Genomic DNA, 72,089 nt, shown 5'->3' with positions numbered 1-72,089 from the left:
GTTCGGGGACAACACCGGTGAGTCCTATCGCGGCCTCATGGCTAAGAAGGTAGTGTATACCAGTTCGGGGACGACACCGGTGAGTCCCATCTCGACCTCAAGGCTAAGAAGGTACTGTATACCAGTTCGGGGACAACACCGGTGAGTCCTATCGCGGCCTCATGGCTAAGAAGTTAGTGTATACCAGTTTGGGGACGACACCGATCAGTCCCATCTCGGCCTCATGGCTAAGAAGGTAGTGTATACCAGTTCGGAACGACACCGATCAGTCCCATCTCGGCCTCATGGCTAAGAAGGTAGTGTATACCAGTTCGGGGACGACACCGGTGAGTCCCATCTCGACCTCATGGCTAAGAAGGTAGTGTATACCAGTTTGGGGACGACACCGGTGAGTCCCATCTCGGCCTCATGGCTAAGTTGGTAGTGTATACCAGTTCGGGGACGACACCGGTGAGTCCCATCTCGGCCTCATGGCTAAGAAGGTAGTGTATACCAGTTCGGGACGACACCGATCAGTCCCATCTCGACCTCATGGCTAAGAAGGTAGTGTATACCAGTTCGGGGACGACACCGGTGAGTCCCATCTCGACCTCATGGCTAAGAAGGTAGTGTATACCAGTTCGGGGACGACACCGGTGAGTCCCATCTCGGCCTCATGGCTAAGTAGGTAGTGTATACCAGTTCGGGGACGACACCGGTGAGTCCCATCTCGACCTCATGGCTAAGAAGGTAGTGTATACCAGTTCGGGGACGACACCGGTGAGTCCCATCTCGACCTCAAGGCTAAGAAGGTACTGTATACCAGTTCGGGGACAACACCGGTGAGTCCTATCGCGGCCTCATGGCTAAGAAGTTAGTGTATACCAGTTTGGGGACGACACCGATCAGTCCCATCTCGGCCTCATGGCTAAGAAGGTAGTGTATACCAGTTCGGGGACGACACCGGTGAGTCCCATCTCGACCTCATGGCTAAGAAGCTAGTGTATACCAGTTTGGGGACGACACCGGTGAGTCCCATCTCGGCCTCATGGCTTAGAAGGTAGTGTATACCAGTTCGGGGACGACACCGGTGAGTCCAATCTCGGCCTCATGGCTAAGAAGGTAGTGTATACCAGTTCGGGACGACACCCATTAGTCCCATCTCGGCCTCATGTGCTAAGAAGGTAGTGTATACCAGTTCGCGGACGACACCGGTGAGTCCCATCTCGACCTCATGGCTAAGAAGGAAGTGTATACCAGTTCGGGGACGACACCGGTGAGTCCCATCTCGGCCTCATGGCTAAGTAGGTAGTGTATACCAGTTCGGGGACGACACCGGTGAGTCCCATCTCGACCTCATGGCTAAGAAGGTAGTGTATACCAGTTCGGGGACGACACCGGTGAGTCCCATCTCGACCTCAAGGCTAAGAAGGTACTGTATACCAGTTCGGGGACAACACCGGTGAGTCCTATCGCGGCCTCATGGCTAAGAAGTTAGTGTATACCAGTTTGGGGACGACACCGATCAGTCCCATCTCGGCCTCATGGCTAAGAAGGTAGTGTATACCAGTTCGGGGACGACACCGGTGAGTCCCATCTCGACCTCATGGCTAAGAAGGTAGTGTATACCAGTTTGGGGACGACACCGGTGAGTCCCATCTCGGCCTCATGGCTAAGTAGGTAGTGTATAGCAGTTCGGGGACAACACCGGTGAGTCCCATCTCGGCCTCATGGCTAAGAAGGTAGTGTATACCAGTTCGCGGACGACACCGGTGAGTCCAATCTCGGCCTCATGGCTAAGAAGGTAGTGTATACCAGTTCGGGACGACACCGATCAGTCCCATCTCGGCCTCATGGTTAAGTAGGTAGTGTATACCAGTTCGGGGACGACACCGGTGAGTCCCATCTCGGCCTCATGGCTAAGAAGGTAGTGTATACCAGTTCGCGGACGACACCGGTGAGTCCAATCTCGGCCTCATGGCTAAGAAGGTAGTGTATACCAGTTCGCGGACGACACCGGTGAGTCCAATCTCGGCCTCATGGCTAAGAAGGTAGTGTATACCAGTTCGCGGACGACACCGGTGAGTCCCATCTCGACCTCATGGCTAAGAAGGTAGTGTATACCAGTTCGGGGACGACACCGGTGAGTCCCATCTCGGCCTCATGGCTAAGTAGGTAGTGTATACCAGTTCGGGGACGACACCTTTGAGTCCCATCTCGACCTCATGGCTAAGAAGGTAGTGTATACCAGTTCGGGGACGACACCGGTGAGTCCCATCTCGACCTCAAGGCTAAGAAGGTACTGTATACCAGTTCGGGGACAACACCGGTGAGTCCTATCGCGGCCTCATGGCTAAGAAGTTAGTGTATACCAGTTTGGGGACGACACCGATCAGTCCCATCTCGGCCTCATGGCTAAGAAGGTAGTGTATACCAGTTCGGGGACGACACCGGTGAGTCCCATCTCGACCTCATGGCTAAGAAGGTAGTGTATACCAGTTTGGGGACGACACCGGTGAGTCCCATCTCGGCCTCATGGCTAAGTAGGTAGTGTATAGCAGTTCGGGGACGACACCGGTGAGTCCCATCTCGGCCTCATGGCTAAGAAGGTAGTGTATACCAGTTCGCGGACGACACCGGTGAGTCCAATCTCGGCCTCATGGCTAAGAAGGTAGTGTATACCAGTTCGGGACGACACCGATCAGTCCCATCTCGGCCTCATGGTTAAGTAGGTAGTGTATACCAGTTCGGGGACGACACCGGTGAGTCCCATCTCGGCCTCATGGCTAAGAAGGTAGTGTATACCAGTTCGCGGACGACACCGGTGAGTGCAATCTCGGCCTCATGGCTAAGAAGGTAGTGTATACCAGTTCGCGGACGACACCGGTGAGTCCAATCTCGGCCTCATGGCTAAGAAGGTAGTGTATACCAGTTCGGGGACGACACCGGTGAGTCCCATCTCGACCTCAAGGCTAAGAAGGTACTGTATACCAGTTCGGGGACAACACCGGTGAGTCCTATCGCGGCCTCATGGCTAAGAAGGTAGTGTATACCAGTTCGGGGACGACACCGGTGAGTCCCATCTCGACCTCAAGGCTAAGAAGGTACTGTATACCAGTTCGGGGACAACACCGGTGAGTCCTATCGCGGCCTCATGGCTAAGAAGTTAGTGTATACCAGTTTGGGGACGACACCGATCAGTCCCATCTCGGCCTCATGGCTAAGAAGGTAGTGTATACCAGTTCGGGACGACACCGATCAGTCCCATCTCGGCCTCATGGCTAAGAAGGTAGTGTATACCAGTTCGGGGACGACACCGGTGAGTCCCATCTCGACCTCATGGCTAAGAAGGTAGTGTATACCAGTTTGGGGACGACACCGGTGAGTCCCATCTCGGCCTCATGGCTAAGTAGGTAGTGTATACCAGTTCGGGGACGACACCGGTGAGTCCCATCTCGGCCTCATGGCTAAGAAGGTAGTGTATACCAGTTCGGGACGACACCGATCAGTCCCATCTCGACCTCATGGCTAAGAAGGTAGTGTATACCAGTTCGGGGACGACACCGGTGAGTCCCATCTCGACCTCATGGCTAAGAAGGTAGTGTATACCAGTTCGGGGACGACACCGGTGAGTCCCATCTCGGCCTCATGGCTAAGTAGGTAGTGTATACCAGTTCGGGGACGACACCGGTGAGTCCCATCTCGACCTCATGGCTAAGAAGGTAGTGTATGCCAGTTCGGGGACGACACCGGTGAGTCCCATCTCGACCTCAAGGCTAAGAAGGTACTGTATACCAGTTCGGGGACAACACCGGTGAGTCCTATCGCGGCCTCATGGCTAAGAAGTTAGTGTATACCAGTTTGGGGACGACACCGATCAGTCCCATCTCAGCCTCATGGCTAAGAAGGTAGTGTATACCAGTTCGGGGACGACACCGGTGAGTCCCATCTCGACCTCATGGCTAAGAAGCTAGTGTATACCAGTTTGGGGACGACACCGGTGAGTCCCATCTCGGCCTCATGGCTAAGTAGGTAGTGTATAGCAGTTCGGGGACGACACCGGTGAGTCCCATCTCGGCCTCATGGCTAAGTAGGTAGTGTATAGCAGTTCGGGGACGACACCGGTGAGTCCCATCTCGGCCTCATGGCTAAGAAGGTAGTGTATACCAGTTCGGGGACGACACCGGTGAGTCCCATCTCGACCTCAAGGCTAAGAAGGTACTGTATACCAGTTCGGGGACAACACCGGTGAGTCCTATCGCGGCCTCATGGCTAAGAAGTTAGTGTATACCAGTTCGCGGACGACACCGATCAGTCCCATCTCGGCCTCATGGCTTAGAAGGTAGTGTATACCAGTTCGGGGACGACACCGGTGAGTCCAATCTCGGCCTCATGGCTAAGAAGGTAGTGTATACCAGTTCGGGACGACACCCATTAGTCCCATCTCGGCCTCATGTGCTAAGAAGGTAGTGTATACCAGTTCGCGGACGACACCGGTGAGTCCCATCTCGACCTCATGGCTAAGAAGGAAGTGTATACCAGTTCGGGGACGACACCGGTGAGTCCCATCTCGGCCTCATGGCTAAGTAGGTAGTGTATACCAGTTCGGGGACGACACCGGTGAGTCCCATCTCGACCTCATGGCTAAGAAGGTAGTGTATACCAGTTCGGGGACGACACCGGTGAGTCCCATCTCGACCTCAAGGCTAAGAAGGTACTGTATACCAGTTCGGGGACAACACCGGTGAGTCCTATCGCGGCCTCATGGCTAAGAAGTTAGTGTATACCAGTTTGGGGACGACACCGATCAGTCCCATCTCGGCCTCATGGCTAAGAAGGTAGTGTATACCAGTTCGGGGACGACACCGGTGAGTCCCATCTCGGCCTCATGGCTAAGAAGGTAGTGTATACCAGTTCGCGGACGACACCGGTGAGTCCAATCTCGGCCTCATGGCTAAGAAGGTAGTGTATACCAGTTCGGGACGACACCGATCAGTCCCATCTCGGCCTCATGGTTAAGTAGGTAGTGTATACCAGTTCGGGGACGACACCGGTGAGTCCCATCTCGGCCTCATGGCTAAGAAGGTAGTGTATACCAGTTCGCGGACGACACCGGTGAGTCCAATCTCGGCCTCATGGCTAAGAAGGTAGTGTATACCAGTTCGCGGACGACACCGGTGAGTCCAATCTCGGCCTCATGGCTAAGAAGGTAGTGTATACCAGTTCGCGGACGACACCGGTGAGTCCCATCTCGACCTCATGCCTAAGAAGGTAGTGTATACCAGTTCGGGGACGACACCGGTGAGTCCAATCTCGGCCTCATGGCTAAGAAGGTAGTGTATACCAGTTCGGGACGACACCGATCAGTCCCATCTCGGCCTCATGGTTAAGTAGGTAGTGTATACCAGTTCGGGGACGACACCGGTGAGTCCCATCTCGGCCTCATGGCTAAGAAGGTAGTGTATACCAGTTCGCAGACGACACCGGTGAGTGCAATCTCGGCCTCATGGCTAAGAAGGTAGTGTATACCAGTTCGCGGACGACACCGGTGAGTCCAATCTCGGCCTCATGGCTAAGAAGGTAGTGTATACCAGTTCGGGGACGACACCGGTGAGTCCCATCTCGACCTCAAGGCTAAGAAGGTACTGTATACCAGTTCGGGGACAACACCGGTGAGTCCTATCGCGGCCTCATGGCTAAGAAGGTAGTGTATACCAGTTCGGGGACGACACCGGTGAGTCCCATCTCGACCTCAAGGCTAAGAAGGTACTGTATACCAGTTCGGGGACAACACCGGTGAGTCCTATCGCGGCCTCATGGCTAAGAAGTTAGTGTATACCAGTTTGGGGACGACACCGATCAGTCCCATCTCGGCCTCATGGCTAAGAAGGTAGTATATACCAGTACGGGACGACATCGATCAGTCCCATCTCGGCCTCATGGCTAAGAAGGTAGTGTATACCAGTTTGGGGACGACACCGATCAGTCCCATCTCGGCCTCATGGCTAAGAAGGTAGTGTATACCAGTTCGGGGACGACACCGGTGAGTCCCATCTGGACCTCATGGCTAAGAAGGTAGTGTATACCAGTTCGCGGACGACACCGATCAGTCCCATCTCGGCCTCATGGCTAAGAAGGTAGTGTATACCAGTTCGGGACGACACCGATCAGTCCCATCTCGGTCTCATGGCTAAGAAGGTAGTGTATACCAGTTCGGGGACGACACCGGTGAGTCCCATCTCGACCTCATGGCTAAGAAGGTAGTGTATACCAGTTTGGGGACGACACCGGTGAGTCCCATCTCGGCCTCATGGCTAAGTAGGTAGTGTATACCAGTTCGGGGACGACACCGGTGAGTCCCATCTCGACCTCATGGCTAAGAAGGTAGTGTATACCAGTTCGGGGACGACACCGGTGAGTCCCATCTCGGCCTCATGGCTAAGTAGGTAGTGTATACCAGTTCGGGGACGACACCGGTGAGTCCCATCTCGACCTCATGGCTAAGAAGGTAGTGTATACCAGTTCGGGGACGACACCGGTGAGTCCCATCTCGACCTCAAGGCTAAGAAGGTACTGTATACCAGTTCGGGTACAACACCGGTGAGTCCTATCGCGGCCTCATGGCTAAGAAGTTAGTGTATACCAGTTTGGGGACGACACCGATCAGTCCCATCTCGGCCTCATGGCTAAGAAGGTAGTGTATACCAGTTCGGGGACGACACCGGTGAGTCCCATCTCGACCTCATGGCTAAGAAGCTAGTGTATACCAGTTTGGGGACGACACCGGTGAGTCCCATCTCGGCCTCATGGCTAAGAAGGTAGTGTATACCAGTTCGCGGACGACACCGGTGAGTCCAATCTCGGCCTCATGGCTAAGAAGGTAGTGTATACCAGTTTGGGGACGACACCGGTGAGTCCCATCTCGACCTCAAGGCTAAGAAGGTACTGTATACCAGTTCGGGGACAACACCGGTGAGTCCTATCGCGGCCTCATGGCTAAGAAGTTAGTGTATACCAGTTTGGGGACGACTCCGATCAGTCCCATCTCGGCCTCATGGCTAAGAAGGTAGTATATACCAGTACGGGACGACATCGATCAGTCCCATCTCGGCCTCATGGCTAAGAAGGTAGTGTATACCAGTTTGGGGACGACACCGATCAGTCCCATCTCGGCCTCATGGCTAAGAAGGTAGTGTATACCAGTTCGGGGACGACACCGGTGAGTCCCATCTCGACCTCATGGCTAAGAAGGTAGTGTATACCAGTTCGCGGACGACACCGATCAGTCCCATCTCGGCCTCATGGCTAAGAAGGTAGTGTATACCAGTTCGGTTCGACACCGATCAGTCCCATCTCGGCCTCATGGCTAAGAAGGTAGTGTATACCAGTTCGGGAACGACACCGGTGAGTCCCATCTCGACCTCATGGCTAAGAAGGTAGTGTATACCAGTTTGGGGACGACACCGGTGAGTCCCATCTCGGCCTCATGGCTAAGTAGGTAGTGTATACCAGTTCGGGGACGACACCGGTGAGTCCCATCTCGGCCTCATGGCTAAGAAGGTAGTGTATACCAGTTCGGGACGACACCGATCAGTCCCATCTCGACCTCATGGCTAAGAAGGTAGTGTATACCAGTTCGGGGACGACACCGGTGAGTCCCATCTCGACCTCATGGCTAAGAAGGTAGTGTATACCAGTTCGGGGACGACACCGGTGAGTCCCATCTCGGCCTCATGGCTAAGTAGGTAGTGTATACCAGTTCGGGGACGACACCGGTGAGTCCTATCGCGGCCTCATGGCTAAGAAGTTAGTGTATACCAGTTCGCGGACGACACCGATCAGTCCCATCTCGGCCTCATGGTTTAGAAGGTAGTGTATACCAGTTCGGGGACGACACCGGTGAGTCCAATCTCGGCCTCATGGCTAAGAAGGTAGTGTATACCAGTTCGGGACGACACCCATTAGTCCCATCTCGGCCTCATGTGCTAAGAAGGTAGTGTATACCAGTTCGCGGACGACACCGGTGAGTCCCATCTCGACCTCATGGCTAAGAAGGAAGTGTATACCAGTTCGGGGACGACACCGGTGAGTCCCATCTCGGCCTCATGGCTAAGTAGGTAGTGTATACCAGTTCGGGGACGACACCGGTGAGTCCCATCTCGACCTCATGGCTAAGAAGGTAGTGTATACCAGTTCGGGGACGACACCGGTGAGTCCCATCTCGACCTCAAGGCTAAGAAGGTACTGTATACCAGTTCGGGGACAACACCGGTGAGTCCTATCGCGGCCTCATGGCTAAGAAGTTAGTGTATACCAGTTTGGGGACGACACCGATCAGTCCCATCTCGGCCTCATGGCTAAGAAGGTAGTGTATACCAGTTCGGGGACGACACCGGTGAGTCCCATCTCGACCTCATGGCTAAGAAGGTAGTGTATACCAGTTTGGGGACGACACCGGTGAGTCCCATCTCGGCCTCATGGCTAAGTAGGTAGTGTATAGCAGTTCGGGGACGACACCGGTGAGTCCCATCTCGGCCTCATGGCTAAGAAGGTAGTGTATACCAGTTCGCGGACGACACCGGTGAGTCCAATCTCGGCCTCATGGCTAAGAAGGTAGTGTATACCAGTTCGGGACGACACCGATCAGTCCCATCTCGGCCTCATGGTTAAGTAGGTAGTGTATACCAGTTCGGGGACGACACCGGTGAGTCCCATTTCGGCCTCATGGATAAGAAGGTAGTGTATACCAGTTCGCGGACGACACCGGTGAGTCCAATCTCGGCCTCATGGCTAAGAAGGTAGTGTATACCAGTTCGCGGACGACACCGGTGAGTCCAATCTCGGCCTCATGGCTAAGAAGGTAGTGTATACCAGTTCGCGGACGACACCGGTGAGTCCCATCTCGACCTCATGGCTAAGAAGGTAGTGTATACCAGTTCGGGGACGACACCGGTGAGTCCCATCTCGGCCTCATGGCTAAGTAGGTAGTGTATACCAGTTCGGGGACGACACCTTTGAGTCCCATCTCGACCTCATGGCTAAGAAGGTAGTGTATACCAGTTCGGGGACGACACCGGTGAGTCCCATCTCGACCTCAAGGCTAAGAAGGTACTGTATACCAGTTCGGGGACAACACCGGTGAGTCCTATCGCGGCCTCATGGCTAAGAAGTTAGTGTATACCAGTTTGGGGACGACACCGATCAGTCCCATCTGGACCTCATGGCTAAGAAGGTAGTGTATACCAGTTCGCGGACGACACCGATCAGTCCCATCTCGGCCTCATGGCTAAGAAGGTAGTGTATACCAGTTCGGGACGACACCGATCAGTCCCATCTCGGTCTCATGGCTAAGAAGGTAGTGTATACCAGTTCGGGGACGACACCGGTGAGTCCCATCTCGACCTCATGGCTAAGAAGGTAGTGTATACCAGTTTGGGGACGACACCGGTGAGTCCCATCTCGGCCTCATGGCTAAGTAGGTAGTGTATACCAGTTCGGGGACGACACCGGTGAGTCCCATCTCGACCTCATGGCTAAGAAGGTAGTGTATACCAGTTCGGGGACGACACCGGTGAGTCCCATCTCGGCCTCATGGCTAAGTAGGTAGTGTATACCAGTTCGGGGACGACACCGGTGAGTCCCATCTCGACCTCATGGCTAAGAAGGTAGTGTATACCAGTTCGGGGACGACACCGGTGAGTCCCATCTCGACCTCAAGGCTAAGAAGGTACTGTATACCAGTTCGGGTACAACACCGGTGAGTCCTATCGCGGCCTCATGGCTAAGAAGTTAGTGTATACCAGTTTGGGGACGACACCGATCAGTCCCATCTCGGCCTCATGGCTAAGAAGGTAGTGTATACCAGTTCGGGGACGACACCGGTGAGTCCCATCTCGACCTCATGGCTAAGAAGCTAGTGTATACCAGTTTGGGGACGACACCGGTGAGTCCCATCTCGGCCTCATGGCTAAGAAGATAGTGTATACCAGTTCGCGGACGACACCGGTGAGTCCAATCTCGGCCTCATGGCTAAGAAGGTAGTGTATACCAGTTTGGGGACGACACCGGTGAGTCCCATCTCGACCTCAAGGCTAAGAAGGTACTGTATACCAGTTCGGGGACAACACCGGTGAGTCCTATCGCGGCCTCATGGCTAAGAAGTTAGTGTATACCAGTTTGGGGACGACTCCGATCAGTCCCATCTCGGCCTCATGGCTAAGAAGGTAGTATATACCAGTACGGGACGACATCGATCAGTCCCATCTCGGCCTCATGGCTAAGAAGGTAGTGTATACCAGTTTGGGGACGACACCGATCAGTCCCATCTCGGCCTCATGGCTAAGAAGGTAGTGTATACCAGTTCGGGGACGACACCGGTGAGTCCCATCTCGACCTCATGGCTAAGAAGGTAGTGTATACCAGTTCGCGGACGACACCGATCAGTCCCATCTCGGCCTCATGGCTAAGAAGGTAGTGTATACAAGTTCGGGACGACACCGATCAGTCCCATCTCGGCCTCATGGCTAAGAAGGTAGTGTATACCAGTTCGGGGACGACACCGGTGAGTCCCATCTCGACCTCATGGCTAAGAAGGTAGTGTATACCAGTTTGGGGACGACACCGGTGAGTCCCATCTCGGCCTCATGGCTAAGTAGGTAGTGTATACCAGTTCGGGGACGACACCGGTGAGTCCCATCTCGGCCTCATGGCTAAGAAGGTAGTGTATACCAGTTCGGGACGACACCGATCAGTCCCATCTCGACCTCATGGCTAAGAAGGTAGTGTATACCAGTTCGGGGACGACACCGGTGAGTCCCATCTCGACCTCATGGCTAAGAAGGTAGTGTATACCAGTTCGGGGACGACACCGGTGAGTCCCATCTCGGCCTCATGGCTAAGTAGGTAGTGTATACCAGTTCGGGGACGACACCGGTGAGTCCCATCTCGACCTCATGGCTAAGAAGGTAGTGTATACCAGTTCGGGGACGACACCGGTGAGTCCCATCTCGACCTCAAGGCTAAGAAGGTACTGTATACCAGTTCGGGGACAACACCGGTGAGTCCTATCGCGGCCTCATGGCTAAGAAGTTAGTGTATACCAGTTTGGGGACGACACCGATCAGTCCCATCTCGGCCTCATGGCTAAGAAGGTAGTGTATACCAGTTCGGGGACGACACCGGTGAGTCCCATCTCGACCTCATGGCTAAGAAGCTAGTGTATACCAGTTTGGGGACGACACCGGTGAGTCCCATCTCGGCCTCATGGCTAAGTAGGTAGTGTATAGCAGTTCGGGGACGACACCGGTGAGTCCCATCTCGGCCTCATGGCTAAGAAGGTAGTGTATACCAGTTCGCGGACGACACCGGTGAGTCCAATCTCGGCCTCATGGCTAAGAAGGTAGTGTATACCAGTTCGGGACGACACCGATCAGTCCCATCTCGGCCTCATGGTTAAGTAGGTAGTGTATACCAGTTCGGGGACGACACCGGTGAGTCCCATCTCGGCCTCATGGCTAAGAAGGTAGTGTATACCAGTTCGCGGACGACACCGGTGAGCCCAATCTCGGCCTCATGGCTAAGAAGGTAGTGTATACCAGTTCGCGGACGACACCGGTGAGTCCCATCTCGGCCTCATGGCTGAGAAGGTAGTGTATACCAGTTCGCGGACGACACCGATCAGTCCCATCTCGACCTCATGGCTAAGAAGGTAGTGTATACCAGTTCGCGGATGACACCGATCAGTCCCATCTCGGCCTCATGGCTAAGAAGGTAGTGTATACCAGTTCGGGGACGACACCGGTGAGTCCAATCTCGGCCTCATGGCTAAGAAGGTAGTGTATACCAGTACGGGACGACATCGATCAGTCCCATCTCGGCCTCATGGCTAAGAAGGTAGTGTATACCAGTTCGCGGACGACACCGATCCGTCCCATCTCGGCCTCATGGCTAAGAAGGTAGTGTATACCAGTTCGGGGACGACACCGGTGAGTCCCATCTCGACCTCATGGCTTAGAAGGTAGTGTATACCAGTTCGGGGACGACACCGGTGAGTCCCATCTCGGGCTCATGGCTAAGAAGGTAGTGTACACCAGTTCGGGGACGATACCGGTGAGTCCCATCTCGGGCTCATGGCTAAGAAGGTAGTGTATACCAGTTCGGGGACGACACCGGTGGGTCCCATCTCGACCTCATGGCTAAGAAGGTAGTGTATACCAGTTCGCGGACGACACCGATCAGTCCCATCTCGGCCTCATCGCTAAAAAGGTAGTGTATACCAGTTCGGGGACGACAATGGTGAGTCCCATCTCGAAGTCATGGCTAAGAAGGTACTGTATACCAGTTCCGGGACGATACCGGTGAGTCCCATCTCGGCCTCATGGCTGAGAAGGTAGTGTATACCAGTTCGCGGACGACACCGATCAGTCCCATCTCGACCTCATGGCTAAGAAGGTAGTGCATACCAGTTCGGGGACGACACCGGTGAGTCCAATCTCGGCCTCATGGCTAAGAAGGTAGTGTATACCAGTTCGGGACGACACCCATCAGTCCCATCTCGGCCTCATGGCTAAGAAGGTAGTGTATACCAGTTCGGGACGACACCGATCAGTCCCATCTCGGCCTCATGGCTAAAAAGGTAGTGTATACCAGTTCGGGGACGACACCGGTGAGTCCCATCTCGACCTCATGGCTAAGAAGGTAGTGTATACCAGTTTGGGGACGACACCGGTGAGTCCCATTTCGGCCTCATGGCTAAGTAGGTAGTGTATCCCAGTTCGGGGACGACACCGGTGAGTCCCATCTCGACCTCATGGCTAAGAAGGTAGTGTATACCAGTTTGGGGACGACACCGGTGAGTCCCATCTCGACCTCATGGCTAAGAAGGTAGTGTATACCAGTTCGGGGACGACACCGGTGAGTCCCATCTCGACCTCAAGGCTAAGAAGGTACTGTATACCAGTTCGGGGACAACACCGGTGAGTCCTATCGCGGCCTCATGGCTAAGAAGTTAGTGTATACCAGTTCGGGACGACACCGATCAGTCCCATCTCGGCCTCATGGTTAAGTAGGTAGTGTATACCAGTTCGGGGACGACACCGGTGAGTCCCATCTCGGCCTCATGGCTAAGAAGGTAGTGTATACCAGTTCGCGGACGACACCGGTGAGTCCAATCTCGGCCTCATGGCTAAGAAGGTAGTGTATACCAGTTCGGGACGACACCGATCAGTCCCATCTTGGCCTCATGGTTAAGTAGGTAGTGTATACCAGTTCGCGGACGACACCGGTGAGTCCCATCTGGACCTCATGGCTAAGAAGGTAGTGTATACCAGTTCGCGGACGACACCGATCAGTCCCATCTCGGCCTCATGGCTAAGAAGGTAGTGTATACCAGTTCGGGACGACACCGATCAGTCCCATCTCGGTCTCATGGCTAAGAAGGTAGTGTATACCAGTTCGGGGACGACACCGGTGAGTCCCATCTCGACCTCATGGCTAAGAAGGTAGTGTATACCAGTTTGGGGACGACACCGGTGAGTCCCATCTCGGCCTCATGGCTAAGTAGGTAGTGTATACCAGTTCGGGGACGACACCGGTGAGTCCCATCTCGACCTCATGGCTAAGAAGGTAGTGTATACCAGTTTGGGGACGACACCGATCAGTCCCATCTCGGCCTCATGGCTAAGAAGGTAGTGTATACCAGTTCGGGGACGACACCGGTGAGTCCCATCTCGACCTCATGGCTAAGAAGCTAGTGTATACCAGTTTGGGGACGACACCGGTGAGTCCCATCTCGGCCTCATGGCTAAGAAGGTAGTGTATACCAGTTCGCGGACGACACCGGTGAGTCCAATCTCGGCCTCATGGCTAAGAAGGTAGTGTATACCAGTTCGGGGACGACACCGGTGAGTCCCATCTCGACCTCATGGCTAAGAAGGTAGTGTATACCAGTTCGGGGACGACACCGGTGAGTCCCATCTCGGGCTCATGGCTAAGAAGGTAGTGTACACCAGTTCGGGGACGATACCGGTGAGTCCCATCTCGGGCTCATGGCTAAGAAGGTAGTGTATACCAGTTCGGGGACGACACCGGTGGGTCCCATCTCGACCTCATGGCTAAGAAGGTAGTGTATACCAGTTCGGGGACGACACCGGTGAGTCCCATCTCGACCTCAAGGCTAAGAAGGTACTGTATACCAGTTCGGGGACAACACAGGTGAGTCCTATCGCGGCCTCATGGCTAAGAAGTTAGTGTATACCAGTTTGGGGACGACACCGATCAGTCCCATCTCGGCCTCATGGCTAAGAAGGTAGTGTATACCAGTTCGGGGACGACACCGGTGAGTCCCATCTCGACCTCATGGCTAAGAAGCTAGTGTATACCAGTTTGGGGACGACACCGGTGAGTCCCATCTCGGCCTCATGGCTAAGTAGGTAGTGTATAGCAGTTCGGGGACGACACCGGTGAGTCCCATCTCGGCCTCATGGCTAAGAAGGTAGTGTATACCAGTTCGCGGACGACACCGGTGAGTCCAATCTCGGCCTCATGGCTAAGAAGGTAGTGTATACCAGTTCGGGACGACACCGATCAGTCCCATCTCGGCCTCATGGTTAAGTAGGTAGTGTATACCAGTTCGGGGACGACACCGGTGAGTCCCATCTCGGCCTCATGGCTAAGAAGGTAGTGTATACCAGTTCGCGGACGACACCGGTGAGCCCAATCTCGGCCTCATGGCTAAGAAGGTAGTGTATACCAGTTCGCGGACGACACCGGTGAGTCCCATCTCGGCCTCATGGCTGAGAAGGTAGTGTATACCAGTTCGCGGACGACACCGATCAGTCCCATCTCGACCTCATGGCTAAGAAGGTAGTGTATACCAGTTCGCGGACGACACCGATCAGTCCCATCTCGGCCTCATGGCTAAGAAGGTAGTGTATACCAGTTCGGGGACGACACCGGTGAGTCCAATCTCGGCCTCATGGCTAAGAAGGTAGTGTATACCAGTACGGGACGACATCGATCAGTCCCATCTCGGCCTCATGGCTAAGAAGGTAGTGTATACCAGTTCGCGGACGACACCGATCCGTCCCATCTCGGCCTCATGGCTAAGAAGGTAGTGTATACCAGTTCGGGGACGACACCGGTGAGTCCCATCTCGACCTCATGGCTAAGAAGGTAGTGTATACCAGTTCGGGGACGACACCGGTGAGTCCCATCTCGGGCTCATGGCTAAGAAGGTAGTGTACACCAGTTCGGGGACGATACCGGTGAGTCCCATCTCGGGCTCATGGCTAAGAAGGTAGTGTATACCAGTTCGGGGACGACACCGGTGGGTCCCATCTCGACCTCATGGCTAAGAAGGTAGTGTATACCAGTTCGCGGACGACACCGATCAGTCCCATCTCGGCCTCATCGCTAAAAAGGTAGTGTATACCAGTTCGGGGACGACAACGGTGAGTCCCATCTCGAACTCATGGCTAAGAAGGTACTGTATACCAGTTCCGGGACGACACCGGTGAGTCCCATCTCGGCCTCATGGCTGAGAAGGTAGTGTATACCAGTTCGCGGACGACACCGATCAGTCCCATCTCGACCTCATGGCTAAGAAGGTAGTGCATACCAGTTCGGGGACGACACCGGTGAGTCCAATCTCGGCCTCATGGCTAAGAAGGTAGTGTATACCAGTTCGGGACGACACCCATCAGTCCCATCTCGGCCTCATGGCTAAGAAGGTAGTGTATACCAGTTCGGGACGACACCGATCAGTCCCATCTCGGCCTCATGGCTAAAAAGGTAGTGTATACCAGTTCGGGGACGACACCGGTGAGTCCCATCTCGACCTCATGGCTAAGAAGGTAGTGTATACCAGTATGGGGACGACACCGGTGAGTCCCATCTCGGCCTCATGGCTAAGTAGGTAGTGTATACCAGTTCGGGGACGACACCGGTGAGTCCCATCTCGACCTCATGGCTAAGAAGGTAGTGTATACCAGTTTGGGGACGACACCGGTGAGTCCAATCTCGGCCTCATGGCTAAGAAGGTAGTGTATACCAGTTCGGGACGACACCGATCAGTCCCATCTCGGCCTCATGGTTAAGTAGGTAGTGTATACCAGTTCGGGGACGACACCGGTGAGTCCCATCTCGGCCTCATGGCTAAGAAGGTAGTGTATACCAGTTCGCGGACGACACCGGTGAGTCCAATCTCGGCCTCATGGCTAAGAAGGTAGTGTATACCAGTTCGGGACGACACCGATCAGTCCCATCTTGGCCTCATGGTTAAGTAGGTAGTGTATACCAGTTCGCGGACGACACCGATCAGTCCCATCTCGGCCTCATGGCTAAGAAGGTAGTGTATACCAGTTCGGGACGACACCGATCAGTCCCATCTCGGTCTCATGGCTAAGAAGGTAGTGTATACCAGTTCGGGGACGACACCGGTGAGTCCCATCTCGACCTCATGGCTAAGAAGGTAGTGTATACCAGTTTGGGGACGACACCGGTGAGTCCCATCTCGGCATCATGGCTAAGTAGGTAGTGTATACCAGTTCGGGGACGACACCGGTGAGTCCCATCTCGACCTCATGGCTAAGAAGGTAGTGTATACCAGTTCGGGGACGACACCGGTGAGTCCCATCTCGGCCTCATGGCTAAGTAGGTAGTGTATACCAGTTCGGGGACGACACCGTTGAGTCCCATCTCGACCTCATGGCTAAGAAGGTAGTGTATACCAGTTCGGGGACGACACCGGTGAGTCCCATCTCGACCTCAAGGCTAAGAAGGTACTGTATACCAGTTCGGGTACAACACCGGTGAGTCCTATCGCGGCCTCATGGCTAAGAAGTTAGTGTATACCAGTTTGGGGACGACACCGATCAGTCCCATCTCGGCCTCATGGCTAAGAAGGTAGTGTATACCAGTTCGGGGACGACACCGGTGAGTCCCATCTCGACCTCATGGCTAAGAAGCTAGTGTATACCAGTTTGGGGACGACACCGGTGAGTCCCATCTCGGCCTCATGGCTAAGTAGGTAGTGTATAGCAGTTCGGGGACGACACCGGTGAGTCCCATCTCGGCCTCATGGCTAAGAAGGTAGTGTATACCAGTTCGCGGACGACACCGGTGAGTCCAATCTCGGCCTCATGGCTAAGAAGGTAGTGTATACCAGTTTGGGGACGACACCGGTGAGTCCCATCTCGACCTCAAGGCTAAGAAGGTAGTGTATACCAGTTCGGGGACGACACCGGTGAGTCCCATCTCGACCTCAAGGCTAAGAAGGTACTGTATACCAGTTCGGGGACAACACCGGTGAGTCCTATCGCGGCCTCATGGCTAAGAAGTTAGTGTATACCAGTTCGGGACGACACCGATCAGTCCCATCTCGGCCTCATGGTTAAGTAGGTAGTGTATACCAGTTCGGGGACGACACCGGTGAGTCCCATCTCGGCCTCATGGCTAAGAAGGTAGTGTATACCAGTTCGCGGACGACACCGGTGAGTCCAATCTCGGCCTCATGGCTAAGAAGGTAGTGTATACCAGATCGGGACGACACCGATCAGTCCCATCTTGGCCTCATGGTTAAGTAGGTAGTGTATACCAGTTCGCGGACGACACCGGTGAGTCCCATCTGGACCTCATGGCTAAGAAGGTAGTGTATACCAGTTCGCGGACGACACCGATCAGTCCCATCTCGGCCTCATGGCTAAGAAGGTAGTGTATACCAGTTCGGGACGACACCGATCAGTCCCATCTCGGTCTCATGGCTAAGAAGGTAGTGTATACCAGTTCGGGGACGACACCGGTGAGTCCCATCTCGACCTCATGGCTAAGAAGGTAGTGTATACCAGTTTGGGGACGACACCGGTGAGAACCCATCTCGGCCTCATGGCTAAGTAGGTAGTGTATACCAGTTCGGGGACGACACCGGTGAGTCCCATCTCGACCTCATGGCTAAGAAGGTAGTGTATACCAGTTTGGGGACGACACCGATCAGTCCCATCTCGGCCTCATGGCTAAGAAGGTAGTGTATACCAGTTCGGGGACGACACCGGTGAGTCCCATCTCGACCTCATGGCTAAGAAGCTAGTGTATACCAGTTTGGGGACGACACCGGTGAGTCCCATCTCGGCCTCATGGCTAAGAAGGTAGTGTATACCAGTTCGCGGACGACACCGGTGAGTCCAATCTCGGCCTCATGGCTAAGAAGGTAGTGTATACCAGTTCGGGGACGACACCGGTGAGTCCCATCTCGACCTCATGGCTAAGAAGGTAGTGTATACCAGTTCGGGGACGACACCGGTGAGTCCCATCTCGGGCTCATGGCTAAGAAGGTAGTGTACACCAGTTCGGGGACGATACCGGTGAGTCCCATCTCGGGCTCATGGCTAAGAAGGTAGTGTATACCAGTTCGGGGACGACACCGGTGGGTCCCATCTCGACCTCATGGCTAAGAAGGTAGTGTATACCAGTTCGGGGACGACACCGGTGAGTCCCATCTCGACCTCAAGGCTAAGAAGGTACTGTATACCAGTTCGGGGACAACACCGGTGAGTCCTATCGCGGCCTCATGGCTAAGAAGTTAGTGTATACCAGTTTGGGGACGACACCGATCAGTCCCATCTCGGCCTCATGGCTAAGAAGGTAGTGTATACCAGTTCGGGGACGACACCGGTGAGTCCCATCTCGACCTCATGGCTAAGAAGCTAGTGTATACCAGTTTGGGGACGACACCGGTGAGTCCCATCTCGGCCTCATGGCTAAGTAGGTAGTCTATAGCAGTTCGGGGACGACACCGGTGAGTCCCATCTCGGCCTCATGGCTAAGAAGGTAGTGTATACCAGTTCGCGGACGACACCGGTGAGTCCAATCTCGGCCTCATGGCTAAGAAGGTAGTGTATACCAGTTCGGGACGACACCGATCAGTCCCATCTCGGCCTCATGGTTAAGTAGGTAGTGTATACCAGTTCGGGGACGACACCGGTGAGTCCCATCTCGGCCTCATGGCTAAGAAGGTAGTGTATACCAGTTCGCGGACGACACCGGTGAGCCCAATCTCGGCCTCATGGCTAAGAAGGTAGTGTATACCAGTTCGCGGACGACACCGGTGAGTCCCATCTCGGCCTCATGGCTGAGAAGGTAGTGTACACCAGTTCGCGGACGACACCGATCAGTCCCATCTCGACCTCATGGCTAAGAAGGTAGTGTATACCAGTTCCCGGACGACACCGATCAGTCCCATCTCGGCCTCATGGCTAAGAAGGTAGTGTATACCAGTTCGGGGACGACACCGGTGAGTCCAATCTCGGCCTCATGGCTAAGAAGGTAGTGTATACCAGTACGGGACGACATCGATCAGTCCCATCTCGGCCTCATGGCTAAGAAGGTAGTGTATACCAGTTCGCGGACGACACCGATCCGTCCCATCTCGGCCTCATGGCTAAGAAGGTAGTGTATACCAGTTCGGGGACGACACCGGTGAGTCCCATCTCGACCTCATGGCTAAGAAGGTAGTGTATACCAGTTCGGGGACGACACCGGTGAGTCCCATCTCGGGCTCATGGCTAAGAAGGTAGTGTACACCAGTTCGGGGACGATACCGGTGAGTCCCATCTCGGGCTCATGGCTAAGAAGGTAGTGTATACCAGTTCGGGGACGACACCGGTGGGTCCCATCTCGACCTCATGGCTAAGAAGGTAGTGTATACCAGTTCGCGGACGACACCGATCAGTCCCATCTCGGCCTCATCGCTAAAAAGGTAGTGTATACCAGTTCGGGGACGACAACGGTGAGTCCCATCTCGAACTCATGGCTAAGAAGGTACTGTATACCAGTTCCGGGACGACACCGGTGAGTCCCATCTCGGCCTCATGGCTGAGAAGGTAGTGTATACCAGTTCGCGGACGACACCGATCAGTCCCATCTCGACCTCATGGCTAAGAAGGTAGTGCATACCAGTTCGGGGACGACACCGGTGAGTCCAATCTCGGCCTCATGGCTAAGAAGGTAGTGTATACCAGTTCGGGACGACACCCATCAGTCCCATCTCGGCCTCATGGCTAAGAAGGTAGTGTATACCAGTTCGGGACGACACCGATCAGTCCCATCTCGGCCTCATGGCTAAAAAGGTAGTGTATACCAGTTCGGGGACGACACCGGTGAGTCCCATCTCGACCTCATGGCTAAGAAGGTAGTGTATACCAGTTTGGGGACGACACCGGTGAGTCCCATCTCGGCCTCATGGCTAAGTAGGTAGTGTATACCAGTTCGGGGACGACACCGGTGAGTCCCATCTCGACCTCATGGCTAAGAAGGTAGTGTATACCAGTTTGGGGACGACACCGGTGAGTCCAATCTCGGCCTCATGGCTAAGAAGGTAGTGTATACCAGTTCGGGACGACACCGATCAGTCCCATCTCGGCCTCATGGTTAAGTAGGTAGTGTATACCAGTTCGGGGACGACACCGGTGAGTCCCATCTCGGCCTCATGGCTAAGAAGGTAGTGTATACCAGTTCGCGGACGACACCGATCAGTCCCATCTCGGCCTCATGGCTAAGAAGGTAGTGTATACCAGTTCGGGACGACACCGATCAGTCCCATCTCGGTCTCATGGCTAAGAAGGTAGTGTATACCAGTTCGGGGACGACACCGGTGAGTCCCATCTCGACCTCATGGCTAAGAAGGTAGTGTATACCAGTTTGGGGACGACACCGATGAGTCCCATCTCGGCCTCATGGCTAAGTAGGTAGTGTATACCAGTTCGGGGACGACACCGGTGAGTCCCATCTCGACCTCATGGCTAAGAAGGTAGTGTATACCAGTTCGGGGACGACACCGGTGAGTCCCATCTCGGCCTCATGGCTAAGTAGGTAGTGTATACCAGTTCGGGGACGACACCGTTGAGTCCCATCTCGACCTCATGGCTAAGAAGGTAGTGTATACCAGTTCGGGGACGACACCGATCAGTCCCATCTCGGCCTCATGGCTAAGAAGGTAGTGTATACCAGTTCGGGGACGACACCGGTGAGTCCCATCTCGGCCTCATGGCTAAGTAGGTACTGTATACCAGTTCGGGTACAACACCGGTGAGTCCTATCGCGGCCTCATGGCTAAGAAGTTAGTGTATACCAGTTTGGGGACGACACCGATCAGTCCCATCTCGGCCTCATGGCTAAGAAGGTAGTGTATACCAGTTCGGGGACGACACCGGTGAGTCCCATCTCGACCTCATGGCTAAGAAGCTAGTGTATACCAGTTTGGGGACGACACCGGTGAGTCCCATCTCGGCCTCATGGCTAAGTAGGTAGTGTATAGCAGTTCGGGGACGACACCGGTGAGTCCCATCTCGGCCTCATGGCTAAGAAGGTAGTGTATACCAGTTCGCGGACGACACCGGTGAGTCCAATCTCGGCCTCATGGCTAAGAAGGTAGTGTATACCAGTTTGGGGACGACACCGGTGAGTCCCATCTCGACCTCAAGGCTAAGAAGGTACTGTATACCAGTTCGGGGACAACACCGGTGAGTCCTATCGCGGCCTCATGGCTAAGAAGTTAGTGTATACCAGTTTGGGGACGACACCGATCAGTCCCATCTCGGCCTCATGGCTAAGAAGGTAGTATATACCAGTACGGGACGACATCGATCAGTCCCATCTCGGCCTCATGGCTAAGAAGGTAGTGTATACCAGTTTGGGGACGACACCGATCAGTCCCATCTCGGCCTCATGGCTAAGAAGGTAGTGTATACCAGTTCGGGGACGACACCGGTGAGTCCCATCTCGACCTCATGGCTAAGAAGGTAGTGTATACCAGTTCGCGGACGACACCGATCAGTCCCATCTCGGCCTCATGGCTAAGAAGGTAGTGTATACCAGTTCGGGACGACACCGATCAGTCCCATCTCGGCCTCATGGCTAAGAAGGTAGTGTATACCAGTTCGGGGACGACACCGGTGAGTCCCATCTCGACCTCATGGCTAAGAAGGTAGTGTATACCAGTTTGGGGACGACACCGGTGAGTCCCATCTCGGCCTCATGGCTAAGTAGGTAGTGTATACCAGTTCGGGGACGACACCGGTGAGTCCCATCTCGGCCTCATGGCTAAGAAGGTAGTGTATACCAGTTCGGGACGACACCGATCAGTCCCATCTCGACCTCATGGCTAAGAAGGTAGTGTATACCAGTTCGGGGACGACACCGGTGAGTCCCATCTCGACCTCATGGCTAAGAAGGTAGTGTATAGCAGTTCGGGGACGACACCGGTGAGTGCCATCTCGGCCTCATGGCTAAGAAGGTAGTGTATACCAGTTCGCGGACGACACCGGTGAGTCCAATCTCGGCCTCATGGCTAAGAAGGTAGTGTATACCAGTTCGGGACGACACCGATCAGTCCCATCTCGGCCTCATGGTTAAGTAGGTAGTGTATACCAGTTCGGGGACGACACCGGTGAGTCCCATCTCGGCCTCATGGCTAAGAAGGTAGTGTATACCAGTTCGCGGACGACACCGGTGAGCCCAATCTCGGCCTCATGGCTAAGAAGGTAGTGTATACCAGTTCGCGGACGACACCGGTGAGTCCCATCTCGGCCTCATGGCTGAGAAGGTAGTGTATACCAGTTCGCGGACGACACCGATCAGTCCCATCTCGACCTCATGGCTAAGAAGGTAGTGTATACCAGTTCGCGGACGACACCGATCAGTCCCATCTCGGCCTCATGGCTAAGAAGGTAGTGTATACCAGTTCGGGGACGACACCGGTGAGTCCAATCTCGGCCTCATGGCTAAGAAGGTAGTGTATACCAGTACGGGACGACATCGATCAGTCCCATCTCGGCCTCATGGCTAAGAAGGTAGTGTATACCAGTTCGCGGACGACACCGATCCGTCCCATCTCGGCCTCATGGCTAAGAAGGTAGTGTATACCAGTTCGGGGACGACACCGGTGAGTCCCATCTCGACCTCATGGCTAAGAAGGTAGTGTATACCAGTTCGGGGACGACACCGGTGAGTCCCATCTCGGGCTCATCGCTAAAAAGGTAGTGTATACCAGTTCGGGGACGACAACGGTGAGTCCCATCTCGAACTCATGGCTAAGAAGGTACTGTATACCAGTTCCGGGACGACACCGGTGAGTCCCATCTCGGCCTCATGGCTGAGAAGGTAGTGTATACCAGTTCGCGGACGACACCGATCAGTCCCATCTCGACCTCATGGCTAAGAAGGTAGTGCATACCAGTTCGGGGACGACACCGGTGAGTCCAATCTCGGCCTCATGGCTAAGAAGGTAGTGTATACCAGTTCGGGACGACACCCATCAGTCCCATCTCGGCCTCATGGCTAAGAAGGTAGTGTATACCAGTTCGGGACGACACCGATCAGTCCCATCTCGGCCTCATGGCTAAAAAGGTAGTGTATACCAGTTCGGGGACGACACCGGTGAGTCCCATCTCGACCTCATGGCTAAGAAGGTAGTGTATACCAGTTTGGGGACGACACCGGTGAGTCCCATCTCGGCCTCATGGCTAAGTAGGTAGTGTATACCAGTTCGGGGACGACACCGGTGAGTCCCATCTCGACCTCATGGCTAAGAAGGTAGTGTATACCAGTTTGGGGACGACACCGATCAGTCCCATCTCGGCCTCATGGCTAAGTAGGTAGTGTATACCAGTTCGGGGACGACACCGGTGAGTCCCATCTCGACCTCATGGCTAAGAAGGTAGTGTATACCAGTTCGGGGACGACACCGGTGAGTCCCATCTCGACCTCAAGGCTAAGAAGGTACTGTATACCAGTTCGGGGACAACACCGGTGAGTCCTATCGCGGCCTCATGGCTAAGAAGTTAGTGTATACCAGTTCGGGACGACACCGATCAGTCCCATCTCGGCCTCATGGTTAAGTAGGTAGTGCATACCAGTTCGGGGACGACACCGGTGAGTCCCATCTCGGCCTCATGGCTAAGAAGGTAGTGTATACCAGTTCGCGGACGACACCGGTGAGTCCAATCTCGGCCTCATGGCTAAGAAGGTAGTGTATACCAGTTCGGGACGACACCGATCAGTCCCATCTTGGCCTCATGGTTAAGTAGGTAGTGTATACCAGTTCGCGGACGACACCGATCAGTCCCATCTCGGCCTCATGGCTAAGAAGGTACTGTATACCAGTTCCGGGACGACACCGTTGAGTACCATCTCGGCCTCATGGCTGAGAAGGTAGTGTATACCAGTTCAGGACGACACCCATCAGTCCCATCTCGGCCTCATGGCTAAGAAGGTAGTGTATACCAGTTCGGGGACGACACCGGTGAGTCCCATCTCGACCTCATGGCTAAGAAGGTAGTGTATACCAGTTTGGGGACGACTCCGGTGAGTCCCATCTCGGCCTCATGGCTAAGTAGGTAGTGTATACAAGTTCGGTGACGACACCGGTGAGTCCCATCTCGGCCTCATGGCTAAGTAGGTACTGTATACCAGTTCCGGGACGACACCGGTGAGTCCAATCTCGGCCTCATGGCTAAGAAGGTAGTGTACACCAGTTCGCGGACGACACCGATCAGTCCCATCTCGACCTCATGGCTAAGAAGGTAGTGTATACCAGTTCGGGGACGACACCCGTGAGTCCAATCTCGGCCTCATGGCTAAGAAGGTAGTGTATACCAGTTCGGGACGACACCCATCAGTCCCATCTCGGCCTCATGTGCTAAGAAGGTAGTGTATACCAGTTCGGGGACGACACCGGTGAGTCCCATCTCGACCTCATGGCTAAGAAGGTAGTGTATACCAGTTTGGGGACGACTCCGGTGAGTCCCATCTCGGCCTCATGGCTAAGTAGGTAGTGTATACAAGTTCGGTGACGACACCGGTGAGTCCCATCTCGGCCTCATGGCTAAGTAGGTACTGTATACCAGTTCGGGGACGACACCCGTGAGTCCAATCTCGGCCTCATGGCTAAGAAGGTAGTGTATACCAGTTCGGGACGACACCCATCAGTCCCATCTCGGCCTCATGGCTAAGAAGGTAGTGTATACCAGTTCGGGGACGACACCGGTGAGTCCCATCTCGACCTCATGGCTAAGAAGGTAGTGTATACCAGTTTGGGGACGACTCCGGTGAGTCCCATCTCGGCCTCATGGCTAAGTAGGTAGTGTATACAAGTTCGGTGACGACACCGGTGAGTCCCATCTCGGCCTCATGGCTAAGTAGGTACTGTATACCAGTTCGGGGACGACACCGGTGAGTCCCATCTCGGCCTCATGGCTAAGTAGGTAGTGTATACCAGTTCGGGACGACACCGATCAGTCCCATCTCGGCCTCATGGTTAAGTAGGTAGTGTATACCAGTTCGGGGACGACACCGGTGAGTCCCATCTCGGCCTCATGGCTAAGAAGGTAGTGTATACCAGTTCGCGGACGACACCGGTGAGTCCAATCTCGGCCTCATGGCTAAGAAGGTAGTGTATACCAGTTCGGGACGACACCGATCAGTCCCATCTCGGCCTCATGGTTAAGTAGGTAGTGTATACCAGTTCGCGGACAACACCGATCAGTCCCATCTCGGCCTCATGGCTAAGAAGGTACTGTATACCAGTTCCGGGACGACACCGTTGAGTACCATCTCGGCCTCATGGCTGAGAAGGTAGTGTATACCAGTTCAGGACGACACCCATCAGTCCCATCTCGGCCTCATGGCTAAGAAGGTAGTGTATACCAGTTCGGGGACGACACCGGTGAGTCCCATCTCGACCTCATGGCTAAGAAGGTAGTGTATACCAGTTTGGGGACGACTCCAGTGAGTCCCATCTCGGCCTCATGGCTAAGTAGGTAGTGTATACAAGTTCGGTGACGACACCGGTGAGTCCCATCTCGGCCTCATGGCTAAGTAGGTACTGTATACCAGTTCGGGACGACACCCATCAGTCCCATCTCGGCCTCATGTGCTAAGAAGGTAGTGTATACCAGTTCGCGGACGACACCGGTGAGTCCCATCTCGACCTCATGGCTAAGAAGGAAGTGTATACCAGTTCGGGGACGACACCGGTGAGTCCCATCTCGGCCTCATGGCTAAGTAGGTAGTGTATACCAGTTCGGGGACGACACCGGTGAGTCCCATCTCGACCTCATGGCTAAGAAGGTAGTGTATACCAGTTCGGGGACGACACCGGTGAGTCCCATCTCGACCTCATGGCTAAGAAGGTAGTGTATACCAGTTTGGGGACGACACCGGTGAGTCCCATTTCGGCCTCATGGCTAAGTAGGTAGTGTATCCCAGTTCGGGGACGACACCGGTGAGTCCCATCTCGACCTCATGGCTAAGAAGGTAGTGTATACCAGTTTGGGGACGACACCGGTGAGTCCCATCTCGACCTCATGGCTAAGAAGGTAGTGTATACCAGTTCGGGGACGACACCGGTGAGTCCCATCTCGACCTCAAGGCTAAGAAGGTACTGTATACCAGTTCGGGGACAACACCGGTGAGTCCTATCGCGGCCTCATGGCTAAGAAGTTAGTGTATACCAGTTCGGGACGACACCGATCAGTCCCATCTCGGCCTCATGGTTAAGTAGGTAGTGCATACCAGTTCGGGGACGACACCGGTGAGTCCCATCTCGGCCTCATGGCTAAGAAGGTAGTGTATACCAGTTCGCGGACGACACCGGTGAGTCCAATCTCGGCCTCATGGCTAAGAAGGTAGTGTATACCAGTTCGGGACGACACCGATCAGTCCCATCTTGGCCTCATGGTTAAGTAGGTAGTGTATACCAGTTCGCGGACGACACCGATCAGTCCCATCTCGGCCTCATGGCTAAGAAGGTACTGTATACCAGTTCCGGGACGACACCGTTGAGTACCATCTCGGCCTCATGGCTGAGAAGGTAGTGTATACCAGTTCAGGACGACACCCATCAGTCCCATCTCGGCCTCATGGCTAAGAAGGTAGTGTATACCAGTTCGGGGACGACACCGGTGAGTCCCATCTCGACCTCATGGCTAAGAAGGTAGTGTATACCAGTTTGGGGACGACTCCGGTGAGTCCCATCTCGGCCTCATGGCTAAGTAGGTAGTGTATACAAGTTCGGTGACGACACCGGTGAGTCCCATCTCGGCCTCATGGCTAAGTAGGTACTGTATACCAGTTCCGGGACGACACCGGTGAGTCCAATCTCGGCCTCATGGCTAAGAAGGTAGTGTACACCAGTTCGCGGACGACACCGATCAGTCCCATCTCGACCTCATGGCTAAGAAGGTAGTGTATACCAGTTCGGGGACGACACCCGTGAGTCCAATCTCGGCCTCATGGCTAAGAAGGTAGTGTATACCAGTTCGGGACGACACCCATCAGTCCCATCTCGGCCTCATGTGCTAAGAAGGTAGTGTATACCAGTTCGGGGACGACACCGGTGAGTCCCATCTCGACCTCATGGCTAAGAAGGTAGTGTATACCAGTTTGGGGACGACTCCGGTGAGTCCCATCTCGGCCTCATGGCTAAGTAGGTAGTGTATACAAGTTCGGTGACGACACCGGTGAGTCCCATCTCGGCCTCATGGCTAAGTAGGTACTGTATACCAGTTCGGGGACGACACCCGTGAGTCCAATCTCGGCCTCATGGCTAAGAAGGTAGTGTATACCAGTTCGGGACGACACCCATCAGTCCCATCTCGGCCTCATGGCTAAGAAGGTAGTGTATACCAGTTCGGGGACGACACCGGTGAGTCCCATCTCGACCTCATGGCTAAGAAGGTAGTGTATACCAGTTTGGGGACGACTCCGGTGAGTCCCATCTCGGCCTCATGGCTAAGTAGGTAGTGTATACAAGTTCGGTGACGACACCGGTGAGTCCCATCTCGGCCTCATGGCTAAGTAGGTACTGTATACCAGTTCGGGGACGACACCGGTGAGTCCCATCTCGGCCTCATGGCTAAGTAGGTAGTGTATACCAGTTCGGGACGACACCGATCAGTCCCATCTCGGCCTCATGGTTAAGTAGGTAGTGTATACCAGTTCGGGGACGACACCGGTGAGTCCCATCTCGGCCTCATGGCTAAGAAGGTAGTGTATACCAGTTCGCGGACGACACCGGTGAGTCCAATCTCGGCCTCATGGCTAAGAAGGTAGTGTATACCAGTTCGGGACGACACCGATCAGTCCCATCTCGGCCTCATGGTTAAGTAGGTAGTGTATACCAGTTCGCGGACAACACCGATCAGTCCCATCTCGGCCTCATGGCTAAGAAGGTACTGTATACCAGTTCCGGGACGACACCGTTGAGTACCATCTCGGCCTCATGGCTGAGAAGGTAGTGTATACCAGTTCAGGACGACACCCATCAGTCCCATCTCGGCCTCATGGCTAAGAAGGTAGTGTATACCAGTTCGGGGACGACACCGGTGAGTCCCATCTCGACCTCATGGCTAAGAAGGTAGTGTATACCAGTTTGGGGACGACTCCAGTGAGTCCCATCTCGGCCTCATGGCTAAGTAGGTAGTGTATACAAGTTCGGTGACGACACCGGTGAGTCCCATCTCGGCCTCATGGCTAAGTAGGTACTGTATACCAGTTCGGGACGACACCCATCAGTCCCATCTCGGCCTCATGTGCTAAGAAGGTAGTGTATACCAGTTCGCGGACGACACCGGTGAGTCCCATCTCGACCTCATGGCTAAGAAGGAAGTGTATACCAGTTCGGGGACGACACCGGTGAGTCCCATCTCGGCCTCATGGCTAAGTAGGTAGTGTATACCAGTTCGGGGACGACACCGGTGAGTCCCATCTCGACCTCATGGCTAAGAAGGTAGTGTATACCAGTTCGGGGACGACACCGGTGAGTCCCATCTCGACCTCAAGGCTAAGCAGGTACTGTATACCAGTTCGGGGGCAACACCGGTGAGTCCTATCGCGGCCTCATGGCTAAGAAGTTAGTGTATACCAGTTTGGGGACGACACCGATCAGTCCCATCTCGGCCTCATGGCTAAGAAGGTAGTGTATACCAGTTCGGGGACGACACCGGTGAGTCCCATCTCGACCTCATGGCTAAGAAGGTAGTGTATACCAGTTTGGGGACGACACCAGTGAGTCCCATCTCGGCCTCATGGCTAAGTAGGTAGTGTATAGCAGTTCGGGGACGACACCGGTGAGTCCCATCTCGGCCTCATGGCTAAGAAGGTAGTGTATACCAGTTCGCGGACGACACCGGTGAGTCCAATCTCGGCCTCATGGCTAAGAAGGTAGTGTATACCAGTTCGGGACGACACCGATCAGTCCCATCTCGGCCTCATGGTTAAGTAGGTAGTGTATACCAGTTCGGGGACGACACCGGTGAGTCCCATCTCGGCCTCATGGCTAAGAAGGTAGTGTATACCAGTTCGCGGACGACACCGGTGAGTCCCATCTCGGCCTCATGGCTAAGAAGGTAGTGTATACCAGTTCGCGGACGACACCGGTGAGTCCAATCTTGGCCTCATGGCTAAGAAGGTAGTGTATACCAGTTCGTGGACGACACCGGTGAGTCCAATCTCGGCCTCATGGCTAAAAAGGTAGTGTATACCAGTTCGGGACGACACCCATCAGTCCCATCTCGGCCTCATGTGCTAAGAAGGTAGTGTATACCAGTTCGCGGACGACACCGGAGAGTCCCATCTCGGCCTCATGGCTAAGAAGGTAGTGTATACCAGTTCGGGGACGACACCGGGGAGTCCCATCTCGACCTCATGGCTAAGAAGGTAGTGTATACCAGTTCGGGGACGACACCGGTGAGTCCCATCTCGACCTCAAGGCTAAGAAGGTACTGTATACCAGTTCTGGTACAACACCGGTGAGTCCTATCGCGGCCTCATGGCTAAGAAGTTAGTGTATACCAGTTTGGGGACGACACCGATCAGTCCCATCTCGGCCTCATGGCTAAGAAGGTAGTGTATACCAGTTCGGGGACGACACCGGTGAGTCCCATCTCGACCTCATGGCTAAGAAGCTAGTGTATACCAGTTTGGGGACGACACCGGTGAGTCCAATCTCGGCCTCATGGCTAAGAAGGTAGTGTATACCAGTTCGGGACGACACCGATCAGTCCCATCTCGGCCTCATGGTTAAGTAGGTAGTGTATACCAGTTCGGGGACGACACCGGTGAGTCCCATCTCGGCCTCATGGCTAAGAAGGTAGTGTATACCAGTTCGCGGACGACACCGGTGAGTCCAATCTCGGCCTCATGGCTAAGAAGGTAGTGTATACCAGTTCGGGGACGACACCGGTGAGTCCCATCTCGACCTCAAGGCTAAGAAGGTACTGTATACCAGTTCGGGTACAACACCGGTGAGTCCTATCGCGGCCTCATGGCTAAGAAGTTAGTGTATACCCGTTTGGGGACGACACCGATCAGTCCCATCTCGGCCTCATGGCTAAGAAGGTAGTGTATACCAGTTCGGGGACGACACCGGTGAGTCCCATCTCGACCTCATGGCTAAGAAGGAAGTGTATACCAGTTCGGGGACGACACCGGTGAGTCCCATCTCGGCCTCATGGCTAAGTAGGTAGTGTATACCAGTTCGGGACGACACCGATCAGTCCCATCTCGGCCTCATGGTTAAGTAGGTAGTGTATACCAGTTCGGGGACGACACCGGTGAGTCCCATCTCGGCCTCATGGCTAAGAAGGTAGTGTATACCAGTTCGCGGACGACACCGGTGAGTCCAATCTCGGCCTCATGGCTAAGAAGGTAGTGTATACCAGTTCGGGACGACACCGATCAGTCCCATCTCGGCCTCATGGTTAAGTAGGTAGTGTATACCAGTTCGCGGACAACACCGATCAGTCCCATCTCGGCCTCATGGCTAAGAAGGTACTGTATACCAGTTCCGGGACGACACCGTTGAGTACCATCTCGGCCTCATGGCTGAGAAGGTAGTGTATACCAGTTCAGGACGACACCCATCAGTCCCATCTCGGCCTCATGGCTAAGAAGGTAGTGTATACCAGTTCGGGGACGACACCGGTGAGTCCCATCTCGACCTCATGGCTAAGAAGGTAGTGTATACCAGTTTGGGGACGACTCCAGTGAGTCCCATCTCGGCCTCATGGCTAAGTAGGTAGTGTATACAAGTTCGGTGACGACACCGGTGAGTCCCATCTCGGCCTCATGGCTAAGTAGGTACTGTATACCAGTTCGCGGACGACACCGATCAGTCCCATCTCGACCTCATGGCTAAGAAGGTAGTGTATACCAGTTCGGGGACGACACCGGTGAGTCCCATCTCGGCCTCATGGCTAAGTAGGTAGTGTATACAAGTTCGGTGACGACACCGGTGAGTCCCATCTCGGCCTCATGGCTAAGTAGGTACTGTATACCAGTTCGGGACGACACCCATCAGTCCCATCTCGGCCTCATGTGCTAAGAAGGTAGTGTATACCAGTTCGCGGACGACACCGGTGAGTCCCATCTCGACCTCATGGCTAAGAAGGAAGTGTATACCAGTTCGGGGACGACACCGGTGAGTCCCATCTCGGCCTCATGGCTAAGTAGGTAGTGTATACCAGTTCGGGGACGACACCGGTGAGTCCCATCTCGGCCTCATGGCTAAGTAGGTACTGTATACCAGTTCGGGACGACACCCATCAGTCCCATCTCGGCCTCATGTGCTAAGAAGGTAGTGTATACCAGTTCGCGGACGACACCGGTGAGTCCCATCTCGACCTCATGGCTAAGAAGGAAGTGTATACCAGTTCGGGGACGACACCGGTGAGTCCCATCTCGGCCTCATGGCTAAGTAGGTAGTGTATACCAGTTCGGGGACGACACCGGTGAGTCCCATCTCGGCCTCATGGCTAAGAAGGTAGTGTATACCAGTTCGGGGACGACACCGGTGAGTCCCATCTCGACCTCATGGCTAAGAAGCTAGTGTATACCAGTTTGGGGACGACACCGGTGAGTCCAATCTCGGCCTCATGGCTAAGAAGGTAGTGTATACCAGTTCGGGACGACACCGATCAGTCCCATCTCGGCCTCATGGTTAAGTAGGTACTGTATACCAGTTCGGGACGACACCCATCAGTCCCATCTCGGCCTCATGTGCTAAGAAGGTAGTGTATACCAGTTCGCGGACGACACCGGTGAGTCCCATCTCGACCTCATGGCTAAGAAGGAAGTGTATACCAGTTCGGGGACGACACCGGTCAGTCCCATCTCGACCTCATGGCTAAGAAGGTAGTGTATACCAGTTTGGGGACGACACCAGTGAGTCCCATCTCGGCCTCATGGCTAAGTAGGTAGTGTATAGCAGTTCGGGGACGACACCGGTGAGTCCCATCTCGGCCTCATGGCTAAGAAGGTAGTGTATACCAGTTCGCGGACGACACCGGTGAGTCCAATCTCGGCCTCATGGCTAAGAAGGTAGTGTATACCAGTTCGGGACGACACCGATCAGTCCCATCTCGGCCTCATGGTTAAGTAGGTAGTGTATACCAGTTTGGGGACGACACCGATCAGTCCCATCTCGGCCTCATGGCTAAGAAGGTAGTGTATACCAGTTCGGGGACGACACCGGTGAGTCCCATCTCGACCTCATGGCTAAGAAGGTAGTGTATACCAGTTTGGGGACGACACCAGTGAGTCCCATCTCGGCCTCATGGCTAAGTAGGTAGTGTATAGCAGTTCGGGGACGACACCGGTGAGTCCCATCTCGGCCTCATGGCTAAGAAGGTAGTGTATACCAGTTCGCGGACGACACCGGTGAGTCCAATCTCGGCCTCATGGCTAAGAAGGTAGTGTATACCAGTTCGGGACGACACCGATCAGTCCCATCTCGGCCTCATGGCTAAGTAGGTAGTGTATACCAGTTCGGGGACGACACCGGTGAGTCCCATCTCGGCCTCATGGCTAAGAAGGTAGTGTATACCAGTTCGGGGACGACACCGGTGAGTCCCATCTCGACCTCATGGCTAAGAAGCTAGTGTATACCAGTTTGGGGACGACACCGGTGAGTCCAATCTCGGCCTCATGGCTAAGAAGGTAGTGTATACCAGTTCGGGACGACACCGATCAGTCCCATCTCGGCCTCATGGTTAAGTAGGTACTGTATACCAGTTCGGGACGACACCCATCAGTCCCATCTCGGCCTCATGTGCTAAGAAGGTAGTGTATACCAGTTCGCGGACGACACCGGTGAGTCCCATCTCGACCTCATGGCTAAGAAGGAAGTGTATACCAGTTCGGGGACGACACCGGTCAGTCCCATCTCGACCTCATGGCTAAGAAGGTAGTGTATACCAGTTTGGGGACGACACCAGTGAGTCCCATCTCGGCCTCATGGCTAAGTAGGTAGTGTATAGCAGTTCGGGGACGACACCGGTGAGTCCCATCTCGGCCTCATGGCTAAGAAGGTAGTGTATATCAGTTCGCGGACGACACCGGTGAGTCCAATCTCGGCCTCATGGCTAAGAAGGTAGTGTATACCAGTTCGGGACGACACCGATCAGTCCCATCTCGGCCTCATGGTTAAGTAGGTAGTGTATACCAGTTTGGGGACGACACCGATCAGTCCCATCTCGGCCTCATGGCTAAGAAGGTAGTGTATACCAGTTCGGGGACGACACCGGTGAGTCCCATCTCGACCTCATGGCTAAGAAGGTAGTGTATACCAGTTTGGGGACGACACCAGTGAGTCCCATCTCGGCCTCATGGCTAAGTAGGTAGTGTATAGCAGTTCGGGGACGACACCGGTGAGTCCCATCTCGGCCTCATGGCTAAGAAGGTAGTGTATACCAGTTCGCGGACGACACCGGTGAGTCCAATCTCGGCCTCATGGCTAAGAAGGTAGTGTATACCAGTTCGGGACGACACCGATCAGTCCCATCTCGGCCTCATGGTTAAGTAGGTAGTGTATACCAGTTCGGGGACGACACCGGTGAGTCCCATCTCGGCCTCATGGCTAAGAAGGTAGTGTATACCAGTTCGCGGACGACACCGGTGAGTCCAATCTTGGCCTCATGGCTAAGAAGGTAGTGTATACCAGTTCGCGGACGACACCGGTGAGTCCAATCTCGGCCTTATGACTAAGAAGGTAGTGTATACCAGTTCGGGACGACACCCATCAGTCCCATCTCGGCCTCATGTGCTAAGAAGGTAGTGTATACCAGTTCGCGGACGACACCGGAGAGTCCCATCTCGGCCTCATGGCTAAGAAGGTAGTGTATACCAGTTCGCGGACGACACCGGTGAGTCCAATCTCGGCCTCATGGCTAAGAAGGTAGTGTATACCAGTTCGGGACGACACCGATCAGTCCCATCTCGGCCTCATGGTTAAGTAGGTAGTGTATACCAGTTCGGGGACGACACCGGTGAGTCCCATCTCGGCCTCATGGCTAAGAAGGTAGTGTATACCAGTTCGCGGACGACACCGGTGAGTCCAATCTCGGCCTCATGGCTAAGAAGGTAGTGTATACCAGTTCGGGGACGACACCGGTGAGTCCCATCTCGACCTCAAGGCTAAGAAAGTACTGTATACCAGTTCGGGTACAACACCGGTGAGTCCTATCGCGGCCTCATGGCTAAGAAGTTAGTGTATACCAGTTTGGGGACGACACCGATCAGTCCCATCTCGGCCTCATGGCTAAGAAGGTAGTGTATACCAGTTCGGGGACGACACCGGTGAGTCCCATCTCGACCTCATGGCTAAGAAGCTAGTGTATACCAGTTTGGGGACGACACCGGTGAGTCCCATCTCGGCCTCATGGCTAAGTAGGTAGTGTATAGCAGTTCGGGGACGACACCGGTGAGTCCCATCTCGGCCTCATGGCTAAGAAGGTAGTGTATACCAGTTCGCGGACGACACCGGTGAGTCCAATCTCGGCCTCATGGCTAAGAAGGTAGTGTATACCAGTTTGGGGACGACACCGGTGAGTCCCATCTCGACCTCAAGGCTAAGAAGGTACTGTATACCAGTTCGGGGACAACACCGGTGAGTCCTATCGCGGCCTCATGGCTAAGAAGTTAGTGTATACCAGTTTGGGGACGACACCGATCAGTCCCATCTCGGCCTCATGGCTAAGAAGGTAGTATATACCAGTACGGGACGACATCGATCAGTCCCATCTCGGCCTCATGGCTAAGAAGGTAGTGTATACCAGTTTGGGGACGACACCGATCAGTCCCATCTCGGCCTCATGGCTAAGAAGGTAGTGTATACCAGTTCGGGGACGACACCGGTGAGTCCCATCTCGACCTCATGGCTAAGAAGGTAGTGTATACCAGTTCGCGGACGACACCGATCAGTCCCATCTCGGCCTCATGGCTAAGAAGGTAGTGTATACCAGTTCGGGACGACACCGATCAGTCCCATCTCGGCCTCATGGCTAAGAAGGTAGTGTATACCAGTTCGGGGACGACACCGGTGAGTCCCATCTCGACCTCATGGCTAAGAAGGTAGTGTATACCAGTTTGGGGACGACACCGGTGAGTCCCATCTCGGCCTCATGGCTAAGTAGGTAGTGTATACCAGTTCGGGGACGACACCGGTGAGTCCCATCTCGGCCTCATGGCTAAGAAGGTAGTGTATACCAGTTCGGGACGACACCGATCAGTCCCATCTCGACCTCATGGCTAAGAAGGTAGTGTATACCAGTTCGGGGACGACACCGGTGAGTCCCATCTCGACCTCATGGCTAAGAAGGTAGTGTATACCAGTTCGGGGACGACACCGGTGAGTCCCATCTCGGCCTCATGGCTAAGTAGGTAGTGTATACCAGTTCGGGGACGACACCGGTGAGTCCCATCTCGACCTCATGGCTAAGAAGGTAGTGTATACCAGTTCGGGGACGACACCGGTGAGTCCCATCTCGACCTCAAGGCTAAGAATGTACTGTATACCAGTTCGGGGACAACACCGGTGAGTCCTATCGCGGCCTCATTGCTAAGAAGTTAGTGTATACCAGTTTGGGGACGACACCGATCAGTCCCATCTCGGCCTCATGGCTAAGAAGGTACTGTATACCAGTTCGGGGACAACACCGGTGAGTCCTATCGCGGCCTCATTGCTAAGAAGTTAGTGTATACCAGTTTGGGGACGACACCGATCAGTCCCATCTCGGCCTCATGGCTAAGTAGGTAGTGTATAGCAGTTCGGGTACGACACCGGTGAGTCCCATCTCGGCCTCATGGCTAAGAAGGTAGTGTATACCAGTTCGCGGACGACACCGGTGAGTCCAATCTCGGCCTCATGGCTAAGAAGGTAGTGTATACCAGTTCGGGACGACACCGATCAGTCCCATCTCGGCCTCATGGTTAAGTAGGTAGTGTATACCAGTTCGGGGACGACACCGGTGAGTCCCATCTCGGCCTCATGGCTAAGAAGGTAGTGTATACCAGTTCGCGGACGACACCGGTGAGCCCAATCTCGGCCTCATGGCTAAGAAGGTAGTGTATACCAGTTCGCGGACGACACCGGTGAGTCCCATCTCGGCCTCATGGCTGAGAAGGTAGTGTATACCAGTTCGCGGACGACACCGATCAGTCCCATCTCGACCTCATGGCTAAGAAGGTAGTGTATACCAGTTCGGGGACGACACCGGTGAGTCCCATCTCGGCCTCATGGCTAAGAAGGTAGTGTATACCAGTTCGCGGACGACACCGGTGAGTCCAATCTCGGCCTCATGGCTAAGAAGGTAGTGTATACCAGTTCGCGGACGACACCGGTGAGTCCAATCTCGGCCTCATGGCTAAGAAGGTAGTGTATACCAGTTCGGGACGACACCCATCAGTCCCATCTCGGCCTCATGGCTAAGAAGGTAGTGTATACCAGTTCGCGGACGACACCGATCAGTCCCATCTCGGCCTCATGGCTAAGAAGGTAGTGTATACCAGTTCGGGGACGACACCGGTGAGTCCAATCTCGGCCTCATGGCTAAGAAGGTAGTGTATACCAGTACGGGACGACATCGATCAGTCCCATCTCGGCCTCATGGCTAAGAAGGTAGTGTATACCAGTTCGCGGACGACACCGATCCGTCCCATCTCGGCCTCATGGCTAAGAAGGTAGTGTATACCAGTTCGGGGACGACACCGGTGAGTCCCATCTCGACCTCATGGCTAAGAAGGTAGTGTATACCAGTTCGGGGACGACACCGGTGAGTCCCATCTCGGGCTCATGGCTAAGAAGGTAGTGTACACCAGTTCGGGGACGATACCGGTGAGTCCCATCTCGGGCTCATGGCTAAGAAGGTAGTGTATACCAGTTCGGGGACGACACCGGTGGGTCCCATCTCGACCTCATGGCTAAGAAGGTAGTGTATACCAGTTCGCGGACGACACCGATCAGTCCCATCTCGGCCTCATCGCTAAAAAGGTAGTGTATACCAGTTCGGGGACGACAACGGTGAGTCCCATCTCGAACTCATGGCTAAGAAGGTACTGTATACCAGTTCCGGGACGACACCGGTGAGTCCCATCTCGGCCTCATGGCTGAGAAGGTAGTGTATACCAGTTCGCGGACGACACCGATCAGTCCCATCTCGACCTCATGGCTAAGAAGTTAGTGCATACCAGTTCGGGGACGACACCGGTGAGTCCAATCTCGGCCTCATGGCTAAGAAGGTAGTGTATACCAGTTCGGGACGACACCCATCAGTCCCATCTCGGCCTCATGGCTAAGAAGGTAGTGTATACCAGTTCGGGACGACACCGATCAGTCCCATCTCGGCCTCATGGCTAAAAAGGTAGTGTATACCAGTTCGGGGACGACACCGGTGAGTCCCATCTCGACCTCATGGCTAAGAAGGTAGTGTATACCAGTTTGGGGACGACACCGGTGAGTCCCATCTCGGCCTCATGGCTAAGTAGGTAGTGTATACCAGTTCGAGGACGACACCGGTGAGTCCCATCTCGACCTCATGGCTAAGAAGGTAGTGTATACCAGTTCGGGGACGACACCGGTGAGTCCCATCTCGACCTCAAGGCTAAGAAGGTACTGTATACCAGTTCGGGGACAACACCGGTGAGTCCTATCGCGGCCTCATGGCTAAGAAGTTAGTGTATACCAGTTTGGGGACGACACCGATCAGTCCCATCTCGGCCTCATGGCTAAGAAGGTAGTGTATACCAGTTCGCGGACGACACCGATCAGTCCCATCTCGGCCTCATGGCTAAGAAGGTAGTGTATACCAGTTCGGGGACGACACCGGTGAGTCCAATCTCGGCCTCATGGCTAAGAAGGTAGTGTATACCAGTACGGGACGACATCGATCAGTCCCATCTCGGCCTCATGGCTAAGAAGGTAGTGTATACCAGTTCGCGGACGACACCGATCCGTCCCATCTCGGCCTCATGGCTAAGAAGGTAGTGTATACCAGTTCGGGGACGACACCGGTGAGTCCCATCTCGACCTCATGGCTAAGAAGGTAGTGTATACCAGTTCGGGGACGACACCGGTGAGTCCCATCTCGGGCTCATGGCTAAGAAGGTAGTGTACACCAGTTCGGGGACGATACCGGTGAGTCCCATCTCGGGCTCATGGCTAAGAAGGTAGTGTATACCAGTTCGGGGACGACACCGGTGGGTCCCATCTCGACCTCATGGCTAAGAAGGTAGTGTATACCAGTTCGCGGACGACACCGATCAGTCAAATCTCGGCCTCATCGCTAAAAAGGTAGTGTATACCAGTTCGGGGACGACAACGGTGAGTCCCATCTCGAACTCATGGCTAAGAAGGTACTGTATACCAGTTCCGGGACGACACCGGTGAGTCCCATCTCGGCCTCATGGCTGAGAAGGTAGTGTATACCAGTTCGCGGACGACACCGATCAGTCCCATCTCGACCTCATGGCTAAGAAGTTAGTGCATACCAGTTCGGGGACGACACCGGTGAGTCCAATCTCGGCCTCATGGCTAAGAAGGTAGTGTATACCAGTTCGGGACGACACCCATCAGTCCCATCTCGGCCTCATGGCTAAGAAGGTAGTGTATACCAGTTCGGGACGACACCGATCAGTCCCATCTCGGCCTCATGGCTAAAAAGGTAGTGTATACCAGTTCGGGGACGACACCGGTGAGTCCCATCTCGACCTCATGGCTAAGAAGGTACTGTATACCAGTTCGGGGACAACACCGGTGAGTCCTATCGCGGCCTCATGGCTAAGAAGTTAGTGTATACCAGTTTGGGGACGACACCGATCAGTCCCATCTCGGCCTCATGGCTAAGAAGGTAGTGTATACCAGTTCGGGGACGACACCGGTGAGTCCCATCTCGACCTCATGGCTAAGAAGCTAGTGTATACCAGTTTGGGGACGACACCGGTGAGTCCCATCTCGGCCTCATGGCTAAGTAGGTAGTGTATAGCAGTTCGGGGACGACACCGGTGAGTCCCATCTCGGCCTCATGGCTAAGAAGGTAGTGTATACCAGTTCGCGGACGACACCGGTGAGTCCAATCTCGGCCTCATGGCTAAGAAGGTAGTGTATACCAGTTCGGGACGACACCGATCAGTCCCATCTCGGCCTCATGGTTAAGTAGGTAGTGTATACCAGTTCGGGGACGACACGAGTGAGTCCCATCTCGGCCTCATGGCTAAGAAGGTAGTGTATACCAGTTCGCGGACGACACCGGTGAGCCCAATCTCGGCCTCATGGCTAAGAAGGTAGTGTATACCAGTTCGCGGACGACACCGGTGAGTCCCATCTCGGCCTCATGGCTGAGAAGGTAGTGTATACCAGTTCGCGGACGACACCGATCAGTCCCATCTCGACCTCATGGCTAAGAAGGTAGTGTATACCAGTTCGGGGACGACACCGGTGAGTCCCATCTCGGCCTCATGGCTAAGAAGGTAGTGTATACCAGTTCGCGGACGACACCGGTGAGTCCAATCTCGGCCTCATGGCTAAGAAGGTAGTGTATACCAGTTCGCGGACGACACCGGTGAGTCCAATCTCGGCCTCATGGCTAAGAAGGTAGTGTATACCAGTTCGGGACGACACCCATCAGTCCCATCTCGGCCTCATGGCTAAGAAGGTAGTGTATACCAGTTCGCGGACGACACCGATCAGTCCCATCTCGGCCTCATGGCTAAGAAGGTAGTGTATACCAGTTCGGGACGACACCGATCAGTCCCATCTCGGCCTCATGGCTAAGAAGGTAGTGTATACCAGTTCGGGGACGACACCGGTGAGTCCCATCTCGACCTCATGGCTAAGAAGGTAGTGTATACCAGTTTGGGGACGACACCGATCAGTCCCATCTCGACCTCATGGCTAAGAAGGTAGTGTATACCAGTTCGGGGACGACACCGGTGAGTCCCATCTCGACCTCATGGCTAAGAAGGTAGTGTATACCAGTTCGGGGACGACACCGGTGAGTCCCATCTCGGCCTCATGGCTAAGTAGGTAGTGTATACCAGTTCGGGGACGACACCGGTGAGTCCCATCTCGACCTCATGGCTAAGAAGGTAGTGTATACCAGTTTGGGGACGACACCGATCAGTCCCATCTCGACCTCATGGCTAAGAAGGTAGTGTATACCAGTTCGGGGACGACACCGGTGAGTCCCATCTCGACCTCAAGGCTAAGAAGGTACTGTATACCAGTTCGGGGACAACACCGGTGAGTCCTATCGCGGCCTCATTGCTAAGAAGTTAGTGTATACCAGTTTGGGGACGACACCGATCAGTCCCATCTCGGCCTCATGGCTAAGAAGGTACTGTATACCAGTTCGGGGACAACACCGGTGAGTCCTATCGCGGCCTCATTGCTAAGAAGTTAGTGTATACCAGTTTGGGGACGACACCGATCAGTCCCATCTCGGCCTCATGGCTAAGTAGGTAGTGTATAGCAGTTCGGGGACGACACCGGTGAGTCCCATCTCGGCCTCATGGCTAAGAAGGTAGTGTATACCAGTTCGCGGACGACACCGGTGAGTCCAATCTCGGCCTCATGGCTAAGAAGGTAGTGTATACCAGTTCGGGACGACACCGATCAGTCCCATCTCGGCCTCATGGTTAAGTAGGTAGTGTATACCAGTTCGGGGACGACACCGGTGAGTCCCATCTCGGCCTCATGGCTAAGAAGGTAGTGTATACCAGTTCGCGGACGACACCGGTGAGCCCAATCTCGGCCTCATGGCTAAGAAGGTAGTGTATACCAGTTCGCGGACGACACCGGTGAGTCCCATCTCGGCCTCATGGCTAAGAAGGTAGTGTATACCAGTTCGCGGACGACACCGGTGAGCCCAATCTCGGCCTCATGGCTAAGAAGGTAGTGTATACCAGTTCGCGGACGACACCGGTGAGTCCCATCTCGGCCTCATGGCTGAGAAGGTAGTGTATACCAGTTCGCGGACGACACCGATCAGTCCCATCTCGACCTCATGGCTAAGAAGGTAGTGTATACCAGTTCGGGGACGACACCGGTGAGTCCCATCTCGGCCTCATGGCTAAGAAGGTAGTGTATACCAGTTCGCGGACGACACCGGTGAGTCCAATCTCGGCCTCATGGCTAAGAAGGTAGTGTATACCAGTTCGCGGACGACACCGGTGAGTCCAATCTCGGCCTCATGGCTAAGAAGGTAGTGTATACCAGTTCGGGACGACACCCATCAGTCCCATCTCGGCCTCATGGCTAAGAAGGTAGTGTATACCAGTTCGCGGACGACACCCATCAGTCCCATCTCGGCCTCATGGCTAAGAAGGTAGTGTATACCAGTTCGGGGACGACACCGGTGAGTCCCATCTCGACCTCATGGCTAAGAAGGTAGTGTATACCAGTTTGGGGACGACACCGGTGAGTCCCATCTCGGCCTCATGGCTAAGTAGGTAGTGTATAGCAGTTCGGGGACGACACCGGTGAGTCCCATCTCGGCCTCATGGCTAAGAAGGTAGTGTATACCAGTTCGCGGACGACACCGATCCGTCCCATCTCGGCCTCATGGCTAAGAAGGTAGTGTATACCAGTTCGGGGACGACACCGGTGAGTCCCATCTCGACCTCATGGCTAAGAAGGTAGTGTATACCAGTTCGGGGACGACACCGGTGAGTCCCATCTCGGGCTCATGGCTAAGAAGGTAGTGTACACCAGTTCGGGGACGATACCGGTGAGTCCCATCTCGGGCTCATGGCTAAGAAGGTAGTGTATACCAGTTCGGGGACGACACCGGTGGGTCCCATCTCGACCTCATGGCTAAAAAGGAAGTGTATACCAGTTCGGGGACGACAACGGTGAGTCCCATCTCGAACTCATGGCTAAGAAGGTACTGTATACCAGTTCCGGGACGACACCGGTGAGTCCCATCTCGGCCTCATGGCTGAGAAGGTAGTGTATACCAGTTCGCGGACGACACCGATCAGTCCCATCTCGACCTCATGGCTAAGAAGTTAGTGCATACCAGTTCGGTTACGACACCGGTGAGTCCAATCTCGGCCTCATGGCTAAGAAGGTAGTGTATACCAGTTCGGGACGACACCCATCAGTCCCATCTCGGCCTCATGGCTAAGAAGGTAGTGTATACCAGTTCGGAACGACACCGATCAGTCCCATCTCGGCCTCATGGCTAAAAAGGTAGTGTATACCAGTTCGGGGACGACACCGGTGAGTCCCATCTCGACCTAATGGCTAAAAAGGTAGTGTATACCAGTTTGGGGACGACACCGGTGAGTCCCATCTCGGCCTCATGGCTAAGTAGGTAGTGTATACCAGTTCGGGGACGACACCGGTGAGTCCCATCTCGACCTCATGGCTAAGAAGGTAGTGTATACCAGTTTGGGGACGACACCGATCAGTCCCATCTCGGCCTCATGGCTAAGTAGGTAGTGTATACCAGTTCGGGGACGACACCGGTGAGTCCCATCTCGACCTCATGGCTAAGAAGGTAGTGTATACCAGTTCGGGGACGACACCGGTGAGTCCCATCTCGACCTCAAGGCTAAGAAGGTACTGTATACCAGTTCGGGGACAACACCGGTGAGTCCTATCGCGGCCTCATGGCTAAGAAGTTAGTGTATACCAGTTCGGGACGACACCGATCAGTCCCATCTCGGCCTCATGGTTAAGTAGGTAGTGTATACCAGTTCGGGGACGACACCGGTGAGTCCCATCTCGGCCTCATGGCTAAGAAGGTAGTGTATACCAGTTCGCGGACGACACCGGTGAGTCCAATCTCGGCCTCATGGCTAAGAAGGTAGTGTATACCAGTTCGGGACGACACCGATCAGTCCCATCTCGGCCTCATGGTTAAGTAGGTAGTGTATACCAGTTCGCGGACGACACCGATCAGTCCCATCTCGGCCTCATGGCTAAAAAGGTACTGTATACCAGTTCCGGGACGACACCGTTGAGTACCATCTCGGCCTCATGGCTGAGAAGGTAGTGTATACCAGTTCAGGACGACACCCATCAGTCCCATCTCGGCCTCATGGCTAAGAAGGTAGTGTATACCAGTTCGGGGACGACACCGGTGAGTCCCATCTCGGCCTCATGGCTAAGAAGGTAGTGTATACCAGTTTGGGGACGACACCGGTGAGTCCCATCTCGGCCTCATGGCTAAGTAGGTAGTGTATAGCAGTTCGGGGACGACACCGGTGAGTCCCATCTCGGCCTCATGGCTAAGAAGGTAGTGTATACCAGTTCGCGGACGACACCGATCCGTCCCATCTCGGCCTCATGGCTAAGAAGGTAGTGTATACCAGTTCGGGGACGACACCGGTGAGTCCCATCTCGACCTCATGGCTAAGAAGGTAGTGTATACCAGTTCGGGGACGACACCGGTGAGTCCCATCTCGGGCTCATGGCTAAGAAGGTAGTGTACACCAGTTCGGGGACGATACCGGTGAGTCCCATCTCGGGCTCATGGCTAAGAAGGTAGTGTATACCAGTTCGGGGACGACACCGGTGGGTCCCATCTCGACCTCATGGCTAAGAAGGTAGTGTATACCAGTTCGCGGACGACACCGATCAGTCCCATCTCGGCCTCATCGCTAAAAAGGTAGTGTATACCAGTTCGGGGACGACAACGGTGAGTCCCATCTCGAACTCATGGCTAAGAAGGTACTGTATACCAGTTCCGGGACGACACCGGTGAGTCCCATCTCGGCCTCATGGCTGAGAAGGTAGTGTATACCAGTTCGCGGACGACACCGATCAGTCCCATCTCGACCTCATGGCTAAGAAGTTAGTGCATACCAGTTCGGGGACGACACCGGTGAGTCCAATCTCGGCCTCATGGCTAAGAAGGTAGTGTATACCAGTTCGGGACGACACCCATCAGTCCCATCTCGGCCTCATGGCTAAGAAGGTAGTGTATACCAGTTCGGGACGACACCGATCAGTCCCATCTCGGCCTCATGGCTAAAAAGGTAGTGTATACCAGTTCGGGGACGACACCGGTGAGTCCCATCTCGACCTCATGGCTAAGAAGGTAGTGTATACCAGTTTGGGGACGACACCGGTGAGTCCCATCTCGGCCTCATGGCTAAGTAGGTAGTGTATACCAGTTCGGGGACGACACCGGTGAGTCCCATCTCGACCTCATAGCTAAGAAGGTAGTGTATACCAGTTCGGGGACGACACCGGTGAGTCCCATCTCGACCTCAAGGCTAAGAAGGTACTGTATACCAGTTCGGGGACAACACCGGTGAGTCCTATCGCGGCCTCATGGCTAAGAAGTTAGTGTATACCAGTTTGGGGACGACACCGATCAGTCCCATCTCGGCCTCATGGCTAAGAAGGTAGTGTATACCAGTTCGCGGACGACACCGATCAGTCCCATCTCGGCCTCATGGCTAAGAAGGTAGTGTATACCAGTTCGGGGACGACACCGGTGAGTCCAATCTCGGCCTCATGGCTAAGAAGGTAGTGTATACCAGTACGGGACGACATCGATCAGTCCCATCTCGGCCTCATGGCTAAGAAGGTAGTGTATACCAGTTCGCGGACGACACCGGTGAGCCCAATCTCGGCCTCATGGCTAAGAAGGTAGTGTATACCAGTTCGCGGACGACACCGGTGAGTCCCATCTCGGCCTCATGGCTGAGAAGGTAGTGTATACCAGTTCGCGGACGACACCGATCAGTCCCATCTCGACCTCATGGCTAAGTAGGTAGTGTATACCAGTTCGGGGACGACACCGGTGAGTCCCATCTCGACCTCATGGCTAAGAAGGTAGTGTATACCAGTTCGGGGACGACACCGGTGAGTCCCATCTCGACCTCAAGGCTAAGAAGGTACTGTATACCAGTTCGGGGACAACACCGGTGAGTCCTATCGCGGCCTCATGGCTAAGAAGTTAGTGTATACCAGTTTGGGGACGACACCGATCAGTCCCATCTCGGCCTCATGGCTAAGAAGGTAGTGTATACCAGTTCGCCGACGACACCGATCAGTCCCATCTCGGCCTCATGGCTAAGAAGGTAGTGTATACCAGTTCGGGGACGACACCGGTAAGTCCAATCTCGGCCTCATGGCTAAGAAGGTAGTGTATACCAGTTCGGGGACGACACCGGTGAGTCCCATCTCGGGCTCATGGCTAAGAAGGTAGTGTACACCAGTTCGGGGACGATACCGGTGAGTCCCATCTCGGGCTCATGGCTAAGAAGGTAGTGTATACCAGTTCGGGGACGACACCGGTGGGTCCCATCTCGACCTCATGGCTAAGAAGGTAGTGTATACCAGTTCGCGGACGACACCGATCAGTCCCATCTCGGCCTCATCGCTAAAAAGGTAGTGTATACCAGTTCGGGGACGACAACGGTGAGTCCCATCTCGAACTCATGGCTAAGAAGGTACTGTATACCAGTTCCGGGACGACACCGGTGAGTCCCATCTCGGCCTCATGGCTGAGAAGGTAGTGTATACCAGTTCGCGGACGACACCGATCAGTCCCATCTCGACCTCATGGCTAAGAAGTTAGTGCATACCAGTTCGGGGACGACACCGGTGAGTCCAATCTCGGCCTCATGGCTAAGAAGGTAGTGTACACCAGTTCGGGACGACACCCATCAGTCCCATCTCGGCCTCATGGCTAAGAAGGTAGTGTATACCAGTTCGGGACGACACCGATCAGTCCCATCTCGGCCTCATGGCTAAAAAGGTAGTGTATACCAGTTCGGGGACGACACCGGTGAGTCCCATCTCGACCTCATGGCTAAGAAGGTAGTGTATACCAGTTTGGGGACGACACCGGTGAGTCCCATCTCGGCCTCATGGCTAAGTAGGTAGTGTATACCAGTTCGGGGACGACACCGGTGAGTCCCATCTCGACCTCATGGCTAAGAAGGTAGTGTATACCAGTTCGGGGACGACACCGGTGAGTCCCATCTCGACCTCAAGGCTAAGAAGGTACTGTATACCAGTTCGGGGACAACACCGGTGAGTCCTATCGCGGCCTCATGGCTAAGAAGTTAGTGTATACCAGTTTGGGGACGACACCGATCAGTCCCATCTCGGCCTCATGGCTAAGAAGGTAGTGTATACCAGTTCGCGGACGACACCGATCAGTCCCATCTCGGCCTCATGGCTAAGAAGGTAGTGTATACCAGTTCGGGGACGACACCGGTGAGTCCAATCTCGGCCTCATGGCTAAGAAGGTAGTGTATACCAGTACGGGACGACATCGATCAGTCCCATCTCGGCCTCATGGCTAAGAAGGTAGTGTATACCAGTTCGCGGACGACACCGGTGAGCCCAATCTCGGCCTCATGGCTAAGAAGGTAGTGTATACCAGTTCGCGGACGACACCGGTGAGTCCCATCTCGGCCTCATGGCTGAGAAGGTAGTGTATACCAGTTCGCGGACGACACCGATCAGTCCCATCTCGACCTCATGGCTAAGTAGGTAGTGTATACCAGTTCGGGGACGACACCGGTGAGTCCCATCTCGACCTCATGGCTAAGAAGGTAGTGTATACCAGTTCGGGGACGACACCGGTGAGTCCCATCTCGACCTCAAGGCTAAGAAGGTACTGTATACCAGTTCGGGGACAACACCGGTGAGTCCTATCGCGGCCTCATGGCTAAGAAGTTAGTGTATACCAGTTTGGGGACGACACCGATCAGTCCCATCTCGGCCTCATGGCTAAGAAGGTAGTGTATACCAGTTCGCGGACGACACCGATCAGTCCCATCTCGGCCTCATGGCTAAGAAGGTAGTGTATACCAGTTCGGGGACGACACCGGTGAGTCCAATCTCGGCCTCATGGCTAAGAAGGTAGTGTATACCAGTACGGGACGACATCGATCAGTCCCATCTCGGCCTCATGGCTAAGAAGGTAGTGTATACCAGTTCGCGGACGACACCGGTGAGCCCAATCTCGGCCTCATGGCTAAGAAGGTAGTGTATACCAGTTCGCGGACGACACCGGTGAGTCCCATCTAGGCCTCATGGCTGAGAAGGTAGTGTATACCAGTTCGCGGACGACACCGATCAGTCCCATCTCGACCTCATGGCTAAGAAGGTAGTGTATACCAGTTCGGGGACGACACCGGTGAGTCCCATCTCGGCCTCATGGCTAAGAAGGTAGTGTATACCAGTTCGCGGACGACACCGGTGAGTCCAATCTCGGCCTCATGGCTAAGAAGGTAGTGTATACCAGTTCGCGGACGACACCGGTGAGTCCAATCTCGGCCTCATGGCTAAGAAGGTAGTGTATACCAGTTCGGGACGACACCCATCAGTCCCATCTCGGCCTCATGGCTAAGAAGGTAGTGTATACCAGTTCGCGGACGACACCGATCAGTCCCATCTCGGCCTCATGGCTAAGAAGGTAGTGTATACCAGTTCGGGGACGACACCGGTGAGTCCAATCTCGGCCTCATGGCTAAGAAGGTAGTGTATACCAGTACGGGACGACATCGATCAGTCCCATCTCGGCCTCATGGCTAAGAAGGTAGTGTATACCAGTTCGCGGACGACACCGATCCGTCCCATCTCGGCCTCATGGCTAAGAAGGTAGTGTATACCAGTTCGGGGACGACACCGGTGAGTCCCATCTCGACCTCATGGCTAAGAAGGTAGTGTATACCAGTTCGGGGACGACACCGGTGAGTCCCATCTCGGGCTCATGGCTAAGAAGGTAGTGTACACCAGTTCGGGGACGATACCGGTGAGTCCCATCTCGGGCTCATGGCTAAGAAGGTAGTGTATACCAGTTCGGGGACGACACCGGTGGGTCCCATCTCGACCTCATGGCTAAGAAGGTAGTGTATACCAGTTCGCGGACGACACCGATCAGTCCCATCTCGGCCTCATCGCTAAAAAGGAAGTGTATACCAGTTCGGGGACGACAACGGTGAGTCCCATCTCGAACTCATGGCTAAGAAGGTACTGTATACCAGTTCCGGGACGACACCGGTGAGTCCCATCTCGGCCTCATGGCTGAGAAGGTAGTGTATACCAGTTCGCGGACGACACCGATCAGTCCCATCTCGACCTCATGGCTAAGAAGTTAGTGCATACCAGTTCGGTTACGACACCGGTGAGTCCAATCTCGGCCTCATGGCTAAGAAGGTAGTGTATACCAGTTCGGGACGACACCCATCAGTCCCATCTCGGCCTCATGGCTAAGAAGGTAGTGTATACCAGTTCGGAACGACACCGATCAGTCCCATCTCGGCCTCATGGCTAAAAAGGTAGTGTATACCAGTTCGGGGACGACACCGGTGAGTCCCATCTCGACCTAATGGCTAAAAAGGTAGTGTATACCAGTTTGGGGACGACACCGGTGAGTCCCATCTCGGCCTCATGGCTAAGTAGGTAGTGTATACCAGTTCGGGGACGACACCGGTGAGTCCCATCTCGACCTCATGGCTAAGAAGGTAGTGTATACCAGTTTGGGGACGACACCGATCAGTCCCATCTCGGCCTCATGGCTAAGTAGGTAGTGTATACCAGTTCGGGGACGACACCGGTGAGTCCCATCTCGACCTCATGGCTAAGAAGGTAGTGTATACCAGTTCGGGGACGACACCGGTGAGTCCCATCTCGACCTCAAGGCTAAGAAGGTACTGTATACCAGTTCGGGGACAACACCGGTGAGTCCTATCGCGGCCTCATGGCTAAGAAGTTAGTGTATACCAGTTCGGGACGACACCGATCAGTCCCATCTCGGCCTCATGGTTAAGTAGGTAGTGTATACCAGTTCGGGGACGACACCGGTGAGTCCCATCTCGGCCTCATGGCTAAGAAGGTAGTGTATACCAGTTCGCGGACGACACCGGTGAGTCCAATCTCGGCCTCATGGCTAAGAAGGTAGTGTATACCAGTTCGGGACGACACCGATCAGTCCCATCTCGGCCTCATGGTTAAGTAGGTAGTGTATACCAGTTCGCGGACGACACCGATCAGTCCCATCTCGGCCTCATGGCTAAAAAGGTACTGTATACCAGTTCCGGGACGACACCGTTGAGTACCATCTCGGCCTCATGGCTGAGAAGGTAGTGTATACCAGTTCAGGACGACACCCATCAGTCCCATCTCGGCCTCATGGCTAAGAAGGTAGTGTATACCAGTTCGGGGACGACACCGGTGAGTCCCATCTCGACCTCATGGCTAAGAAGGTAGTGTATACCAGTTTGGGGACGACACCGGTGAGTCCCATCTCGGCCTCATGGCTAAGTAGGTAGTGTATAGCAGTTCGGGGACGACACCGGTGAGTCCCATCTCGGCCTCATGGCTAAGAAGGTAGTGTATACCAGTTCGCGGACGACACCGGTGAGTCCAATCTCGGCCTCATGGCTAAGAAGGTAGTGTATACCAGTTCAGGACGACACCGATCAGTCCCATCTCGGCCTCATGGTTAAGTAGGTAGTGTATACCAGTTCGGGGACGACACCGGTGAGTCCCATCTCGGCCTCATGGCTAAGAAGGTAGTGTATACCAGTTCGGGGACGACACCGGTGAGTCCCATCTCGACCTCATGGCTAAGAAGGTAGTGTATACCAGTTTGGGGACGACACCGGTGAGTCCCATCTCGGCCTCATGGCTAAGTAGGTAGTGTATACCAGTTCGGGGACGACACCGGTGAGTCCCATCTCGGCCTCATGGCTAAGAAGGTAGTGTATACCAGTTCGCGGACGACACCGGTGAGTCCAATCTCGGCCTCATGGCTAAGAAGGTAGTGTATACCAGTTCGCGGACGACACCGGTGAGTCCAATCTCGGCCTCATGGCTAAGAAGGTAGTGTATACCAGTTCGGGGACGACACCGGTGAGTCCCATCTCGACCTCAAGGCTAAGAAGGTACTGTATACCAGTTCGGGGACAACACCGGTGAGTCCTATCGCGGCCTCATGGCTAAGAAGTTAGTGTATACCAGTTCGCGGACGACACCGGTGAGTCCCATCTCGACCTCATGGCTAAGAAGGTAGTGTATACCAGTTCGCGGACGACACCGGTGAGTCCAATCTCGGCCTCATGGCTAAGAAGGTAGTGTATACCAGTTCGCGGACGACACCGATCAGTGCCATCTCGGCCTCATGGCTGAGAAGGTAGTGTATACCAGTTCGCGGACGACACCGATCAGTCCCATCTCGACCTCATGGCTAAGAAGGTAGTGCATACCAGTTCGGGGACGACACCGGTGAGTCCAATCTCGGCCTCATGGCTAAGAAGGTAGTGTATACCAGTTCGGGACGACACCCATCAGTCCCATCTCGGCCTCATGGCTAAGAAGGTAGTGTATACCAGTTCGGGGACGACACCGGTGAGTCCCATCTCGGCCTCATGGCTAAGTAGGTAGTGTATACCAGTTCGGGGACGACACCGGTGAGTCCCATCTCGGCCTCATGGCTAAGAAGGTAGTGTATACCAGTTTGGGGACGACACCGATCAGTCCCATCTCGGCCTCATGGCTGAAAAGGTGGTGTATACCAGTTCGGGGACGACACCGGTGAGTCCCATCTCGACCTCATGGCTAAGAAGGTAGTGTATACCAGTTTGGGGACGACACCGGTGAGTCCCATCTCGGCCTCATGGCTAAGTAGGTAGTGTATACCAGTTCGGGGACGACACCGGTGAGTCCCATCTCGACCTCATGGCTAAGAAGGTAGTGTATACCAGTTCGGGGACGACACCGGTGAGTCACATCTCGGCCTCATGGCTAAGAAGGTAGTGTATACCAGTTCGGGGACGACACCGGTGAGTCCCATCTCGGCCTCATGGCTAAGAAGGTAGTGTATACCAGTTTGGGGACGACACCGGTGAGTCCCATCTCGGCCTCATGGCTAAGTAGGTAGTGTATAGCAGTTCGGGGACGACACCGGTGAGTCCCATCTCGGCCTCATGGCTAAGAAGGTAGTGTATACCAGTTCGCGGACGACACCGGTGAGTCCAATCTCGGCCTCATGGCTAAGAAGGTAGTGTATACCAGTTCGGGGACGACACCGGTGATTCCCATCTCGACCTCAAGGCTAAGAAGGTACTGTATACCAGTTCGGGGACAACACCGGTGAGACCTATCGCGGCCTCATGGCTAAGAAGTTAGTGTATACCAGTTCGCGGACGACACCGATCAGTCCCATCTCGGCCTCATGGCTAAGAAGGTAGTGTATACCAGTTCGGGACGACACCGATCAGTCCCATCTCGGCCTCATGGCTAAGAAGGTAGTGTATACCAGTTCGGGGACGACACCGGTGAGTCCCATCTCGACCTCATGGCTAAGAAGGTAGTGTATACCAGTTTGGGGACGACACCGGTGAGTCCCATCTCGGCCTCATGGCTAAGTAGGTAGTGTATACCAGTTCGGGGACGACACCGGTGAGTCCCATCTCGGCCTCATGGCTAAGAAGGTAGTGTATACCAGTTCGGGGACGACACCGGTGATTCCCATCTCGACCTCAATGCTAAGAAGGTACTGTATACCAGTTCGGGGACAACACCGGTGAGTCCTATCGCGGCCTCATGGCTAAGAAGTTAGTGTATACCAGTTCGCGGACGACACCGATCAGTCCCATCTCGGCCTCATGGCTAAGAAGGTAGTGTATACCAGTTCGGGACGACACCCATCAGTCCCATCTCGGCCTCATGGCTAAGAAGGTAGTGTATACCAGTTCGCGGACGACACCGATCAGTCCCATCTCGGCCTCATGGCTAAGAAGGTAGTGTATACCAGTTCGGGGACGACACCGGTGAGTCCAATCTCGGCCTCATGGCTAAGAAGGTAGTGTATACCAGTACGGGACGACATCGATCAGTCCCATCTCGGCCTCATGGCTAAGAAGGTAGTGTATACCAGTTCGCGGACGACACCGATCCGTCCCATCTCGGCCTCATGGCTAAGAAGGTAGTGTATACCAGTTCGGGGACGACACCGGTGAGTCCCATCTCGACCTCATGGCTAAGAAGGTAGTGTATACCAGTTCGGGGACGACACCGGTGAGTCCCATCTCGGGCTCATGGCTAAGAAGGTAGTGTACACCAGTTCGGGGACGATACCGGTGAGTCCCATCTCGGGCTCATGGCTAAGAAGGTAGTGTATACCAGTTCGGGGACGACACCGGTGGGTCCCATCTCGACCTCATGGCTAAGAAGGTAGTGTATACCAGTTCGCGGACGACACCGATCAGTCCCATCTCGGCCTCATCGCTAAAAAGGTAGTGTATACCAGTTCGGGGACGACAACGGTGAGTCCCATCTCGAACTCATGGCTAAGAAGGTACTGTATACCAGTTCCGGGACGACACCGGTGAGTCCCATCTCGGCCTCATGGCTGAGAAGGTAGTGTATACCAGTTCGGGACGACACCCATCAGTCCCATCTCGGCCTCATGGCTAAGAAGGTAGTGTATACCAGTTCGGGACGACACCGATCAGTCCCATCTCGGCCTCATGGCTAAAAAGGTAGTGTATACCAGTTCGGGGACGACACCGGTGAGTCCCATCTCGACCTCATGGCTAAGAAGGTAGTGTATACCAGTTTGGGGACGACACCGGTGAGTCCCATCTCGGCCTCATGGCTAAGTAGGTAGTGTATACCAGTTCGGGGACGACACCGGTGAGTCCCATCTCGACCTCATGGCTAAGAAGGTAGTGTATACCAGTTCGGGGACGACACCGGTGAGTCACATCTCGGCCTCATGGCTAAGAAGGTAGTGTATACCAGTTCGGGGACGACACCGGTGAGTCCCATCTCGGCCTCATGGCTAAGAAGGTAGTGTATACCAGTTTGGGGACGACACCGGTGAGTCCCATCTCGGCCTCATGGCTAAGTAGGTAGTGTATAGCAGTTCGGGGACGACACCGGTGAGTCCCATCTCGGCCTCATGGCTAAGAAGGTAGTGTATACCAGTTCGCGGACGACACCGGTGAGTCCAATCTCGGCCTCATGGCTAAGAAGGTAGTGTATACCAGTTCGGGGACGACACCGGTGATTCCCATCTCGACCTCAAGGCTAAGAAGGTACTGTATACCAGTTCGGGGACAACACCGGTGAGACCTATCGCGGCCTCATGGCTAAGAAGTTAGTGTATACCAGTTCGCGGACGACACCGATCAGTCCCATCTCGGCCTCATGGCTAAGAAGGTAGTGTATACCAGTTCGGGACGACACCGATCAGTCCCATCTCGGCCTCATGGCTAAGAAGGTAGTGTATACCAGTTCGGGGACGACACCGGTGAGTCCCATCTCGACCTCATGGCTAAGAAGGTAGTGTATACCAGTTCGGGGACGACACCGGTGAGTCCCATCTCGGCCTCATGGCTAAGAAGGTAGTGTATACCAGTTTGGGGACGACACCGGTGAGTCCCATCTCGGCCTCATGGCTAAGTAGGTAGTGTATAGCAGTTCGGGGACGACACCGGTGAGTCCCATCTCGGCCTCATGGCTAAGAAGGTAGTGTATACCAGTTCGCGGACGACACCGGTGAGTCCAATCTCGGCCTCATGGCTAAGAAGGTAGTGTATACCAGTTCGGGGACGACACCGGTGATTCCCATCTCGACCTCAAGGCTAAGAAGGTACTGTATACCAGTTCGGGGACAACACCGGTGAGACCTATCGCGGCCTCATGGCTAAGAAGTTAGTGTATACCAGTTCGCGGACGACACCGATCAGTCCCATCTCGGCCTCATGGCTAAGAAGGTAGTGTATACCAGTTCGGGACGACACCGATCAGTCCCATCTCGGCCTCATGGTTAAGTAGGTAGTGTATACCAGTTCGGGGACGACACCGGTGAGTCCCATCTCGACCTCATGGCTAAGAAGGTAGTGTATACCAGTTCGGGGACGACACCGGTGAGTCACATCTCGGCCTCATGGCTAAGAAGGTAGTGTATACCAGTTCGGGGACGACACCGGTGAGTCCCATCTCGGCCTCATGGCTAAGAAGGTAGTGTATACCAGTTTGGGGACGACACCGGTGAGTCCCATCTCGGCCTCATGGCTAAGTAGGTAGTGTATAGCAGTTCGGGGACGACACCGGTGAGTCCCATCTCGGCCTCATGGCTAAGAAGGTAGTGTATACCACTTCGGGGACGACACCGGTGAGTCCCATCTCGACCTCATGGCTAAGAAGGTAGTGTATACCAGTTTGGGGACGACACCGTTGAGTACCATCTCGGCCTCATGGCTGAGAAGGTAGTGTATACCAGTTCAGGACGACACCCATCAGTCCCATCTCGGCCTCATGGCTAAAAAGGTACTGTATACCAGTTCCGGGACGACACCGTTGAGTACCATCTCGGCCTCATGGCTGAGAAGGTAGTGTATACCAGTTCAGGACGACACCCATCAGTCCCATCTCGGCCTCATGGCTAAGAAGGTAGTGTATACCAGTTCGGGGACGACACCGGTGAGTCCCATCTCGACCTCATGGCTAAGAAGGTAGTGTATACCAGTTTGGGGACGACACCGGTGAGTCCCATCTCGGCCTCATGGCTAAGTAGGTAGTGTATAGCAGTTCGGGGACGACACCGGTGAGTCCCATCTCGGCCTCATGGCTAAGAAGGTAGTGTATACCAGTTCGCGGACGACACCGGTGAGTCCAATCTCGGCCTCATGGCTAAGAAGGTAGTGTATACCAGTTCAGGACGACACCGATCAGTCCCATCTCGGCCTCATGGTTAAGTAGGTAGTGTATACCAGTTCGGGGACGACACCGGTGAGTCCCATCTCGGCCTCATGGCTAAGAAGGTAGTGTATACCAGTTCGGGGACGACACCGGTGAGTCCCATCTCGACCTCATGGCTAAGAAGGTAGTGTATACCAGTTTGGGGACGACACCGGTGAGTCCCATCTCGGCCTCATGGCTAAGTAGGTAGTGTATACCAGTTCGGGGACGACACCGGTGAGTCCCATCTCGGCCTCATGGCTAAGAAGGTAGTGTATACCAGTTCGCGGACGACACCGGTGAGTCCAATCTCGGCCTCATGGCTAAGAAGGTAGTGTATACCAGTTCGCGGACGACACCGGTGAGTCCAATCTCGGCCTCATGGCTAAGAAGGTAGTGTATACCAGTTCGGGGACGACACCGGTGAGTCCCATCTCGACCTCAAGGCTAAGAAGGTACTGTATACCAGTTCGGGGACAACACCGGTGAGTCCTATCGCGGCCTCATGGCTAAGAAGTTAGTGTATACCAGTTCGCGGACGACACCGGTGAGTCCCATCTCGACCTCATGGCTAAGAAGGTAGTGTATACCAGTTCGCGGACGACACCGGTGAGTCCAATCTCGGCCTCATGGCTAAGAAGGTAGTGTATACCAGTTCGCGGACGACACCGATCAGTGCCATCTCGGCCTCATGGCTGAGAAGGTAGTGTATACCAGTTCGCGGACGACACCGATCAGTCCCATCTCGACCTCATGGCTAAGAAGGTAGTGCATACCAGTTCGGGGACGACACCGGTGAGTCCAATCTCGGCCTCATGGCTAAGAAGGTAGTGTATACCAGTTCGGGACGACACCCATCAGTCCCATCTCGGCCTCATGGCTAAGAAGGTAGTGTATACCAGTTCGGGGACGACACCGGTGAGTCCCATCTCGGCCTCATGGCTAAGTAGGTAGTGTATACCAGTTCGGGGACGACACCGGTGAGTCCCATCTCGGCCTCATGGCTAAGAAGGTAGTGTATACCAGTTTGGGGACGACACCGATCAGTCCCATCTCGGCCTCATGGCTGAAAAGGTGGTGTATACCAGTTCGGGGACGACACCGGTGAGTCCCATCTCGACCTCATGGCTAAGAAGGTAGTGTATACCAGTTTGGGGACGACACCGGTGAGTCCCATCTCGGCCTCATGGCTAAGTAGGTAGTGTATACCAGTTCGGGGACGACACCGGTGAGTCCCATCTCGACCTCATGGCTAAGAAGGTAGTGTATACCAGTTCGGGGACGACACCGGTGAGTCACATCTCGGCCTCATGGCTAAGAAGGTAGTGTATACCAGTTCGGGGACGACACCGGTGAGTCCCATCTCGGCCTCATGGCTAAGAAGGTAGTGTATACCAGTTTGGGGACGACACCGGTGAGTCCCATCTCGGCCTCATGGCTAAGTAGGTAGTGTATAGCAGTTCGGGGACGACACCGGTGAGTCCCATCTCGGCCTCATGGCTAAGAAGGTAGTGTATACCAGTTCGCGGACGACACCGGTGAGTCCAATCTCGGCCTCATGGCTAAGAAGGTAGTGTATACCAGTTCGGGGACGACACCGGTGATTCCCATCTCGACCTCAAGGCTAAGAAGGTACTGTATACCAGTTCGGGGACAACACCGGTGAGACCTATCGCGGCCTCATGGCTAAGAAGTTAGTGTATACCAGTTCGCGGACGACACCGATCAGTCCCATCTCGGCCTCATGGCTAAGAAGGTAGTGTATACCAGTTCGGGACGACACCGATCAGTCCCATCTCGGCCTCATGGCTAAGAAGGTAGTGTATACCAGTTCGGGGACGACACCGGTGAGTCCCATCTCGACCTCATGGCTAAGAAGGTAGTGTATACCAGTTTGGGGACGACACCGGTGAGTCCCATCTCGGCCTCATGGCTAAGTAGGTAGTGTATACCAGTTCGGGGACGACACCGGTGAGTCCCATCTCGGCCTCATGGCTAAGAAGGTAGTGTATACCAGTTCGGGGACGACACCGGTGATTCCCATCTCGACCTCAATGCTAAGAAGGTACTGTATACCAGTTCGGGGACAACACCGGTGAGTCCTATCGCGGCCTCATGGCTAAGAAGTTAGTGTATACCAGTTCGCGGACGACACCGATCAGTCCCATCTCGGCCTCATGGCTAAGAAGGTAGTGTATACCAGTTCGGGACGACACCCATCAGTCCCATCTCGGCCTCATGGCTAAGAAGGTAGTGTATACCAGTTCGCGGACGACACCGATCAGTCCCATCTCGGCCTCATGGCTAAGAAGGTAGTGTATACCAGTTCGGGGACGACACCGGTGAGTCCAATCTCGGCCTCATGGCTAAGAAGGTAGTGTATACCAGTACGGGACGACATCGATCAGTCCCATCTCGGCCTCATGGCTAAGAAGGTAGTGTATACCAGTTCGCGGACGACACCGATCCGTCCCATCTCGGCCTCATGGCTAAGAAGGTAGTGTATACCAGTTCGGGGACGACACCGGTGAGTCCCATCTCGACCTCATGGCTAAGAAGGTAGTGTATACCAGTTCGGGGACGACACCGGTGAGTCCCATCTCGGGCTCATGGCTAAGAAGGTAGTGTACACCAGTTCGGGGACGATACCGGTGAGTCCCATCTCGGGCTCATGGCTAAGAAGGTAGTGTATACCAGTTCGGGGACGACACCGGTGGGTCCCATCTCGACCTCATGGCTAAGAAGGTAGTGTATACCAGTTCGCGGACGACACCGATCAGTCCCATCTCGGCCTCATCGCTAAAAAGGTAGTGTATACCAGTTCGGGGACGACAACGGTGAGTCCCATCTCGAACTCATGGCTAAGAAGGTACTGTATACCAGTTCCGGGACGACACCGGTGAGTCCCATCTCGGCCTCATGGCTGAGAAGGTAGTGTATACCAGTTCGGGACGACACCCATCAGTCCCATCTCGGCCTCATGGCTAAGAAGGTAGTGTATACCAGTTCGGGACGACACCGATCAGTCCCATCTCGGCCTCATGGCTAAAAAGGTAGTGTATACCAGTTCGGGGACGACACCGGTGAGTCCCATCTCGACCTCATGGCTAAGAAGGTAGTGTATACCAGTTTGGGGACGACACCGGTGAGTCCCATCTCGGCCTCATGGCTAAGTAGGTAGTGTATACCAGTTCGGGGACGACACCGGTGAGTCCCATCTCGACCTCATGGCTAAGAAGGTAGTGTATACCAGTTCGGGGACGACACCGGTGAGTCACATCTCGGCCTCATGGCTAAGAAGGTAGTGTATACCAGTTCGGGGACGACACCGGTGAGTCCCATCTCGGCCTCATGGCTAAGAAGGTAGTGTATACCAGTTTGGGGACGACACCGGTGAGTCCCATCTCGGCCTCATGGCTAAGTAGGTAGTGTATAGCAGTTCGGGGACGACACCGGTGAGTCCCATCTCGGCCTCATGGCTAAGAAGGTAGTGTATACCAGTTCGCGGACGACACCGGTGAGTCCAATCTCGGCCTCATGGCTAAGAAGGTAGTGTATACCAGTTCGGGGACGACACCGGTGATTCCCATCTCGACCTCAAGGCTAAGAAGGTACTGTATACCAGTTCGGGGACAACACCGGTGAGACCTATCGCGGCCTCATGGCTAAGAAGTTAGTGTATACCAGTTCGCGGACGACACCGATCAGTCCCATCTCGGCCTCATGGCTAAGAAGGTAGTGTATACCAGTTCGGGACGACACCGATCAGTCCCATCTCGGCCTCATGGCTAAGAAGGTAGTGTATACCAGTTCGGGGACGACACCGGTGAGTCCCATCTCGACCTCATGGCTAAGAAGGTAGTGTATACCAGTTCGGGGACGACACCGGTGAGTCCCATCTCGGCCTCATGGCTAAGAAGGTAGTGTATACCAGTTTGGGGACGACACCGGTGAGTCCCATCTCGGCCTCATGGCTAAGTAGGTAGTGTATAGCAGTTCGGGGACGACACCGGTGAGTCCCATCTCGGCCTCATGGCTAAGAAGGTAGTGTATACCAGTTCGCGGACGACACCGGTGAGTCCAATCTCGGCCTCATGGCTAAGAAGGTAGTGTATACCAGTTCGGGGACGACACCGGTGATTCCCATCTCGACCTCAAGGCTAAGAAGGTACTGTATACCAGTTCGGGGACAACACCGGTGAGACCTATCGCGGCCTCATGGCTAAGAAGTTAGTGTATACCAGTTCGCGGACGACACCGATCAGTCCCATCTCGGCCTCATGGCTAAGAAGGTAGTGTATACCAGTTCGGGACGACACCGATCAGTCCCATCTCGGCCTCATGGTTAAGTAGGTAGTGTATACCAGTTCGGGGACGACACCAGTGAGTCCCATCTCGACCTCATGGCTAAGAAGGTAGTGTATACCAGTTCGGGGACGACACCGGTGAGTCACATCTCGGCCTCATGGCTTAGAAGGTAGTGTATACCAGTTCGGGGACGACACCGGTGAGTCCCATCTCGGCCTCATGGCTAAGAAGGTAGTGTATACCAGTTTGGGGACGACACCGGTGAGTCCCATCTCGGCCTCATGGCTAAGTAGGTAGTGTATAGCAGTTCGGGGACGACACCGGTGAGTCCCATCTCGGCCTCATGGCTAAGAAGGTAGTGTATACCAGTTCGGGGACGACACCGGTGAGTCCCATCTCGACCTCATGGCTAAGAAGGTAGTGTATACCAGTTTGGGGACGACACCGTTGAGTACCATCTCGGCCTCATGGCTGAGAAGGTAGTGTATACCAGTTCAGGACGACACCCATCAGTCCCATCTCGGCCTCATGGCTAAGAAGGTAGTGTATACCAGTTTGGGGACGACACCGGTGAGTCCCATCTCGACCTCATGGCTAAGTAGGTAGTGTATAGCAGTTCGGGGACGACACCGGTGAGTCCCATCTCGGCCTCATGGCTAAGAAGGTAGTGTATACCAGTTCGCGGACGACACCGGTGAGTCCAATCTCGGCCTCATGGCTAAGAAGGTAGTGTATACCAGTTCGGGACGACACCGATCAGTCCCATCTCGGCCTCATGGTTAAGTAGGTAGTGTATACCAGTTCGGGGACGACACCGGTGAGTCCCATCTCGGCCTCATGGCTAAGAAGGTAGTGTATACCAGTTCGGGGACGACACCGGTGAGTCCCATCTCGACCTCATGGCTAAGAAGGTAGTGTATACCAGTTTGGGGACGACACCGGTGAGTCCCATCTCGGCCTCATGGCTAAGTAGGTAGTGTATACCAGTTCGGGGACGACACCGGTGAGTCCCATCTCGGCCTCATGGCTAAGAAGGTAGTGTATACCAGTTCGCGGACGACACCGGTGAGTCCAATCTCGGCCTCATGGCTAAGAAGGTAGTGTATACCAGTTCGCGGACGACACCGGTGAGTCCAATCTCGGCCTCATGGCTAAGAAGGTAGTGTATACCAGTTCGGGGACGACACCGGTGAGTCCCATCTCGACCTCAAGGCTAAGAAGGTACTGTATACCAGTTCGGGGACAACACCGGTGAGTCCTATCGCGGCCTCATGGCTAAGAAGTTAGTGTATACCAGTTCGCGGACGACACCGATCAGTCCCATCTCGGCCTCATGGCTAAGAAGGTAGTGTATACCAGTTCGGGGACGACACCGGTGAGTCCAATCTCGGCCTCATGGCTAAGAAGGTAGTGTATACCAGTTCGGGACGACACCCATCAGTCCCATCTCGGCCTCATGTGCTAAGAAGGTAGTGTATACCAGTTCGCGGAAGACACCGGTGAGTCCCATCTCGACCTCATGGCTAAGAAGGAAGTGTATACCAGTTCGGGGACGACACCGGTGAGTCCCATCTCGGCCTCATGGCTAAGTAGGTAGTGTATACCAGTTCGGGGACGACACCGGTGAGTCCCATCTCGACCTCATGGCTAAGAAGGTAGTGTATACCAGTTCGGGGACGACACCGGTGAGTCCCATCTCGACCTCAAGGCTAAGAAGGTACTGTATACCAGTTCGGGGACAACACCGGTGAGTCCTATCGCGGCCTCATGGCTAAGAAGTTAGTGTATACCAGTTTGGGGACGACACCGATCAGTCCCATCTCGGCCTCATGGCTAAGAAGGTAGTGTATACCAGTTCGGGGACGACACCGGTGAGTCCCATCTCGACCTCATGGCTAAGAAGGTAGTGTATACCAGTTCGCGGACGACACCGGTGAGTCCAATCTCGGCCTCATGGCTAAGAAGGTAGTGTATACCAGTTCGCGGACGACACCGATCAGTCCCATCTCGGCCTCATGGCTAAGAAGGTAGTGTATACCAGTTCGGGGACGACACCGGTGAGTCCAATCTCGGCCTCATGGCTAAGAAGGTAGTGTATACCAGTTCGGGACGACACCCATCAGTCCCATCTCGGCCTCATGTGCTAAGAAGGTAGTGTATACCAGTTCGCGGAAGACACCGGTGAGTCCCATCTCGACCTCATGGCTAAGAAGGAAGTGTATACCAGTTCGGGGACGACACCGGTGAGTCCCATCTCGGCCTCATGGCTAAGTAGGTAGTGTATACCAGTTCGGGGACGACACCGGTGAGTCCCATCTCGACCTCATGGCTAAGAAGGTAGTGTATACCAGTTCGGGGACGACACCGGTGAGTCCCATCTCGACCTCAAGGCTAAGAAGGTACTGTATACCAGTTCGGGGACAACACCGGTGAGTCCTATCGCGGCCTCATGGCTAAGAAGTTAGTGTATACCAGTTTGGGGACGACACCGATCAGTCCCATCTCGGCCTCATGGCTAAGAAGGTAGTGTATACCAGTTCGGGGACGACACCGGTGAGTCCCATCTCGACCTCATGGCTAAGAAGGTAGTGTATACCAGTTCGCGGACGACACCGGTGAGTCCAATCTCGGCCTCATGGCTAAGAAGGTAGTGTATACCAGTTCGCGGACGACACCGATCAGTCCCATCTCGGCCTCATGGCTGAGAAGGTAGTGTATACCAGTTCGCGGACGACACCGATCAGTCCCATCTCGACCTCATGGCTAAGAAGGTAGTGCATACCAGTTCGGGGACGACACCGGTGAGTCCAATCTCGGCCTCATGGCTAAGAAGGTAGTGTATACCAGTTCGGGGACGACACCGGTGAGTCCCATCTCGACCTCATGGCTAAGAAGGTAGTGTATACCAGTTTGGGGACGACACCGTTGAGTACCATCTCGGCCTCATGGCTGAGAAGGTAGTGTATACCAGTTCAGGACGACACCCATCAGTCCCATCTCGGCCTCATGGCTAAGAAGGTAGTGTATACCAGTTCGGGGACGACACCGGTGAGTCCCATCTCGACCTCATGGCTAAGAAGGTAGTGTATACCAGTTTGGGGACGACACCGGTGAGTCCCATCTCGGCCTCATGGCTAAGTAGGTAGTGTATAGCAGTTCGGGGACGACACCGGTGAGTCCCATCTCGGCCTCATGGCTAAGAAGGTAGTGTATACCAGTTCGGGGACGACACCGATCAGTCCCATCTCGGCCTCATGGCTAAAAAGGTACTGTATACCAGTTCCGGGACGACACCGTTGAGTACCATCTCGGCCTCATGGCTGAGAAGGTAGTGTATACCAGTTCAGGACGACACCCATCAGTCCCATCTCGGCCTCATGGCTAAGAAGGTAGTGTATACCAGTTCGGGGACGACACCGGTGAGTCCCATCTCGACCTCATGGCTAAGAAGGTAGTGTATACCAGTTTGGGGACGACACCGGTGAGTCCCATCTCGGCCTCATGGCTAAGTAGGTAGTGTATAGCAGTTCGGGGACGACACCGGTGAGTCCCATCTCGGCCTCATGGCTAAGAAGGTAGTGTATACCAGTTCGCGGACGACACCGGTGAGTCCAATCTCGGCCTCATGGCTAAGAAGGTAGTGTATACCAGTTCGGGACGACACCGATCAGTCCCATCTCGGCCTCATGGTTAAGTAGGTAGTGTATACCAGTTCGGGGACGACACCGGTGAGTCCCATCTCGGCCTCATGGCTAAGAAGGTAGTGTATACCAGTTCGGGGACGACACCGGTGAGTCCCATCTCGACCTCATGGCTAAGAAGGTAGTGTATACCAGTTTGGGGACGACACCGGTGAGTCCCATCTCGGCCTCATGGCTAAGTAGGTAGTGTATACCAGTTCGGGGACGACACCGGTGAGTCCCATCTCGGCCTCATGGCTAAGAAGGTAGTGTATACCAGTTCGCGGACGACACCGGTGAGTCCAATCTCGGCCTCATGGCTAAGAAGGTAGTGTATACCAGTTCGCGGACGACACCGGTGAGTCCAATCTCGGCCTCATGGCTAAGAAGGTAGTGTATACCAGTTCGGGGACGACACCGGTGAGTCCCATCTCGACCTCAAGGCTAAGAAGGTACTGTATACCAGTTCGGGGACAACACCGGTGAGTCCTATCGCGGCCTCATGGCTAAGAAGTTAGTGTATACCAGTTCGCGGACGACACCGATCAGTCCCATCTCGGCCTCATGGCTAAGAAGGTAGTGTATACCAGTTCGGGGACGACACCGGTGAGTCCAATCTCGGCCTCATGGCTAAGAAGGTAGTGTATACCAGTTCGGGACGACACCCATCAGTCCCATCTCGGCCTCATGTGCTAAGAAGGTAGTGTATACCAGTTCGCGGAAGACACCGGTGAGTCCCATCTCGACCTCATGGCTAAGAAGGAAGTGTATACCAGTTCGGGGACGACACCGGTGAGTCCCATCTCGGCCTCATGGCTAAGTAGGTAGTGTATACCAGTTCGGGGACGACACCGGTGAGTCCCATCTCGACCTCATGGCTAAGAAGGTAGTGTATACCAGTTCGGGGACGACACCGGTGAGTCCCATCTCGACCTCAAGGCTAAGAAGGTACTGTATACCAGTTCGGGGACAACACCGGTGAGTCCTATCGCGGCCTCATGGCTAAGAAGTTAGTGTATACCAGTTTGGGGACGACACCGATCAGTCCCATCTCGGCCTCATGGCTAAGAAGGTAGTGTATACCAGTTCGGGGACGACACCGGTGAGTCCCATCTCGACCTCATGGCTAAGAAGGTAGTGTATACCAGTTCGCGGACGACACCGGTGAGTCCAATCTCGGCCTCATGGCTAAGAAGGTAGTGTATACCAGTTCGCGGACGACACCGATCAGTCCCATCTCGGCCTCATGGCTGAGAAGGTAGTGTATACCAGTTCGCGGACGACACCGATCAGTCCCATCTCGACCTCATGGCTAAGAAGGTAGTGCATACCAGTTCGGGGACGACACCGGTGAGTCCAATCTCGGCCTCATGGCTAAGAAGGTAGTGTATACCAGTTCGGGACGACACCCATCAGTCCCATCTCGGCCTCATGGCTAAGAAGGTAGTGTATACCAGTTCGGGGACGACACCGGTGAGTCCCATCTCGGCCTCATGGCTAAGTAGGTAGTGTATACCAGTTCGGGGACGACACCGGTGAGTCCCATCTCGGCCTCATGGCTAAGAAGGTAGTGTATACCAGTTTGGGGACGACACCGATCAGTCCCATCTCGGCCTCATGGCTAAAAAGGTAGTGTATACCAGTTCGGGGACGACACCGGTGAGTCCCATCTCGACCTCATGGCTAAGAAGGTAGTGTATACCAGTTTGGGGACGACACCGGTGAGTCCCATCTCGGCCTCATGGCTAAGTAGGTAGTGTATACCAGTTCGGGGACGACACCGGTGAGTCCCATCTCGACCTCATGGCTAAGAAGGTAGTGTATACCAGTTCGGGGACGACACCGGTGAGTCACATCTCGGCCTCATGGCTAAGAAGGTAGTGTATACCAGTTCGGGGACGACACCGGTGAGTCCCATCTCGGCCTCATGGCTAAGAAGGTAGTGTATACCAGTTTGGGGACGACACCGGTGAGTCCCATCTCGGCCTCATGGCTAAGTAGGTAGTGTATAGCAGTTCGGGGACGACACCGGTGATTCCCATCTCGACCTCAAGGCTAAGAAGGTACTGTATACCAGTTCGGGGACAACACCGGTGAGACCTATCGCGGCCTCATGGCTAAGAAGTTAGTGTATACCAGTTCGCGGACGACACCGATCAGTCCCATCTCGGCCTCATGGCTAAGAAGGTAGTGTATACCAGTTCGGGACGACACCGATCAGTCCCATCTCGGCCTCATGGCTAAGAAGGTAGTGTATACCAGTTCGGGGACGACACCGGTGAGTCCCATCTCGACCTCATGGCTAAGAAGGTAGTGTATACCAGTTTGGGGACGACACCGGTGAGTCCCATCTCGGCCTCATGGCTAAGTAGGTAGTGTATACCAGTTCGGGGACGACACCGGTGAGTCCCATCTCGGCCTCATGGCTAAGAAGGTAGTGTATACCAGTTTGGGGACGACACCGGTGAGTCCCATCTCGGCCTCATGGCTAAGTAGGTAGTGTATAGCAGTTCGGGGACGATACCGGTGAGTCCCATCTCGGCCTCATGGCTAAGAAGGTAGTGTATACCAGTTCGCGGACGACACCGGTGAGTCCAATCTCGGCCTCATGGCTAAGAAGGTAGTGTATACCAGTTCGGGGACGACACCGGTGATTCCCATCTCGACCTCAATGCTAAGAAGGTACTGTATACCAGTTCGGGGACAACACCGGTGAGTCCTATCGCGGCCTCATGGCTAAGAAGTTAGTGTATACCAGTTCGCGGACGACACCGATCAGTCCCATCTCGGCCTCATGGCTAAGAAGGTAGTGTATACCAGTTCGGGACGACACCCATCAGTCCCATCTCGGCCTCATGGCTAAGAAGGTAGTGTATACCAGTTCGCGGACGACACCGATCAGTCCCATCTCGGCCTCATGGCTAAGAAGGTAGTGTATACCAGTTCGGGGACGACACCGGTGAGTCCAATCTCGGCCTCATGGCTAAGAAGGTAGTGTATACCAGTACGGGACGACATCGATCAGTCCCATCTCGGCCTCATGGCTAAGAAGGTAGTGTATACCAGTTCGCGGACGACACCGATCCGTCCCATCTCGGCCTCATGGCTAAGAAGGTAGTGTATACCAGTTCGGGGACGACACCGGTGAGTCCCATCTCGACCTCATGGCTAAGAAGGTAGTGTATACCAGTTCGGGGACGACACCGGTGAGTCCCATCTCGGGCTCATGGCTAAGAAGGTAGTGTACACCAGTTCGGGGACGATACCGGTGAGTCCCATCTCGGGCTCATGGCTAAGAAGGTAGTGTATACCAGTTCGGGGACGACACCGGTGGGTCCCATCTCGACCTCATGGCTAAGAAGGTAGTGTATACCAGTTCGCGGACGACACCGATCAGTCCCATCTCGGCCTCATCGCTAAAAAGGTAGTGTATACCAGTTCGGGGACGACAACGGTGAGTCCCATCTCGAACTCATGGCTAAGAAGGTACTGTATACCAGTTCCGGGACGACACCGGTGAGTCCCATCTCGGCCTCATGGCTGAGAAGGTAGTGTATACCAGTTCGGGACGACACCCATCAGTCCCATCTCGGCCTCATGGCTAAGAAGGTAGTGTATACCAGTTCGGGACGACACCGATCAGTCCCATCTCGGCCTCATGGCTAAAAAGGTAGTGTATACCAGTTCGGGGACGACACCGGTGAGTCCCATCTCGACCTCATGGCTAAGAAGGTAGTGTATACCAGTTTGGGGACGACACCGGTGAGTCCCATCTCGGCCTCATGGCTAAGTAGGTAGTGTATACCAGTTCGGGGACGACACCGGTGAGTCCCATCTCGACCTCATGGCTAAGAAGGTAGTGTATACCAGTTCGGGGACGACACCGGTGAGTCACATCTCGGCCTCATGGCTAAGAAGGTAGTGTATACCAGTTCGGGGACGACACCGGTGAGTCCCATCTCGGCCTCATGGCTAAGAAGGTAGTGTATACCAGTTTGGGGACGACACCGGTGAGTCCCATCTCGGCCTCATGGCTAAGTAGGTAGTGTATAGCAGTTCGGGGACGACACCGGTGAGTCCCATCTCGGCCTCATGGCTAAGAAGGTAGTGTATACCAGTTCGCGGACGACACCGGTGAGTCCAATCTCGGCCTCATGGCTAAGAAGGTAGTGTATACCAGTTCGGGGACGACACCGGTGATTCCCATCTCGACCTCAAGGCTAAGAAGGTACTGTATACCAGTTCGGGGACAACACCGGTGAGACCTATCGCGGCCTCATGGCTAAGAAGTTAGTGTATACCAGTTCGCGGACGACACCGATCAGTCCCATCTCGGCCTCATGGCTAAGAAGGTAGTGTATACCAGTTCGGGACGACACCGATCAGTCCCATCTCGGCCTCATGGCTAAGAAGGTAGTGTATACCAGTTCGGGGACGACACCGGTGAGTCCCATCTCGACCTCATGGCTAAGAAGGTAGTGTATACCAGTTCGGGGACGACACCGGTGAGTCCCATCTCGGCCTCATGGCTAAGAAGGTAGTGTATACCAGTTTGGGGACGACACCGGTGAGTCCCATCTCGGCCTCATGGCTAAGTAGGTAGTGTATAGCAGTTCGGGGACGACACCGGTGAGTCCCATCTCGGCCTCATGGCTAAGAAGGTAGTGTATACCAGTTCGCGGACGACACCGGTGAGTCCAATCTCGGCCTCATGGCTAAGAAGGTAGTGTATACCAGTTCGGGGACGACACCGGTGATTCCCATCTCGACCTCAAGGCTAAGAAGGTACTGTATACCAGTTCGGGGACAACACCGGTGAGACCTATCGCGGCCTCATGGCTAAGAAGTTAGTGTATACCAGTTCGCGGACGACACCGATCAGTCCCATCTCGGCCTCATGGCTAAGAAGGTAGTGTATACCAGTTCGGGACGACACCGATCAGTCCCATCTCGGCCTCATGGTTAAGTAGGTAGTGTATACCAGTTCGGGGACGACACCGGTGAGTCCCATCTCGGCCTCATGGCTAAGAAGGTAGTGTATACCAGTTCGCGGACGACACCGGTGAGTCCAATCTCGGCCTCATGGCTAAGAAGGTAGTGTATACCAGTTCGGGACGACACCGATCAGTCCCATCTTGGCCTCATGGTTAAGTAGGTAGTGTATACCAGTTCGCGGACGACACCGATCAGTCCCATCTCGGCCTCATGGCTAAGAAGGTAGTGTATACCAGTTCGGGACGACACCGATCAGTCCCATCTCGGTCTCATGGCTAAGAAGGTAGTGTATACCAGTTCGGGGACGACACCGGTGAGTCCCATCTCGACCTCATGGCTAAGAAGGTAGTGTATACCAGTTTGGGGACGACACCGGTGAGTCCCATCTCGGCCTCATGGCTAAGTAGGTAGTGTATACCAGTTCGGGGACGACACCGGTGAGTCCCATCTCGACCTCATGGCTAAGAAGGTAGTGTATACCAGTTCGGGGACGACACCGGTGAGTCCCATCTCGGCCTCATGGCTAAGTAGGTAGTGTATACCAGTTCGGGGACGACACCGGTGAGTCCCATCTCGACCTCATGGCTAAGAAGGTAGTGTATACCAGTTCGGGGACGACACCGGTGAGTCCCATCTCGACCTCAAGGCTAAGAAGGTACTGTATACCAGTTCGGGTACAACACCGGTGAGTCCTATCGCGGCCTCATGGCTAAGAAGTTAGTGTATACCAGTTTGGGGACGACACCGATCAGTCCCATCTCGGCCTCATGGCTAAGAAGGTAGTGTATACCAGTTCGGGGACGACACCGGTGAGTCCCATCTCGACCTCATGGCTAAGAAGCTAGTGTATACCAGTTTGGGGACGACACCGGTGAGTCCCATCTCGGCCTCATGGCTAAGTAGGTAGTGTATAGCAGTTCGGGGACGACACCGGTGAGTCCCATCTCGGCCTCATGGCTAAGAAGGTAGTGTATACCAGTTCGCGGACGACACCGGTGAGTCCAATCTCGGCCTCATGGCTAAGAAGGTAGTGTATACCAGTTTGGGGACGACACCGGTGAGTCCCATCTCGACCTCAAGGCTAAGAAGGTACTGTATACCAGTTCGGGGACAACACCGGTGAGTCCTATCGCGGCCTCATGGCTAAGAAGTTAGTGTATACCAGTTTGGGGACGACACCGATCAGTCCCATCTCGGCCTCATGGCTAAGAAGGTAGTATATACCAGTACGGGACGACATCGATCAGTCCCATCTCGGCCTCATGGCTAAGAAGGTAGTGTATACCAGTTTGGGGACGACACCGATCAGTCCCATCTCGGCCTCATGGCTAAGAAGGTAGTGTATACCAGTTCGGGGACGACACCGGTGAGTCCCATCTCGACCTCATGGCTAAGAAGGTAGTGTATACCAGTTCGCGGACGACACCGATCAGTCCCATCTCGGCCTCATGGCTAAGAAGGTAGTGTATACCAGTTCGGGACGACACCGATCAGTCCCATCTCGGCCTCATGGCTAAAAAGGTAGTGTATACCAGTTCGGGGACGACACCGGTGAGTCCCATCTCGACCTCATGGCTAAGAAGGTAGTGTATACCAGTTTGGGGACGACACCGGTGAGTCCCATCTCGGCCTCATGGCTAAGTAGGTAGTGTATACCAGTTCGGGGACGACACCGGTGAGTCCCATCTCGACCTCATGGCTAAGAAGGTAGTGTATACCAGTTCGGGGACGACACCGGTGAGTCCCATCTCGACCTCAAGGCTAAGAAGGTACTGTATACCAGTTCGGGGACAACACCGGTGAGTCCTATCGCGGCCTCATGGCTAAGAAGTTAGTGTATACCAGTTTGGGGACGACACCGATCAGTCCCATCTCGGCCTCATGGCTAAGAAGGTAGTGTATACCAGTTCGCGGACGACACCGATCAGTCCCATCTCGGCCTCATGGCTAAGAAGGTAGTGTATACCAGTTCGGGGACGACACCGGTGAGTCCAATCTCGGCCTCATGGCTAAGAAGGTAGTGTATACCAGTACGGGACGACATCGATCAGTCCCATCTCGGCCTCATGGCTAAGAAGGTAGTGTATACCAGTTCGCGGACGACACCGATCCGTCCCATCTCGGCCTCATGGCTAAGAAGGTAGTGTATACCAGTTCGGGGACGACACCGGTGAGTCCCATCTCGACCTCATGGCTAAGAAGGTAGTGTATACCAGTTCGGGGACGACACCGGTGAGTCCCATCTCGGGCTCATGGCTAAGAAGGTAGTGTACACCAGTTCGGGGACGATACCGGTGAGTCCCATCTCGGGCTCATGGCTAAGAAGGTAGTGTATACCAGTTCGGGGACGACACCGGTGGGTCCCATCTCGACCTCATGGCAAAGAAGGTAGTGTATACCAGTTCGCGGACGACACCGATCAGTCCCATCTCGGCCTCATCGCTAAAAAGGTAGTGTATACCAGTTCGGGGACGACAACGGTGAGTCCCATCTCGAACTCATGGCTAAGAAGGTACTGTATACCAGTTCCGGGACGACACCGGTGAGTCCCATCTCGGCCTCATGGCTGAGAAGGTAGTGTATACCAGTTCGCGGACGACACCGATCAGTCCCATCTCGACCTCATGGCTAAGAAGTTAGTGCATACCAGTTCGGGGACGACACCGGTGAGTCCAATCTCGGCCTCATGGCTAAGAAGGTAGTGTATACCAGTTCGGGACGACACCCATCAGTCCCATCTCGGCCTCATGGCTAAGAAGGTAGTGTATACCAGTTCGGGACGACACCGATCAGTCCCATCTCGGCCTCATGGCTAAAAAGGTAGTGTATACCAGTTCGGGGACGACACCGGTGAGTCCCATCTCGACCTCATGGCTAAGAAGGTACTGTATACCAGTTCGGGGACAACACCGGTGAGTCCTATCGCGGCCTCATGGCTAAGAAGTTAGTGTATACCAGTTTGGGGACGACACCGATCAGTCCCATCTCGGCCTCATGGCTAAGAAGGTAGTGTATACCAGTTCGGGGACGACACCGGTGAGTCCCATCTCGACCTCATGGCTAAGAAGCTAGTGTATACCAGTTTGGGGACGACACCGGTGAGTCCCATCTCGGCCTCATGGCTAAGTAGGTAGTGTATAGCAGTTCGGGGACGACACCGGTGAGTCCCATCTCGGCCTCATGGCTAAGAAGGTAGTGTATACCAGTTCGCGGACGACACCGGTGAGTCCAATCTCGGCCTCATGGCTAAGAAGGTAGTGTATACCAGTTCGGGACGACACCGATCAGTCCCATCTCGGCCTCATGGTTAAGTAGGTAGTGTATACCAGTTCGGGGACGACACCGGTGAGTCCCATCTCGGCCTCATGGCTAAGAAGGTAGTGTATACCAGTTCGCGGACGACACCGGTGAGCCCAATCTCGGCCTCATGGCTAAGAAGGTAGTGTATACCAGTTCGCGGACGACACCGGTGAGTCCCATCTCGGCCTCATGGCTGAGAAGGTAGTGTATACCAGTTCGCGGACGACACCGATCAGTCCCATCTCGACCTCATGGCTAAGAAGGTAGTGTATACCAGTTCGGGGACGACACCGGTGAGTCCCATCTCGGCCTCATGGCTAAGAAGGTAGTGTATACCAGTTCGCGGACGACACCGGTGAGTCCAATCTCGGCCTCATGGCTAAGAAGGTAGTGTATACCAGCTCGCGGACGACACCGGTGAGTCCAATCTCGGCCTCATGGCTAAGAAGGTAGTGTATACCAGTTCGGGACGACACCCATCAGTCCCATCTCGGCCTCATGGCTAAGAAGGTAGTGTATACCAGTTCGCGGACGACACCGATCAGTCCCATCTCGGCCTCATGGCTAAGAAGGTAGTGTATACCAGTTCGGGGACGACACCGGTGAGTCCAATCTCGGCCTCATGGCTAAGAAGGTAGTGTATACCAGTACGGGACGACATCGATCAGTCCCATCTCGGCCTCATGGCTAAGAAGGTAGTGTATACCAGTTCGCGGACGACACCGATCCGTCCCATCTCGGCCTCATGGCTAAGAAGGTAGTGTATACCAGTTCGGGGACGACACCGGTGAGTCCCATCTCGACCTCATGGCTAAGAAGGTAGTGTATACCAGTTCGGGGAC

This window comes from Lasioglossum baleicum, unplaced genomic scaffold, assembly GCF_051020765.1.
Source record: "Lasioglossum baleicum unplaced genomic scaffold, iyLasBale1 scaffold0034, whole genome shotgun sequence".
Classification (NCBI taxonomy): domain Eukaryota; kingdom Metazoa; phylum Arthropoda; class Insecta; order Hymenoptera; family Halictidae; genus Lasioglossum; species Lasioglossum baleicum.
This window is presented reverse-complemented; position numbering follows the sequence as displayed.